The sequence below is a fragment of the Lolium perenne genome, chromosome 6 (genome assembly GCF_019359855.2).
Source record: "Lolium perenne isolate Kyuss_39 chromosome 6, Kyuss_2.0, whole genome shotgun sequence".
Lineage (NCBI taxonomy): Eukaryota > Viridiplantae > Streptophyta > Magnoliopsida > Poales > Poaceae > Lolium > Lolium perenne.
In genome coordinates, this window is record NC_067249.2 from 219,430,285 (window position 1) to 219,502,373 (window position 72,089).

A 72,089-nucleotide genomic window follows, 5' to 3' on the forward strand; every position below is an offset into this window, starting at 1 on the left:
CCCCCTGGAGATCCCCCGTCTTGTTTGTGGACAAGAAGGATGGTGCAAATCGTTTATGTACGGACTATCGTAAGCTTAACGATGTCACCATCAAAAACAAATACCCCCTACCCAAGATAGAAGACTTGTTTGATCAACTCACCGGAGCCAAAGTTTTCTCCAAGATCGACCTTAGAACTGGATACCATCAACTGAAGATCCGAGCCACCGACATTCCGAAAACTGCCTTTACCACCAGATATGGGTTGTATGAGTACAACGTCATGTCGTTTGGACTGACCAATGCCCCAGCTTATTTCATGAATCTCATGAATAAGATCTTCATGAACTTTTTGGACAAGTTTGTCGTTGTCTTCATCGACGACATACTCGTCTACTCCAAGTCCGAAGAGGAACATGAACAGCATTTGGAGTCTGTCCTAGAAACCCTTAGACAGCACAAGTTGTATGCCAAGTTCAGCAAGTGTGAGTTTTGGTTGGAAGAAGTTGGATTCCTGGGACACATCTTGTCTGCAGGAGGAATTGCCGTAGATCCCGCCAAAATCAAAACTGTTATGGAATGGAAAGCCCCAACCACACAAACCGAGGTCCGCGCTTTTCTTGGATTAGCCGGATATTACCGCAGATTTGTAGAAGGTTTTTCGAGCATCGCTCGACCAATGACCCAACTACTGAAGAAGGACAGAAAGTTTAAGTGGACCGACAAATGTGAAGAGAGCTTTCAACAGCTCAAGAGTAGACTGACAACTGCCCCAATCCTGATCATGCCCGATATCGCAAAGCCCTTTGACGTATATTGCGACGCCTCCAAGACTGGTCTTGGATGTGTACTTATGCAAGAAGGCAAGGTTGTATCCTACCTTTCAAGACAGCTGAAGCAGCATGAACAGAACTACCCAACCCATGACCTCGAGCTTGCAGCCGTGGTCTTAGCCTTGAAAGTTTGGCGTCATTACCTCATGGGTAATCGATGCGAGATCTACTCCGACCACAAGAGCCTCAAATACATATTCACCCAGAAGGAGCTGAACATGAGACAACGCCGATGGATCGAATTGATCAAGGATTACAACATGGAGATTCACTACCACCCCGGCAAGGCCAATGTGGTAGCGGATGCTTTGAGTCGACTGCCGTGCCAGTTGAACTCCATGCTCGCAACCGAACAGCCCAGCTTACATCAAGAGTTTGAACAGTTCAGACTTGAACTTGTTAGTGAAGGATTCCTAGCCAGCATAGAACTACAACCCACCTTGGTTAGTCAGATCAAGGAAGCCCAGAAGGACAACGCTAGCATTGACGGAATCAAGAAACAGATAGCCGCAGGAAAAGCCCCCGGATTCACCGTAGACGAAGCCGGAGTTCTTTGGTACAAAGAACGTCTCTGCGTACCATCGGACTCAGACTTAAAACAAGTCATCCTGCAAGAAGCCCACGACACTCTTTATTCAATCCACCCCGGAGGTACCAAGATGTACCAAGACCTGAAGGAGCAATTCTGGTGGCACGGAATGAAGAGAGAAATCGGCAGCTACATCGCCAAGTGTGACATCTGTCAGAGAGTCAAGGCAGAACATCAACGACCCGCCGGACTGTTGCAGCCACTACAGATTCCAGAATGGAAATGGGACTCCGTAGGAATGGACTTTATCACCGGACTGCCCAAATCCAGCAAAGGCAATGATTCCATATGGGTAGTTGTCGATAGATTGACCAAAGTCGCCCATTTCATCGCCGTCAAAACCACTTACCAAGGCCCAAAGTTAGCTGAACTCTACATCTCCAGAATAGTCGCCCTACACGGAACCCCGAAATCGATAGTGTCAGATAGAGGATCACAGTTCACCTCAAGATTCTGGCAGAAAGTGCATGAAGGACTAGGAACCCGTCTGAATTTCAGCACCGCCTATCACCCTCAGACCGACGGACAGACTGAGAGAGTCAGCCAGATATTGGAAGACATGCTGAGAGCATGTGTACTGGAATACGGATCCAAGTGGGAAGACTGCTTACCTTACGCAGAATTCTCTTACAACAACAGCTACCAAGCCAGCCTACAGATGGCCCCCTTTGAAGCCTTGTACGGAAGGAAATGCCGTACCCCCCTAAACTGGTCGGAAGTCGGAGAAAGCCAAGTTTTTGGTCCAGATGTTCTTCGTGAAGCCGAAGAGAAAGTACACAAGATTCGCGAGTACCTCAAGACTGCGCAATCAAGACAGAAGAGCTACGCCGACAAGAGACGTCGGGAGTTGACCTTCGAGATCGGAGACTTCGTCTATCTCAAGGTATCCCCCTTGAAAGGAATGCAAAGGTTTCAACTGAAAGGAAAGCTCGCACCCCGATATGTCGGACCTTTCCAAGTCCTCAGCCGCCGAGGTGAAGTATCTTATCAACTGGAGTTGCCTGAAGAAATGTCGGCTGTGCACGACGTGTTTCATATCTCACTCCTCCGGAAATGCCTTGAAGTCCCCGAGAAGACCGAAGTGTTCAAGAACATCGATCACCGATCGGTGGATATCAACCAGGACTTGACATACCACGAAGTGCCGATTTTCATCCTGGAGGAAGCTTACCGAACCACCCGCACCCGAAGCATCAAGTTTCTGAAGATACAGTGGAGCAATCATACCGAGGATGAAGCCACATGGGAACGCGAAGACTTCATGAAGAAGGAGTACCCAGATCTCTTTAGTACCTAACTTTATTTTCGATCTCGGGACGAGATCTTTTGTAAGGGGGAAGGGTTTGTAACATCCCAAATTTCAATAAAAAGAAAGTTAGAGAATTCCAGAGAGCAAATTTTCAAACCAACAAAAACTTTTAAAATTGCATGTAGTGCCATGCATAGGACTTGTGCATTTGAGTGATATGCCATGATGATTGTTATTATGTGTATATGATAAACCCTAAAACCCTAATGTGATCATGAGAAGATCACAAACCAAATAAATCAAAAAGAGAAAGAAATCAAATAAATGAAAAACCCTAAAAACCCTCACATATGCTCTATGGCATTTTTATAAATTTTGACCCTAGACCAATTTGGTCTTCACCATTAGTTGAATAATGTTACTAAACACTTATTACAACTTTTGGAATCAAAGAATCACAATTCAAATAAATTTCAAATGCAAATCTTGCTCACATATGATAATGGTCAAAACTGCAAATTATAGTCTGATCACTACTTTGAGCCTTTGCAATTCAATTTTCTCAAACCAAACCTTGCTAACTCTTGGCACCACATCCAAGTCAACATCAAGGTGAACACTTTTTTGTAAAGATCACCATGCCAAAATCTTTCTTGATCAAGAGCTATGCTCAACCAAAGTTGCAACATTTTAACATATTCAGCAATCTCCCACTTATCATTTTTTGCAAAACTTTGAATTCAACAATTCCACCACCACCTCTCATCATCTCTGGTCATTTCTAACTCAACTAAACACACACAATTCAAATTGGTCAACCATCTGAATTAAATCAAAATTGGACAAATTTCACAAATTGCAACTATGGCACTATTTGCCACTATTGCAAATAGTGATCTACCTCATCAACTCTACCTAAACCCTAGCCCAATTGGTCCCCTGGTTCCCTCTAACTAATAAATGATCAATAGAACCCTAGGGAGAGGGAGAGCAAGGCTAGGACATGGCCATGCCGGCCATGTCGCCACCTTGCCGCACCACCTCCTCTCCCCTTGCTTCTCTGCCCTGGCCACCGTGCCAAAGCTCGCCACCGCACACTCCTACACCTCCCTAGCCACGCCACTGTCAAGCTCGACGACGACCAACGCCGGAGGACGCGCGCCCAGAATGCGCCCGGATGTCGCTCGTGTCGCGCGAGTGCACGCCGTGGACGTGCACTGGCCACGCGCCGCGTCACCACCTCGAGCCCTCCCTGGACCCCCTGTGAACGAGTTGAGTGCCTGCTTGCCACCGCGACGCCGCCAGACACGCGCTCGGCCACGACCCGTGCCCGCCGCCGCCGGAGACGACGACCACACCCCGTGAACGCCGCGGCAGTCGTGGAAGCAATGCGACCAATCCAGACGCCGCCCGACCAAGCTGTCGCCACCGTTCGCTTCGCCAGGAACCGTAGAACACTGCCGCACCCTCGCCTAGCTCGCTAGCTCGCCGGAGACGCCGCGAGCATGTCGACCACCACCCTGCCCCACAACCCTCACTCGCCTCTATAAATACTGAGCTCCCCTGAGCAATCCAGGCACACCATCGCACTCGCCACCTCTCACTGCTACTCAACCACCTCACCACTCACTCGATTCTCGCCGGAGCAAGCTCAATCGGGAGATCACCACCGCGGAAGCCCTGCAGCAATCGCCGGCGATCCCGACCACCTCAGGCGACGCCACCTGTACCAGGAGAACCGCCGTCGTCCACAACTTCGTCAAGCATATTGCCAACCCTAGCTGGAGCCGCTGTAAGCTCTCCGACCCCCTACCCTTGCCGCCAGACCCTCTGCTTCTCGTCGGAGAAGATGACGACTGTGCGCCGTTGGATCGCCTTCTAATCCAACGCGCCACGTCGCTCGTACCGCTTCGGCGTTTAAAAGCCGCTGACATGCAGGACCCCCTCGTCAGGCCGCCCACGCGGGCACAGACGCGTGGTGGGCTGGCCTTGGGCCGTTCTAAATCTTTAGGCCCAGTTAGTTTTCCCGCCGGCCTGTTTAATTCAAATTCGATTTAAACAATTCCAAACAATTTCAATACTGCCCAAACTTTGAAATTCAATAGATTCAAATTGGCTCAACCAAATTTAATGAACTTTATATTGTTAGAAAGCTAGGGAAAATGTCTACACAATGCCACTGGTCCCATGCCAAGTTTTGTTGTAGAATTAATTTGATAAAAAGAAGAAGGCAGGGACTTTTTCATATTCAAATAATTATTAAAAATCAACCAAAATAGATATTAAGTTGATTACAACTCTAATAGCTCACATTTGACTTGCACTAATTGATTATGCAATAAAATGGTGTGGTCACTTTGTATGATCATGCCCTAGTTCAATTAAATGACAATATGGCTAGTTTGTGTAGTTGATATTGTCCAAAACTATTAAGTAAATGATATGAAGTCTTATACTTCATTTAAATCTTGTCTCACATGAATTCATGGGATGTTTGGACCCCTGGCCCAAACTCTCTTATATGAATTACTTAGAGATTTAAATCCTATGTAGTGTTATTACATGATATGAAGTGATCCACTTCATTTAAATCATTTTCTCAAATGATGATGATGAACATTTGACTTAGGTCAATATAAGTTCTTATATGATTGTTTGAGAAATTAAATCTTAAGAAGATTTCAATGAGAGGAAATTATTTCTCAAGAACCCTATGGAAACTATCATTTACATATTAAATGAAAAAGAGTAAATTCTCCTCAAGCAACACAATCCATGCACCCTAATTAGATTATTTGTGTGCATAGAATAGTTTGTGTGTTTATATGTGCTACATGGAATAGCCATTGAATTAGTGAGTAATTATACTCGTATTCAAATTTAGACGCTAGCACCGGAGAATACACCGAAGAAGAAGGTTGCTACCAAGAGGAGGAGGAGGAGAATTTTGAGAACTACCAAGGGAAGCTAATATTCTTGCAAAGTGCAAAGCCCCTTGGGGCAAGGAACCATGAATCTTACCTTTTCTTACATAAGCCTAGCCCAAGTTTAGACATTACAAGTTTTTACTTGTTTTCTCAAGAAGTTACTTTTATAGTTAACTTTGGTCAAAGTAAGGAAGTTTACTAGAGTAGTAAAGTTAGCCTCCATCAAGCAAAGCAAGATAGTACCCCTCATGATTTAGAGCTAGTGCTAATGAATAAAACTTGACTACTCTAGATGGGAACAATGTGACTTGAAACGAATTTGAAACCTTGGAATGATGATGCATTCCATTGAATGATTTTTTGAAGGTGAATATGACAAAGAGAAGATGGTGATTTTTGATAAACATGATGTTGGTTTGAATGCAATACCTTTCCAATTAGTAAGTACCCCCACAATACCTGATTATGGGTAGGGCTTAACTGGAAGTTTATGCATCTTAGTATGGGTTCCCTCTGAACACACGTCATAGGGGTTACGCTTGAGGCTGCCTCCGTTGTTGAGAAATGATGTGAAATTGAGGTGAATTGTACGGCCAAGCCCTGTGCAGTTCCCAGGTTGACAGTTGGTCTTCACTGGGAGGCCAAGCTCATGGGGAGAGGTGCTCATACTAGGATTCGTAAGTAAAAGGTTATGGTTGATGATCCGCGTACTGTGTTACGATGGTTCGGGGTAATCCTGACGGATGAAATCAAATGTTGTGGCACAAGTGTGCAACCTCTGCAGAGTGTAAATCTATTCGAATAGCCGCGTCCACGGTTACGGACAGTTGGAAAGGCCATACAGTTTCCGATGTCATATCTTTGATAATGATGTTGAATTGAGATGGTCAAATGACTTGTGGTGAATTGAATTGAAATCACCACTTGAATGGTGGGAATGACACTAATGTTCCCACTTGAGTTAGTTAGCACTTGAATAAGCTTTTCTCAAATACCTGTGAACTAAAATTGGCTTTATGCAAATAAACTAGAGCTTAGCAAACCATACTAGAAATGTCTAGCACTTACATTAGTATTAGTTTGCGAGTACTTGAAGTACTCACGGCTTTGTCCCTGGCTATTCAAATGGCCAGAGTATGAAGATGAACAAGGAGATGACCAGCAGGACGCCTATGACAACTAGGAGTCTTCCGACGTCAAGCGTTGGCCTGTGGACTAGAGAGTCCTTGTATCTTACGCTTCCGCTATGAACTATGAACTTGTGTTTGTTCGTTGATCAATAGATCAACTATTCGTGTAATATGGATCATGTGATTCCAATTTGTAAGACTTATGGTTTGTAATGAATGATGACTGCGATACTTAACTATTATGCCTCGCAACAACAATATTCCTGGGATTGCGATGTATGACATAATAGGCATCCGGACTTAAAAATCCGGGTGTTGACACATAAATAGTAAATAGACTAAGGGATTCAAACAAAAAGAATTACAAAATGAAAAATGCGTGTTTTGTACAATATAATTCATATTGGGCTACATCAAATTATTTGCAATTCAAATATACATGAGTGTGACAATTATGGCATCATTTAGACAAATTATGTTTTTGGGGAAGATGTTTTGCAAAGGGGTTTGAGTGGAAAACCATGCATCTTCATAGCTACACTAGTGATTCTGAGAAGTGGCAATTTGTGGTAAAACTTGATTTATATATGTTTGTTAAGGTTTTCTTGGTGGCAGGTTGCGTAGGAAGACTCCATGAGTAGGTGCCACTATGTTTTTATTTTTTTGAATTTTTTGCGCATGAAATGCCTCAATTAGATATGTTAATCTCATTTGTTGACTCTCTGTTGACTAGCTACTTGAGGGTAAAACTGAGTATATTGCACTTGCAGTCTAAGTACTCGAGGGGAAAACTGAGTACAGATAAAATTTCTGTATAAGGCCCGAGGTTATAACTGAGTACACCAAACGTCCCAGGGTTAGACTCGTGTCGCGGTGCACGCTGCAGCCGTGCATAGCGGACGCGTGTTGCGGTACACGCCACCTTCGTCTTTATAGAGCCCTTTTCCTCTCCCTCGATGCACGTTCTCACTGCAACCGCCTCTCCTGTCCCATCATCTTCTCCACAACCGAAGAAAAAACCCCGAAGAAAACCGCCGGCGATGGAGAAGAATGAGATGCCCATTGTCAGCGCATCAGCCGCCGGCGCATCGGCCGCTGCCCCCGTCCAGGCCCCTGTTGCTGCTTCCAACGTAGCAGTCGGCGCATCAGCCGCCGGCGCATCGGCCGCCGCCACCGTCCAAGCCCCCGTCCAGGCCCCCGTCACTTGGGACCCGTACGAACCAGTGCCGTACGTCGCGCCGGAGAACCCCTACGACACCAGCATCGTCGATGACGAGCCGGAGGTAACCCTTTGCTCCCTTGTTCTTATCCCATTTCAATCCTTTTGTGTTAGATCTAGCATTATTAGGGTTCGTCTGTTCCTAGTTCAATCCATTTGTGTTAGATCTAGCGTTATTAGGGTGCGTCTGTTCCTAGTTCAATCCTTTTGTGTTAGATCTTGCGTTATTAGTGCTTGTGATTTGCTTTTGTTTAAGATTTGTGCCGATGATGATGAATATTTGGGCACAAATTGATTCAGGGTTTGGTCAGTAAACAATTGGTGTGTTCAAATTTGTTGTGCATGATCTTTGGTTTACTGACTCAAATCCTGGATATAAGTGTGTCCAATGTAACTGAGGCTACCTCTTTTTTTCGAGCCCATATTATCATGCATGATCTTTGTTCACTCTCTGTTCCATCATCGTTGCAACTGACTCCATGTTTTTTGCACGATCTTTGGTGCTACGTGACAGGTGCAGAGCAGCGACGTCGACAGCGACGACGAGTCCTTCCACACCAAGACTCGTCACGTCCTCACGAGGCTGCAGTCCGGCCATTACGATGGCCCCTTTGCTCGAGGCATTTACAAGTGCCCCTTCTGCAACAGGAAGCTCCGCGCCACCGACTTCAACTGCCTGGTGAACCATGCTGAATCCATTGGCAGATGCGGCGCTAGAGTTGGAACGACGGTGAACGTGCATGCGTTCATGGCCAAACACAAAGCACTTGGGATTCACCTGCGCAACCTCCAGGCGAGTCACAGGCGCAACCTGGAGGCGTTGAACATGCCTACTGCACTCTCTGTATGTGACTGCTCTATCTGTAGAGCAACTTAAATTCATGTAAAATGTAGCTTATGTTGTAGGGTTCTATCGGTACTACTGTTGGATCTGTCGTGAATATATCTATGCTATGTTGGCTGCTCTATGCAAGCTTATCCTATATTTTCTCTGGATTTGTGCCCTAGATTTCCTACCTGATTGGGTAAAAACGAAGGCATAAAGAAATGAATGGCGTTAAAAAACAGAAGGAGAAGCTGCTTTAGATTTGCTACCAATTTGGACTATCAAATATGAATGAGATCGAGCGAGAGAGAGGAAAAAGGTACATTGAAAACTGTTAATCTGGGCGAAAGAGACAAAGTTTATTACATTTCCTGGTCTGCCGAGGACATCACTAGATTGATTGCTTACCGACTTTCAGAAACCACTCGTGCCCACGTCCCGGACCCACATGGCTCCACACGCTACGGCCCCACACGCTACGGCCACACAAACATGGTCTCGTCCTGTCCCACGCGGTTCCTTCCTACTAGCCCCACAGGACGCGACCGCACAAACAACACGATCCCACTCGTCAGCACGGACCGGTCAACTTAACGGATTCCTGCCGTCGGAGCTGCTTCTGCGGGTTTCAAACAAGGACTTGGGGAAAACTGAGGAAAAACTAAGGAGCTGGGGAAAACTGAGCACAACTAAGGAAGCGAGGGCACGAAAATAGAAATCCCTTATACACAATACATATGCTTTATTACTACCGTTGACAAAATTGTTTCTTGTTTTCAAAATGAAAGCTCTAGCACAAATATAGCAATCCATGCTTCCCTCTTTGAAGGGCCATTCTTCTACTTTTATGTTGAGTCAGTTTACCTACTTCCTTCCACCTTGAGAAGCAAACACTTGTGTTAACTGTGCACTGATTCTTACATACTTGCCTATTGCACTTATTATATTACTTTATGTTGACAATATCCATGAGATATACATGTTACAAGTTGAAAGCAACCGCTGAAACTTAATCTTCCTTTGTGTTGCTTCAATGCCTTTACTATGAATTTATTGCTTTATGAGTTAACTCTTATGCAAGACTTATTGATGCTTGTCTTGAAAGTACTATTCATGAAAAGTCTTTGCTATATGATTTAGTTGTTTAACCATTGTCTTTACCATTTCTTCGAATCGCTGCATTCATTGCATGTGCTTACAATAGTATTGATCAAGATTATGATAGCATGTCACTTCAGAAATTATCTTTGTTATTGTTTACCTACTCGAGGACGAGTAGGAACTAAGCTTGGGGATGCTGATACGTCTCCAACGTATCGATAATTTCTTATGTTCCATGCTTGTTTTATGATGATACACACATGTTTTATACATACTTTATGTCATATTTATGCATTTTCCGGCACTAACCTATTAACAAGATGCCGAAGAGCCAGTTGCTGTTTTCTACTGTTTTTGGTTTCAGAAATCCTAGTAAGGAAATATTCTCGGAATTGGACGAAATCAACGCCCAGGGGCTTATTTTTCCACGAAGCCTCCAGAAGACCGAAAGGGAAACGAAGTGGGGCGACGAGGCGCCGCCACACTAGGGCGGCGTGGCCCAAGGGGGGCCCGCGCGGCCCTAGCGTGTGGCCCCCTCGTCAGCCCTCCGACTCCGCCCTTCCGCCTACTTAAAGTCTTCGTCGTGAATACCCCAGTACCAATGTTGAGAAAATCTCTTATCGGGTTCAACTCGGTCGGCTGACGATTAGCGATTAATAGGCAAATCAGACGATTAATCGGGCGATAAATGAGTTAATCGGACGATAAATGAATTTATCAGCTAATCGATGACCACTGAATAGGGATTTATCGGGCGATTAATCGTTGAATCGGACGATTTTTTGAACAGTGCCCAGTACCGAGAGCCACGATACGGAAAACCTTCCAGAGACGCCGCCGCCGCCAATCCCATCTCGGGGGATTCAGGAGATCGCCTCCGGCACCCTGCCGGAGAGGGGAATCATCTCCCGGAGGACTCTTCACCGCCATGGTCGCCTCCGGAGTGATGTGTGAGTAGTTCACCCCTGGACTATGGGTCCATAGCAGTAGCTAGATGGTTGTCTTCTCCTCATTGAGCTATCATTGTTAGCTCTTGTGAGCTGCCTAACATGATCAAGATCATCTATTTGTAATGCTACATGTTGCGTTTGTTGGGATCCGATGAATATAGAATGCTATGTTATGTTGATTATCAATCTATCATCTATGTGTTGTTTATGATCTTGCATGCTCTCCGTTATTAGTAGAGGCTCTGGCCAAGTCATTACTTGTAACTCCAAGAGGGAGTATTTATGCTCGATAGTGGGTTCATGCCTCCATTAAATGCAGGACGATGTGAGAAAGTTCTAAGGTTGTGGATGTGCTGTTGCCACTAGGGATAAAACATCAATGCTTTGTCTAAGGATATTTGTGTTGATTACATTATGCACCATACTTAATTGCAATTGTCTGTTGTTTGCAACTTAATACTGGAAGGGGTTCGGATGATAACCTGAAGGTGGACTTTTTAGGCATAGATGCATGCTGGATAGCGGTCTATGTACTTTGTCGTAATGCCCAATTGAATTTCACACTACTCATCATAACATGTATGTGCATTGTCATGCTATCTTTATTTGTCAATTGCCCAACTATAATTTGTTCACCCAACATGCTATTTCTTATGGGAGAGACACCACTAGTGAACTGTGGACCCCGATCCATTCTTTACATCGAATACAATCTACTGCAATACTTGTTCTACTGTTTTATGCAAACATCATCATCCACACTATACATCTAATCCTTTGTTACAGCAAGCCGGTGAGATTGACAACCTCACTGTCACGTTGGGGAAAGTAATTTGGTTGTGTTGTGCAGGTTCCACGTTGTCACCGGAATCCCTGGTGTTGCGCCGCACTACACTCCGCCGCCATCAACCTTCAACGTGCTTCTTGGCTCCTACTGGTTCGATAAACCTTGGTTTCTTACTGAGTGAAACTTACTGTTGTACGCATCACACCTTCCACTTGGGGTTCCCAACGGTCGCGTGCTGTACGCGTGTCAGTGGCCATGGCAAGTTTGCCCGAATATATCAACTGGTCAGAACAAAGCATCATGTTCAGCAGAGCAGATCATCCGACAGTTGTAACAAGGCATGGTCACACTACCCTAGTACTTGAAGTGCAGATCGGAGGATACAACATGAGCAAGGTGTTCATGGATGGAGGAAGTGGTCTAAACCTCCTGTTTGCAAGCACAATGAAGGCGATGGGCATAACGGTTGATATGTTAAAGGAATCCGACACTGGTTTCCACGGCATCATCCCGACCCGACCCGCATATCCTCTTCGCAAGATTTTGCTGGACGTCGTATTTGGTACACCCGAATATTTCAGGAAGGAAACAACTCGAGTTCGAAGTAGTAGATTGGGAATCACAGTACCACGCCATCCTCGGTCAACCAGCATTTGCCAAATTCATGGCAGTTCCTCATTATGCGTACTTAAAACTCAAGGTGTCAGGCAATAACGGGACTACAATAACAGTTCATGGAAGTTTTCTCGTTTCGATAATTGTGATAAGGATTTACAGAAGATCGCCTCCAAATTCAGAGTCAGGGAAGAGGCTCAATGCACTAGACGTACTCACCGACCATACGCAGTGACCTGCCGATAATCGGAATACAAAGTCCGACGAGTTTGACGCCGCCAAAGAAGCAAAGAAGCATCAAGTGCATCCCTCTGATTCGAAGAAAACAATCAATGCATCAGCCGATCTTATTGTCGCATAGGAAGGCGCACTCATAGAGTTCCTTTGTGAGCGCTGGGAAATATTTGCATGGGATCCATCCGACATGCCAGGTATTCCCAAGAAACCCGCTGAGCACACCCTCAATTGTGACCCCAAAGCGAAGCCTGTACAGCAGACGCTACATTGTTTTTGGGAACCAAAAATAAAAGCCATTGGAGACTAAGTTAATCTGCTCCTCAAAGCTGAGTTTATTCGAGATCTCAAAGAAGCCAAGTGGATAGCTAACCCAGTCATGGTGCCAAAGAAAGATATAACAGCTCTTCAAATGTGCATCGACTTCACGAGCCTCAACAAGCATTGCCCGAAGGATCATTTCCCATTGCCTCGTATCGATCAAATAGTCGGTTCCACGGCAGGTTGCGTTCGTCTCTCCTTTCTAGACGCTTACTCTGGATATAATCAAATCAAGATCAAAGAAGAAGACCAGGAGTTAACAGCGATTATTACACTGCACGGTGTTTACTGCTACAACGTCATGAGTTTCGGGTTAAAGAACGCATGCGCAACTTACCAACAGTGTATTCAAGCGTGCCTTGGGGAGCAAATTGGCTGAAACATCGAGGTTTATATCGATGACATCATCGTCAAAACCCGAGATGCTGCTCCTTAATTGACGACCTGGGAGAAACCTTCGATAATCTCAAATGTTACAAAATCAAGTTGAACCCGAAGAAATGCTTTTTTAGGGTACCGGGAGGCCAAGTACTCGGGTACTTTATTTCAGCTAGAGGAATAAAAGCTAATCCTTTGAAGATCAAGGCTGTCCTCGTCGTGGAGCCACCAAGGAATTTGCAACATGTGCAACAACTAGCAGGACGAGTAACAGCTCTTAGCAGATTCATCGCAAAGTTAGGAGAAAAGGTGTTGCCCTTTCTATCAATTAATGGAAAAATCAGAGAAGTTCGAGTGGACAGCAGAAGCACAAGACGATTTCAACAATCTAAAGAAAGTACTTTCGACTTCCCCGGTCCTTGTTACTCCCCAATATAGGGAGCCAATGCTACTCTATATCGCCGCAACCAGTCGAGGTTTTAGCATCGTGCTCATAGTCGAGCGCGAGGAAGCAGGTAAAGTTCACGACGTACATCGCCCCATCTATTACCTCAGTGAAGTACTTACACCAGCAAAGCATCATTACCCGCACTACCAGAAGACGGTGTATGCCGTATGGATGACAACACGAAAATTACGGCATTATTTCGTCGAGCATACGATAATCGTTGTCACTGAAGCTCCAATGAAGAATATACTCACCAATCTAGATGCCACATGCCGAGTATCTCAATAGGCCATCGAGTTAGCGCCACATGATATTTCCTATGTAAATCGAACAACCATCAAGTCTCAGATCTTCCCTGACTTCTTTGTCGATTGGATTCAGTCACAAATTTTGGTCGCACCCGATATGTCGGGTTCATGGACTATTTATTTCGATGGCTCAAATCGAAATACGGGCGCAGGTGCAGGAGTAGTGCTAATTTCTCCACAAGGCAACAAGATGAAGTACGTGTTAAGGATAAACTTCGCGCTATCAGCAAACAATGAAGCAGAATACGAGGCATTATTGCATGGAATGCGTATGGCCAAAGCATGTGGCGCTACCCATTTGGATATTTATGGAGATTCAAACCTCGTGGTCTAGCAGTCGATGGATTTGTGTGATGTCATCAGCGATAACATGATTTCTTATCTCCAAATGTATCAGTCTATGTAGGCCAAGTTTTAACGTTGCGAGTTAAAACATATCGGTAGAGCCTGCAACGAAGAATTAGATGTCTTACCAAATATTGGTTCCACATGCTTCGCAATTCCAGATGGAGTTTTTTATGAAGTAATTAATCAACGGTCTATCAAAGTCAAGACTTCGGCACCTCCGGAAAAGTCGATTACTGACTCGGGGGCTGCGCCCCAAGACGTTGCCGAAGAGATTGTTATTGGACCTGAATAGCAAGTTCTACTCCTCGAGCCCATGTGGACTAAGCATTTCCTAGCATATTTACTTCAATAGGAACTACCAGATGATCCAACGGAAGCTAGGATCTTCACGCGTCGCACATTAGTGGCTGGTGAACTTTACAAACGAAGTATCTCTGGTACATTCCAACTGTGCATCGCCACCGACGATGGAAAGGCCCCGGTATGGGAGATACACGAAGGGACGTGTTGTCACCATGCAAGCAGTCGAGCACTCATGGCCGAAGCTTCCAGAGTTGGGTTTTATTGGCCAATAGCAACAACCGATGCAAGAGATTGGGTCAGGAGTGCGACCCTTGTCAGCGTGTCGCACCAAAGCAACATGCCCCTGCTACGGACCTCATGACAATACCCCTGGCATGGCCTTTCACGTAGTGGAGACTCGACTAGGTCGGACCTATGCCAAAGTCATCACCAGGTGGCCATACCTATTTATTGGTAGCAGACGATAAATTCACCAAGTGGATTGAGGCCATACCAGTAACCAATCAAACAGCTACTACGGCTGTCAAATTCTTCAAAGGAATCACCTGCCGCTTCGGTGTACCTCACAACATCATCACATACAATGGAACCAACTTTGCGTCAAAGGAATTTCACGAATTCTATGAAGATCTCGGCATTAGACTCAATTCTGCTTCGGTTTCACACCCCCAAACAAATGGGCAAGTAGAAAGGATCAATGGTCTAATCTATGACAACATTAAAAAGCATCTCACAAAAGCAATCGGAGCATGGGTTGAAGAGTTACCATCAGTACTTTGGAGCTTGTGGACTACACCAAATAGATCAACTCAATATACTCCCTTCTTCCTTGTGCACGGAGCTAAAGCTGTTCTGCCTTCCGACGTTCGCTTCGAAGCACCGCGTGTTGTCGTGTATAATGAAAAAGCCTATGTTCAAGCATTGCATGATGTTGTGGACCTTTTTGGCGAAGCTCGAGATATTTCTTTGGCTAGAACAACAGTGTATCAGCAGGCGATACGAAATTATCACAATCGAAGGGTACATACTCGAAGTTTTGATGTAGGCGACCTAGTACTACGCTTAAAATAGAAGAGACATTTGAAGCTCGAATCTCGATGGGAAGGACCTTACATCGTTACTGAAGTCATCCCAGGAGGAGCCTACCGCATCAAAAATAATACAACAATATTGGTGGAAGTCAACCCATGGAACGTTGCACAATTGTGATGATTTTATGCTTAGATCTCATCTTTCGGCCCTTTTTATTTTTGCAATAAAGCTTTTTAGCCAATATCTGAATAATATATACCCAGTTGCATATGATGATAAAACTTCCGGTTCAGTCTATATAATAGTTATTTCACCCGAACAAACATTCGTGAGCCCTTCAAAGTTATCGGCTACTATTACTCCCATCGGGAGCTCTGGTTTATCGATGCATCACAACTTACCCGGCAATACTCGGAGGATGTAAGGTCTTTTGTGGTTTTCGTTAAAAAGCCTGAGGGAACATGCGAGTGCTATAATTGACAAAAATCTTTGTACAGAAATAAAAATTAGTATACTTCCACCAAGCCTCAGGGAACATGCGAGTGCTGCAATCAGTGGAAATTGCATAAATAAAGAAAGGCTCACGCCAGTGCACCACGTTACGAAGCTGAATAGGTGCATGGTTCCCTCGTGAGCTCCATATAGGGCCTCCCTTATCTCCACATGAGGTCCAAGTGCTTCATCCCTTATTCTTCCATGAAAACTTGCGTGGAAAAATCCTAGGTCAATTTGAGTTCACGCGGGTCTTTGAAAATTAAAATAGGCAAAATAGGGTTTTCTAATATGCAGAGTTATAATACAAGTAAAAGGGATGTTCTAGGAAAATCTCCAAAATCATTCTGAAACATGATTACAACCACTTATATGAATCTATTAACGAAATATGACACAATAAACTAAAAAGATCATAGATGCATTTACATGCATCAACAGTACAAAGATGGTCAGGGTTTCTCCTTTCTTCCAACAAGACAATGGGTACGGAGGGAAGGGACTGCACATATTCAAATGGTTGCCCCTACCATATACATGGGCTCATGGACACAATTACTCACTTGATTAGCCCATTATTGAGTAACATGATTAATTACTCCATTTCCCACTGAAAACCCAAATACCCCATCAGCCCATGTACATGTGCATGTTTACACCATTCTCGACAGTCCTCATCGTGCATGCTCATGATACGTCGCAAACGTATCTATAATTTCTGATGCTCCATGCTTGTTTTACACCAATTCTTCTATGTTTTACTTGCACTTCGTTACACTTTTATACATTTTCTGGCACTAACCTATTGACAAGATGCCACAGTGTCAATTCCTTGTTTTCTGCTGTTTTGGGTCTCAGAAAGGTTGTACATAATATATTCTCGGAATTGGACGAAACAAAAGTCAAAGTGCCTATTTTACCGTAACAGAGACGAAGTCCGAAGGAGAGACGAAGGGGGGCACCAGGGTGTCAGACCACCCCTAGGAGTGGCCCAGGGCCTGGCCGCACGTAGGCATGGTGTGAGGCCCTCGGGCACCCCACCGACCTATCTCCTCCGCCTATATAAAGCCTTCGACGCAAAAACCCTAAGAAAGAAGCCTTTGTTCCAGAAAAGTTCCATAGCTCCGCCGCCATCGCAGACAAGATCCGGGGGACAGAAAGTCTCTGTTCCGGCACCCTACCAGGACGGGGGATTGCACCCGGAGCCATCTCTATCGACTCCACCTCCATCTTCATCGCCATTTCTAACTCCTATGATGAGGAGTGAGTAGTTATCCCCCGAGGTTGCGGGTCCATTGGTAGCTATGTGGTTTATCTCTCTCTCCCATGGTGTGATCTTTATGTGATCATGAGCTTTGTAAACTAGATGTCGTTATGCTATTTAAGTGGATTTTACTTATGTGATCTTCGGAGACTCCTTGTCCCACGTGTGTAAAGGTGACAGTGTGTGCACCGTGTGGGTCTCTTAGGCTATATTTCACAGAATACTTGTTCACTGGATTATGATTTGAGTTGGATGTCTCTATGAAATTGTAGTGTATTAGTACCTCCTATGAATGCTCAAAGTGACAACGTGAGGTGTTCATTAGTACTTGGGAATACATCTTTAAGGTTTGCTTTTGCAGCCCTACACAATGAATTAGTGTTTGTTATCCAACCAGAGAGTAGTTTAGAGTAGCATAGTGAAGTGTTTATATTTATATTTATTTATGATATCATTGTTGAGAGTGACCACTAGTGAAAGTATGATCCCTAGGACTTGTTTCCAAACATCGAATCACCATTTATTTACTGTTTTACTACATGTTTACCTGCTGCCATATTTATTTTAGATTGTTATTACCACTCATATTCATCCATATCACTTGCATTTTACTATCTTTTCGCCGAACTAGTGCACCTGTACATCTGACAAGTGTATTGGGTGTGTTGGGGACACAAGAGACTTCTTGTATCGTAATTGCAGGGTTGCTTGAGAGGGATATCTTTGATCTCTACCTGCATGAGTTCGATAAACATTGGGTGATACACTTAAGGGAAACTTGTTGTTGTTCTACAAACTTCTGCACTTGGAGGTCCAACATTGTCTACAAGAACATAAGCGTGAGTAGACATCAAGCTCTTTTCTGGCGCCGTTGCCGGGGAGGTAAGGTAAAAGGTACTCACACCCTCTGGCTACTAAGTTTTCTAGTTGCTGGTGAGTGCTCGAAGTTATTTCCTTTAGATTCTGCAATTACATCTTTTTATTTCTTATTTTTATTTTCACTAGTTAGGCTTAATGGAAAACAAAAACAAAAATAGAGAGTTTTATAGTATTTATCTTAAGTTAGGACATGAGGTGCTTGAAGAGAAAATTAAAAAAACCTATGGAACTTTAATTGCATGATAGTAGCAATGTTATTAGTATGAATTCTTTGAACACCATTATTGCTAATTCTATGGAAAATTCTAAGCTTGGGGTAGCTGGTTTTGATGAGCATGATATTTTTAGTCCCCTAAGCACAGAGGAGAAAATTTACTTTGATGATACTATGCCTCCAATATATAATGATTACAATGATGAATATGATATTTTCAGTCCACCTACTATTGAGGAGAAAAGTAATTATGATTACAATATACCTCCTATATTTGATGGTTTGGTGATGAGAATAATAATGATAGCTATTTTGTTGAATTTTCTCCCACTTCAATTAATAAGAATGACTATGCTTATGTGTGGAGTAATAACTATTTTATGCATGTGGCTCATGATAAGAATGTTTTATGTGATAATTATATTGTTGAGTTTATTCATGGTGCTACTGAAAGTTATTATGAGAGAGGAAAATATGGTTGTAGAAGTTTTCATGTTACTAAAATACCTCTCTATATGCTGAAAATTTTGAAGTTGCACTTGTTTTGCTTCCCTATGCTTGTTACTATGTGCCTCTTTGATTTATTTTCTTACAAGATTCCTATGATATGAAGTGGGTTAGACTTAAATGTGTTTCATATTTGCTCCTTGAATGCTCTCTTTTAATTCAATTCATATTTCTTATGTGCGCATCTTCTGAAATTACCGAGCCTAGCTAAAAGGCGTAAAAGAAAAGCGCTTATTGGAGAAAACCCATGTTTATTTTCTGTAATTTTTATTTTGTTGAGTCTTGGAAGTTGTTGCCTCTGTAACAATCTCTACGTATCATTTTTATTTTTATTTTGTGCCAAGAGTAATAGGAAAAAACTAAGATTTGGGGAAGTTGTTGTCCAAAAACAAATTCTATGATGTTACCGTAAAAATTGGTACTCCCAGCCAATACATAATTTTGAGCTGCCAAATTTTGCGCATATGCCCCAGGTTTATATCTAACTTTCAGCAGTTTTGCACTTTTCGATCTGAGTAACAGAGGATTTTCGAAAAAATCAATATTTACCTTCTATTCTGTTTTGACATATTTCTGTCACTATTTGCATTTGCCTCTTAATATCTTTCTTTTTGAGTTCTTTTTGAGAGAAAGAGCTTTTTAAAGAAGTTGCTACAGTACCTAATGTTTTAATAGATGTTTGATATATGTTAGAACTGAACCCAACTGGATTTGTTATTTTGATTGCACTAATGCTGCTAATGAGAATTGTGTGAAGTTTTGTATGAAGGAAGTTTTCAAGTGTAGGGAGAGAAGAATGATGTAATAAGATGAAGAGTGGACAAAAGCTCAATCTTAGGGATTCCCCTTCCACCCGAATAAATATCCAAGAGGTACAAGCGTCAAAGCTTGGGGATGCCCAAGGCAACCCCTTCTTCATCAACAAAGTATCAGGTCATCTTTCTGTGTGCTATATTTTTATTGCTTCATATGCCATGTGTTATTCTTGTAGCGTCTTTATTTTTGTTTTTAGTTTAGTTTTTTTTGGTGCATCATATGGTTGGAGAGATGTAACAGAACCACTTTGTTAATCAAGTTATGTTGCTGGTTTGTTCATAAGCATGCATTGCATTGAATTTGAGAAAATTTGCACTAAAAATGTGTTCAAACAATGTTGCCAAAAGTTGTAGTTTTGCTCTAATAAAATTTGTGCAAAACTTTCCTTAAACATTCGGGTCAAAATACCCCAAATATCCTAAATCTTGCCCTGTTTTAAAATTCCTAGGAAACCCCAGAAGTACAGGGGGGTTTTCACAAAACCGCCCCTCGTCTTCTTCTCCACGCACGCAGCCAGGCAGCTGCCTGTCACTGCCGTGGCCAACGATGGCACCGGCGGCCTGGATCCTCCCCGCCGCCCTCGAGCGCCTACAAAGCTCCGCGCCGCAGTCGTGGACAACCCTAGCACGCCCCATTTCTTCCCCCTCCCCTTCTCTGTGCCACGCGGCCAAACCCTAGCCCGGCCAGAGCTCGCCGTGGCCGCCGTTCTGCGCCGCCCCTCGCCCAGCCGACACCGCCATCCGCTCCGCCTGGTCGCCCGCAGCCCCCACGCCAAAGGAATCGACGCCGGGAGCCCTGCAGCGCCCGGAATTGGCCGTCCCCGACCTTCCCCGAGCCGCCGGCCACCGCTTATCGCCGCCGATTCTGGCCATCTCCGGCGACGCCGCCAAACCCCGCGTGCTCGGGGTGAGCTCATGGTCCCCGTGGTGCACTGCCGTTCGCCTGCCTCGCCGCGTAGCGCGCCCGCCACGCGCGCCTGTCCGCCCCGCCGCTCGGGCTCGCCGGAGGGAGCCCTCCGGTGACCAATAGCGGGCGGCGCCGCCCTCGTTGGGTTCATCCCGAGCTGGCGCGTCGAACGCGCCTCACCTCGCTGCCCCGAGCGCGTGGAATCGCCCAGGCCGTGCCCGTCCTGGCCGGCCATGGCCAGTGTGACGTCGTGCTGACGTCATCATGACGTCAGCCGACCCTTTTATTATTTTTTGTTTTATTTATAATTCAGAAAATGATGTATTTTATATCATTTTGTTCAGAATTTGAAACCCTACAGGTTTATGAGCATCTCATACATCATTACAACCTTTAAACTTGCAAATTTAGCGAAACCCTAATTGAACCCTCTCATATGGCGGTGTCCGATGCCGGAACCCCTTTAATTTGACGATGCACCTAGGGTTACTCGATTCCTTTAATCTGACATGTCATTCATATTGTATGCGCATTGCATTATGCCATGTCGTGATTGTTTGTTTCCCTTTCTGGTATTTGGTTCTTCGCGATGATCTGAGCCGGAGTCCGACGTCAACGCCACCGAAGAACAGTACTCATCCGCTGAGGGACAAGCCAAGCCCTAACCTGGTTCATCTATGTTTTTGAAATGTTTTATCTGTGATTCCTACATATCACATACGATTCAACTGTCTTTTATCGATAGATAGAGTTACCCTATCTGTTGCATGTCCGACCTTTGTAGCCTCGATACCCTGATCCACTGCTCCTAGCATAACTAGGTTTGGCATGTGTGCGTCGCGAGAGTCTTTACCTCTTTATGCTTAGCCATGCTTAGTTTGTTACGCTACTACTCCGGTCTTCGGACTGGAGCCTTACAATGATTTGAATCTAGCATGACATGTTGACGTGGTAAGTGTAGAGATGTTGATAAACATGATTAAAGGCTCAGACGAGAGGCCACATTGGGATGTGGTGGGTTGTTTCGTTTCTGCCGACCCTTGGAACCGAGTTCTCGCCTCTTGAACCAAGACCGAGCGTACAACCACACGAGGCCCTATTATGATACCCTCTCGACTCACTAACTTGCCTAGTAGATTCCATGAGTCACATAGTTTGCGCGTTATCTGGACATATGCATTGAAAATGTTTGTGAAAAGGTGCATAGCATACAGGTAGGTAAGCGTGGCCGAGGTGGCTTGGGTTAGAGTCCCTGGTGAAACCCACCTCGCCTCACATCGTTAAGGACCGACTTCGGGACTTGACCCGTTACGGCGGAACAATCCTTAGCGCATGACTCATGGTCTCGGCGACAACAAGGTAAAGGTCGTGGTCGACCACCCTCTGCCGGCTTTCCATGGAAGAGAGCTAATATATTGGCATTAAGAGTCGGTTGGCACGTGTGGGTAAAGTTGTGCACCCCTGCAGGGTTAAATCTTTTCGAAAAGCCGTGTCCACGGTTACAGACGACTTGGGAATGGATTCTGTGATCATAGACAACTTTAACCTGATCGTAAAACTTGGCAAACAATGTGTGTTTACGGATACCTTCTTCGGGTGTTGAGGGGGTAGTCCGAGGATAGTGGTTCGAGATGATGAAGATTGATGGATATAATATGATGATCAATAGAGCTAGAGATGTCGCTCTCTTATCCCCTTTCAAAGGTTGTGAGTAGTCGAGCTTCTCTTCTCTCTTATCTTACAAAGGAAAACTGGCTTTACGCAAAAGAAGATCTACCAGAAAGCCCGCATACCCGCTTTGCTAAAAGGTTGTACTAAGTCTTGCTGAGTCCCTGTACTCAGCTTTGCATGCTTTTGTTTCAGATGAAGTCTCTGCAGCCGAAGGTGGTTTCTACGTTAATATCGATGGTTAGTTTGGAGTTCCCAGGAAGCAGCCTGCGACTTATGGGCTGGGACGTCGCTTTATGTTATGGCTTCTTAAGCCCTTTGCTATCTTGTTATGTAGATAACATAATTTGCTTCCGTTGCTTGTTGAATGTTGGGTCAGTGACCTCTGCGTGTAATAATTTGGATCTTACTCTGCTAAGAGTTGTAATATATTCTTTTGAGTCGTAGAGTCACTGTTGTGTTACCGATTCCCTCACTGTAGTCTCTCGAGCTCGAGGTTAGGCTTATGTCAGACGAAGATCTGGTATTTGTCTAACCCTGATCCCGGGGGTGCCACAGGTTTTGGTATCAGAGCAGGACTGCCTGTAGGAAACCCTTGTTAACTGGTCGATGTTGAGTCTAGTGGTTGCGAAAACTATTTGAAAGCTAGAGATTATTTGCAAAATTCTGAATAGGATTCTTTTTACTCCTTACCTGGTGTCACTCTAATGCTGAGTCATCTTACCTAGTTTTGATTGGAAAAAGGTTTCACTTCTTTCCTATCAATTCAAATCTCTAGGATACACGGGTTTGGGTTATTTTTCTCCAGTACTCCGTATATGGTTGCTTGTCTCAGAGTTTCCGGAATGCCTCAGTTCTTCTGAAGCATTGTCCCTTTATTCTTGCTTCGGGTGCTTAGCATCCAATTGTTTGACTTTATTCGACATGGTGGTGGTATGTCATCTTTGCATTCCATCTTCATGGTTTGTGAGTCGGTTAGTAGTGTGTACATTTTGTATGCTTGTTTAACTACTATGATCGATACGATGATATATCTTCATATCACATGTCTTGTCTTCTCAGCATGCTCATTGCATTTGGTATATGCTATCCTTCTGTTGAATCCTTCCGGTGAATCCGTGTCTCATGGTTTTTGTCTTCTCCTCAGGATGTCAGGCGGTACTAGAAGTGGTGCTGGCCGTGGTCGTGGTCATGGCCGTGGCAATGGCCGTGGAGATGGCCACGAGGAGAATGCTGACCTTCCTCTTCCTCCTTCTATGGTCCAACTTATGGCCATGTATGAAGCTAATCGCGCAGACAACATTAGGCTCCTTGAAAGGATTGAGCGTAACACAGCTCAGCGTCATGAGGAACAAGTGGGGATCCGAAGCTTCATCCGCCTCACCCCACTAGTGTTCAGTTATTCAACCGAGCCACTTGATGCTGACTACTGGCTCCGCACCATCGAGCGCAAGCTTGAGGTTGCCCACGCTGCTCAAGCAGACTGGGTGAACTTTGCCACCTACCATCTTGAAGGAGCTGCTGGTTCATGGTGGGAAAACTTCCTGTTGATGCAGCCTGCCGGTCATGTCGTAACTTGGCCAGAGTTCAAAGCTGCTTTCCGTGCATATCATATCCCAGAGGGTCTGATGGACGAGAAAAGAGAAGAGTTTCTGAAGCTGACGCAGGGCAGTGGTTCTATCTGTGATTACCAAGGTAATTTCTATCGTCTTGCCTGCTATGCTCCTGAAGAAACTTCCACTGATGCCAAGAAGCAAGCCTTGTTCCGCAAGGGACTGGATCCTGAACTTCGTCGAGATCTTCATCTCCTGGACTTCCCAACCTGCCAAAATCTTGTCAACAAGGCTATGAAGGCAGAAAGAGGAAAGGTGGATTATGAGGAAAGTCGCAAGCGTACTCGAGATACTTCTCAGTCTTCTGGATCAGGCAATCAGCGCCGCCGTGTTTTCATTCCATACAGTGCTGTGCCTCGTGCTCCTTATGCACAAAAGTCTTCTGGTTATGCTCCTCGTCCACAAACTCCAAGTGCTCCTGCAAGCAATGCTGGTGGAACAAACTATCGTTCTGCCATGGTTACTCCAGGTTCTGGTGCGTGCTTCACTTGTGGTCAACCTGGCCACTTCAAGAGAGAGTGCCCTCACAGTGTTCATGGAGTTCCACAGTCAACTAAGTCTACCAAGCCTCCAGTTGCTGGTCGTGGTCGTCTGACCCATGTCACAGCTGAGGAAGCTGAAGCAGATCCAAGCGTCATAATGGGTACGCTTCGAATCAACTCCATTATAGCTACAGTTATGTTTGATTCTGGAGCATTGCATTCATTCATATCCCAAGAGTTTGCTCAGTTGCATGGGATAACCTCTGTGAAGTTGCCTACTACTCTAATGGTTCAGTCTCCGGGTTCCACTTGGCGAACCAATATGGTTAGTCATGGGAATAAAATCGAGATTGGATATCTTCTTTTTCCGATTCCCCTCATTGCCCTCAAGTCAACCGACATTGATATCATTTTGGGCATGGATTGGCTAACTAAATATCAGGCTGTCATTGATTGTGCAGCCAGGTCTCTTACCCTAACCGATCTTTCCGGAAGCTCCATTCTGTATTGGTCTCCGTCAGCAACACCTCCATCAGCAGTACATATTCCTGATGCTGAGTTGTATGCCCTTGATGTCTTACCTCCGATTGAAATTTCTGATGTTCCGGTGGTTTGTGACTTCCCTGATGTTTTCCCGGAAGAATTGCCTGGCATGCCACCTGATAGAAGTGTGGAGTTTGTCATCGAGCTGGTTCCTGGAACTGCTCCTGTTTCACGACGTCCTTATCGTATGCCTCGAGAAGAGTTGGTTGAGCTGAAGAAGCAGTTGGAAGAGTTAGAAGGGAAAAGATACATCCAACCTAGTACTTCTTCTTGGGGATGTCCCGCACTCTTTGTTAAGAAGAGGGATACCAATGTTCCGCGTCTGGTTGTTGACTACCGGCCGCTCAACGCAGTAACCATCAAGAACAAGTATCCTCTACCCCGAATCAATGATCTTTTCGATCAATTGAGTGGTGCCACAGTCTTTTCCAAGATGGATTTGAGATCAGGCTACCATCAAATCAAAATCCGAACAGAGGACATTCCAAAAACGGCGTTCATGACTCGTTATGGTCTTTACGAGTACACCGTCATGTCCTTTGGCCTCACAAATGCTCCAGCCACTTTTATGCGGCTCATGGACTCAGTGTTTATGGAGTATCTGGACAAATTCGTCATTATCTACATTGATGATATTCTGGTCTACTCCAAAACCGAAGAAGAACACACTGAACACCTACGTTTGGTGCTGACCAAGCTTCGTGAACATCGTCTCTATGCCAAGTTTTCTAAATGTGAGTTCTGGTTACAAGAGCTCATCTTTCTTGGCCATGTCGTCTCTGCAAAAGGTGTTGCAGTTATTCCAGATAAAGTTCAATCCGTTCTTGACTGGAAGACTCCTAAGTCAGCCAAAGAAATTCGGAGTTTTCTTGGATTGGCGGGTTATTACCGTCGATACATCGAGAATTTCTCCAAGATCGCCAAACCAATGACTGATCTTCTGAAGAAAGATAAGAAGTTTGAGTGGTCAGAAAAGGCTGAAGAAAGTTTTCAGACACTGAAAATAAAGCTGACTACCGCTCCTGTACTTGTCCTTCCAGACACAAGCAAAGACTTTGTCATCTTCTGTGATGCCTCTCTTCAAGGGCTCGGATGTGTGTTGATGCAAGATGGCCATGTAGTGGCTTATGCCTCTCGACAGTTGAAACCACATGAGCTCAATTATCCAACTCATGATCTAGAGCTTGCAGCTGTGGTCCATGCTCTTAAGCAATGGCGACCTTACCTTTACGGTAACCGTTGCGAGTTGTACTCAGATCATCAAAGCATGAAGTATCTCTTTACCCAACCAGATCTGAATCTCAGGCAGACAAGATGGTTGGAACTCATTAAAGACTATGATTTGGGTCTTAACTATCAGCCCGACATGGCTAACGTCGTTGCTGACGCCCTAAGTCGGAAGTCATATTGCAACAATCTGATGCTCAAGCAATGTCAACCTGCCCTCCATGAGGAATTTGCACGACTCAATCTTGAAGTTGTTCCTCAGGGATTCCTTTCCAACTTAGAGGTGAAACCCTCTCTTGAAGACCAGATCAAAGACGCTCAGAAGCGTGATTTGGGTATCACTAAGATCAAAGAGAACATTGCTAGCGGAGATGCTAAATGTTTCTCCGTCAACGATCAAGGTGTTGTTTACTTTGGTAACCGCTTGGTGGTGCCGAAGAAAAAGAGCATAAGAGAGCTTATCCTCCGAGAAGCTCATGAGTCTCCTCTATCTATTCATCCTGGAAGTACAAAGATGTATCAGGATCTTCGCCAAAGGTTCTGGTGGACCCGGATGAAAAGAGAAATTGCTCGCTTCGTAGCTGAATGCGACATTTGCCGTCGTGTAAAAGCTGAGCATCAAAGACCAGCTGGTACTCTTCAACCTCTATCTACTCTTGAATGGAAATGGGATGAAATTGGTATGGATTTCATTACCGGACTTCCCAAAACTCAGAAAGGAAGCAATGCTATATGGGTAATTGTTGATCGCCTATCCAAGGTTGCTCACTTCCTTCCTATCCGAGAAGACATTACTGCTAGCAAGTTGGCAGATCTGTATGTTTCTCGAATAGTCTCTCTTCATGGTGTTCCGAAGAAGATTATCTCTAACCGAGGAAGCTTGTTTACTTCCAAGTTCTGGGCCAGTTTCCAAGAAGCTATGGGAACTCGTCTTTCCTTCAGCACGGCCTATCATCCTCAAACCGGTGGTCAAACCGAGAGGGTGAATCAAATCCTTGAAGACATGCTCAGGGCCTGTGTTATATCCTTCGGCAAGAATTGGGAAAAGTGCCTTCCATTTGCTGAATTCTCCTATAACAACAGTTTCCAATCTAGCCTGGGCATGGCGCCTTTTGAAGCTCTTTATGGACGGAAATGTCGAACCCCTCTGAATTGGTCAGAAACCGGTGAAAGACAGTTCTTTGGATCGGACATGATCAAGGAAGCAGAAGATCAAGTTGGCATTATCCGAGAGCGTTTGAAAGCTGCTCAGTCTCGTCAAAAGAGCAATTATGATCGTCATCATCAAGAAGTTCGCTATGAGGTTGGCGAGCAAGCTTATCTTCGAGTCACTCCTTTAAGAGGTGTCCATCGTTTCGGTATAAAAGGCAAACTAGCTCCTCGCTATGTTGGTCCTTTCCACATCCTTGCAAAACGAGGTACACTTGCCTACAAGTTGGAACTCCCTCCAACTTTTCCTGAAGTTCATGACGTCTTCCATGTCTCCCAACTCAAACGTTGCTTCAAAGATCCCATCCGTGGTGTTGATCACGAGACACTTGACCTCCAAGAGGATCTAACCTATCGAGAGTATCCTATCCGTATCCTTGATGAAGCTGAGCGTAAAACTCGGCGTCAAACCATCAAATTCCTGAAAGTTCAATGGTCTCATCACTCTGAACGAGAAGCAACTTGGGAACGAGAAGATCGTTTACGATCTGAGTACCCTTCCTTTTTCTCTAGCGTCTAGAAATCTCGAGGACGAGATTCTTGTAAGGGGGTAGAGTTGTAACAGAACCACTTTGTTAATCAAGTTATGTTGCTGGTTTGTTCATAAGCATGCATGCATTGCATTGAATTTGAGAAAATTTGCACTAAAAATGTGTTCAAACAATGTTGCCAAAAGTTGTAGTTTTGCTCTAATAAAATTTGTGCAAAACTTTCCTTAAACATTCGGGTCAAAATACCCCAAATATCCTAAATCTTGCTCTGTTTTAAAATTCCTAGGAAACCCCAGAAGTACAGGGGGGTTTTCACAAAACCGCCCCTTGTCTTCTTCCCCACGCACGCAGCCAGGCAGCTGCCTGTCGCTGCCGTGGCCGACGATGGCACCGGCGGCCTGGATCCTCCCCGCCGCCCCCGAGCACCTACAAAGCTCCGCGCCGCAGCCGTGGACAACCCTAGCACGCCCCATTTCTTCCCCCTCCCCTTCTCTGTGCCGCGCGGCCAAACCCTAGCCCGGCCAGAGCTCGCCGTGGCCGCCGTTCTGCGCCGCCCATCGCCTAGCCGACGCCGCCATCCGCTCCGCCTGGTCGCCCGCAGCCCCCACGCCAAAGGAATCGACGCCGGGAGCCCTGCAGCGCCCGGAATCGGCCGTCCCCGACCTTCCCCGAGTCGCCGGCCACCGCTTATCGCCGCCGATTCCGGCCATCTCCGGCGACGCCGCCAAGCCCCGCGTGCTCAGGGTGAGCTCATGGTCCCCGTGGTGCCCGCCGTTCGCCCTGCCTCGCCGCGTAGCGCGCCCGCCACGCGTGCCTGTCCGCCCCGCCGCTCGGGCTCGCCGGAGGGAGCCCTCCGGTGACCAATAGCGGGCGGCGCCGCCCTCGTTGGGTTCACCCCGAGCCGGCGCGTCGAACGCGCCTCGCCTCGCTGCCCCGAGCGCGTGGAATCGCCCAGGTCGTGCCCGTCCTGGCCGGCCATGGCCAGTGTGACGTCGTGCTGACGTCATGATGACGTCAGCCGACCCTTTTATTATTTTCTGTTTTATTTATAATTCAGAAAATGATGTATTTTATATCATTTTGTTCAGAATTTGAAACCCTACAGGTTTATGAGCATCTCATACATCATTACAACCTTTAAACTTGCAAATTTAGCGAAACCCTAATTGAACCCTCTCATATGGTGGTGTCCGATGCCGGAACCCCTTTAATTTGACGATGCACCTAGGGTTACTCGATTCCTTTAATCTGACATGTCATTCATATTGTATGCGCATTGCATTATGCCATGTCGTGATTGTTTGTTTCCCTTTCCGGTATTTGGTTCTTCGCGATAGGATCTGAGCCGGAGTCCGACGTCAACGCCACCGAAGAACAGTACTCATCCGCTGAGGGACAAGGCAAGCCCTAACCTGGTTCATCTATGTTTTCGAAATGTTTTATCTGTGGTTCCTACATATCACATACGATTCAACTGTCTTTTATCGATAGATAGAGTTACCCTATCTGTTGCATGTCCGACCTTTGTAGCCTCGATACCCTGATCCACTGCTCCTAGCATAACTAGGTTTGGCATGTGTGCGTCGCGAGAGCCTTTATCTCTTTATGCTTAGCCATGCTTAGTTTGTTACGCTACTACTCCGGTCTTCGGACTGGAGCCTTACAATGATTTGAATCTAGCATGACAGGTTGATGTGGTAAGTGTAGAGATGTTGATAAACATGATTAAAGGCTCAGACGAGAGGCCACATTGGGATGTGGTGGGTTGTTTCGTTTCTGCCGACCCTAGGAACCGAGTTCTCGCCTCTTGAACCAAGACCGAGCGTACAACCACACGAGGCCCTATTATGGTACCCTCTCGACTCACTAACTTGCCTAGTAGATTCCATGAGTCACATAGTTTGCGCGTTATCTGGACATATGCATTGAAAATGTTTGTGAAAAGGTGCATAGCATATAGGTAGGTAAGCGTGGCCGAGGTGGCTTGGGTTAGAGTCCCTGGTGAAACCCACCTCGCCTCACATCGTTAAGGACCGACTTCGGGACTTGACCCGTTACGGCGGAACAATCCTTAGCGCGTGACTCATGGTCTCGGCGACAGCAAGGTAAAGGTCGTGGTCGACCACCCTCTGCCGGCTTTCCACGGAAGAGAGCTAATATATTGGCATTAAGAGTCGGTTGGCACGTGTGGGTAAAGTTGTGCACCCCTGCAGGGTTAAATATTTTCGAAAAGCCGTGTCCACGGTTACGGACGACTTGGGAATGGATTCTGTGATCATAGACAACTTTAACCTGATCGTAAAACTTGGCAAACAATGTGTGTTTACGGATACCTTCTTCGGGTGTTGAGGGGGTAGTCCGAGGATAGTGGTTCGAGATGATGAAGATTGATGGATATAACATGATGATCAATAGAGCTAGAGATGTCGCTCTCTTATCCCCTTTCAAAGGTTCTGAGTAGTCGAGCTTCTCTTCTCTCTTATTTTACAAAGGAAAACTGGCTTTACGCAAAAGAAGATCTACCAGAAAGCCCGCATACCCGTGATACGTCTCCGACGTATCGATAATTTCTTGTGTTCCATGCCACATTATTGATGATATCTACATGTTTTATGCACAATTTATGTCATATTCGTGCATTTTCTGGAACTAACCTATTAACAAGATGCCGAAGTGGCAGTTGCTGTTTTCTGCTGTTTTTGGTTTCAGAAATCCTAGTAAGGAAATATTCTCGGAATTGGACGAAATCAACGCCCAGGGTCCTATTTTGCCACGAAGCTTCCAGAAGACCGAAGAGGAGACGAAGTGGGGCCACGAGGTGGCCAGACTATAGGGCGGCGCGGCCCAAGCCCTGGCCACGCCAACCTATAGTGTGGGCCCCTCGTGTGGCCCCCTGACCTGCCCTTCCGCCTACTTAAAGCCTCCGTCGCGAAACCCCCAGTACCGAGAGCCACGATACGGAAAACCTTCCAGAGACGCCGCCGCCGCCAATCCCATCTCGGGGGATTTAGGAGATCGCCTCCGGCACCCTGCCGGAGAGGGGAATCATCTCCCGGAGGACTCTACGCCGCCATGGTCGCCTCCGGAGTGATGTGTGAGTAGTCTACCCCTGGACTATGGGTCCATAGCAGTAGCTAGATGGTTGTCTTCTCCCCATTGTGCTTAATTGTCGGGTCTTGTGAGCTGCCGAACATGATCAAGATCATCTATCTGTAATTCTATATGTTGCGTTTGTTGGGATCCGATGAATAGAGAATACTTGTTATGTTGATTATCAATTTATATCTATGTGTTGTTTATGATCTTGCATGCTCTCCATTACTAGTAGATGCTCTGGCCAAGTAGATGCTTGTAACTCCAAGAGGGAGTATTTATGCTCGATAGTGGGTTCATGTCTCCGTGAATCTGGGGAAGTGACACAAATCTCTAAGATTATGGATGTGCTGTTGCCACTAGGGATAAAACATTGGTGCTATGTTCAAGGATGTAGTTACTGATTACATTACGCGCAATACTTAATGCAATTGTCTGTTGTTAGCAACTTAATACTGGAGGGGGTTCGGATGATAACCTGAAGGTGGACTTTTTAGGCATAGATGCATGCTGGATAGCGGTCTATGTACTTTGTCGTAATGCCCAATTAAATCTCACTATACTCATCATAATATGTATGTGCATGGTCATGCCCTCTTTATTTGTCAATTGCCCAACTGTAATTTGTTTACCCAACATGCTGCTTATCTTATGGGAGAGACACCTCTAGTGAACTGTGGACCTCGGTCCAATTCCCTTTACTGAAATACAATCTACTGCAATACTGTTCTACTGTTTTCTGCAAACAATCATCTTCCACACAATACGGTTAATCCTTTGTTACAGCAAGGCGGTGAGATTGACAACCTCACTGTTTCGTTGGGGCAAAGTACTTTGGTTGTGTTGTGCAGGTTCCACGTTGGCGCCGGAATCTCTGGTGTTGCGCCGCACTACATCCCGCCGCCATCAACCTTCAACGTGCTTCTTGACTCCTACTGGTTCGATTAAACCTTGGTTTCTTACTGAGGGAAACTTGCCGCTGTGCGCATCACACCTTCCTCTTGGGGTTCCCAACGGACGTGTCAACTACACGCATCAAGCAAATTTCTGGCGCCGTTGCCGGGGAAATCAAGACACGCTGCAAGGGGAGTCTCCACATCCCAATCTCTTTACCTTGTTTTTGTCTTGCTTAGTTTTATTTACTACTTTGTTTGCTGCACTAAATCAAAACACAAAAAAATTAGTTGCTAGCTTTACTTTATTTACTGTCTTGCACTCTATATCAAAAACACAAAAAATTAGTTACTTGCATTTACTTTATCTAGTTTGCTTTATTTACTACTGCTAAAATGGCAACCCCTGAAAATACTAAGTTGTGTGATTTCACAACCACAAATAATAATGATTTCTTATGCACACCTATTGCTCCACCTGCTACTACAGCAGAATTTTTTGAAATTAAACCTGCTTTACTGAATCTTGTTATGCGAGAGCAATTTTCTGGTGTTAGTTCTGATGATGCTGCTGCCCATCTTAATAATTTTGTTGAACTATGTGAAATGCAAAAATATAAAGATGTAGATGGTGACATTATAAAATTAAAATTGTTCCCTTTCTCATTAAGAGGAAGAGCTAAAGATTGGTTGCTATCTCTGCCTAAGAATAGTATTGATTCCTGGACTAAATGCAAGGATGCTTTTATTGGCAGATATTATCCCCCTGCTAAAATTATATCTTTGAGAAGTAGCATAATGAATTTTAAACAATTAGATACTGAGCATGTTGCACAAGCATGGGAAAGAATGAAATCTTTGGTTAAAAATTGCCCAACCCATGGACTGACTACTTGGATGATCATCCAAACCTTCTATGCAGGACTAAATTTTTCTTCGCGGAATTTATTGGATTCAGCTGCTGGAGGTACCTTTATGTCCATCACTTTGGGGGCGGCTACAAAGCTTCTTGATGATATGATGATTAATTACTCTGAATGGCACACGGAAAGAGCTCCACAAGGTAAGAAGGTAAATTCTGTCGAAGAAACCTCTTCCTTGAGTGATAAGATTGATGCTATTATGTCTATGCTTGTGAATGATAGGACTAATGTTGATCCTAATAATGTTCCGTTAGCTTCATTGGTTGCACAAGAAGAACAGGTTGATGTAAACTTCATTAAAAATAATAATTTCAACAACAATGCTTATCGGAACAATTCTAGTAATAACTATAGGCCATATCCTTATAATAATGGTAACGGTTATGCTAATTCTTATGGGAATTCTTACAATAATAATAGGAACACACCCCCTGGACTTGAAGCTATGCTTAAAGAATTTATTAGTACACAAACTGCCTTTAACAAATCTGTTGAGGAAAAACTCAATAAAATTGATATTCTCGCTTCTAAGGTTGATAGTCTTGCCTCTGATGTTGATCTTTTGAAATCGAAAGTTATGCCTAATAGGGATATTGAAAATAAAATTTTTACTACAGCAAATGCCATCCAAGTTAGAACTAATGAGAATATAAGATTGATGGCCGAATTGCGTGCTAGGTGGGATAGAGAAGAAAATGAAAAACTAGCTAAAGAAGATAATATAGCTAAAGTTTGGACTATTACCACGACTAGTAATGCTAATGCTACACATGTTGCTGCACCTCCTACTATTAATAATAAAAGGATTGGTGTTAGCAATGATTCCACTTCTAATGCAAAGCGCGAGAAACTGCCCGAAACTGCTAAAACTGCTGAAACTGCCTGTGATAAAACTGCTGAAATCTTTTCCAACATTGGGGATGATGATCCCATTGCTTTAGATTATAATGGTTTGAATTTTGATGATTGCCACATCTCTGAAGTTATAAAGTTCTTGCAAAAACTTGCTAAAAGTCCTAATGCTAGTGCTATAAATTTGGCTTTCACGCAATATATTACAAATGCTCTCATAAAAGCTAGAGAAGAGAAACTAGAACGCGAAGCTTCTATTCCTAGAAAGCTAGAGGATGGTTGGGAGCCCATCATTAAGATGAAGGTTAAAGATTTTGATTGTAATGCTTTATGTGATCTTGGTGCAAGTATTTCTGTTATGCCTAAGAAAATCTATAATATGCTTGACTTGCCACCACTGAAAAATTGTTATTTGGATGTTAATCTTGCTAATCATTGTACAAAGAAACCTTTGGGGAAAGTTGATAATGTTCGCATTACCGTTAACAATAACCTTGTCCCCGTTGATTTTGTTGTCTTGGATATTGAATGCAATGCATCTTGTCCCATTATATTGGGAAGACCTTTTCTTCGAACCGTTGGTGCTATCATTGATATGAAGGAAGGTAATATTAAATATCAATTTCCTCTCAAGAAAGGTATGGAACACTTCCCTAGAAAGAGAATGAAGTTACCTTTTGATTCTATTATTAGAACAAATTATGATGTTGACACTTCGTCTCTCGATAATACTTGATACACACTTTCTGCGCCTAGCTGAAAGGCGTTAAAGAAAAGCGCTTATGGGAGACAACCCATGGTTTTTACTACAATACTTTGTTTTTATTTTGTGTCTTGGAAGTTGTTTACTACTGTAGCAACCTCTCCTTATCTTAGTTTAGTGTTTTGTTGTGCCAAGTAAAGTCGTTGATAGTAAAGTTCATACTAGATTTGGATTACTGCGCAGAAACAGATTTCTTTGCTGTCACGAATCTGGGGCTGTTTTCTCTGTAGGTAACTCAGAAAATTATGCCAATTTACGTGAGTGATCCTCAGATATGTACGCAACTTTCATTCAATTTGAGCATTTTCATTTGAGCAAGTCTGGTGCCTCGATAAAATTCGTCAATACGAACTGTTCTGTTTTGACAGATTCTGCCTTTTATTTCGCATTGCCTCTTTTGCTATGTTGGATGAATTTCTTTGATCCATTAATGTACAGTAGATTTATGCAATGTCCAGAAGTGTTAAGAATGATTGTGTCACCTCTGAACATGTTAATTTTTATTGTCCACTAACCCTCTAATGAGTTGTTCTAAGTTTGGTGTGGAGGAAGTTTTCAAGGATCAAGAGAGGAGTATGATGCAATATGATCAAGGAGAGTGAAAGCTCTAAGCTTGGGGATGCCCCGGTGGTTCACCCCTGCATATTCTAATAAGACTCAAGCGTCTAAGCTTGGGGATGCCCAAGGCATCCCCTTCTTCATCGACAACATTATCAGGTTCCTCCCCTGAAACTATATTTTTATTCCGTCACATCTTATGTGCTTTTCTTGGAGCGTCGGTTTGTTTTTGTTTTTGTTTTGTTTGAATAAAATGGATCCTAGCATTCACTGTATGGGAGAGAGACACGCTCCGCTGTAGCATATGGACAAGTATGTCCTTAGGCTCTACTCATAATATTCATGGCGAAGTTTCTTCTTCGTTAAATTGTTATATGGTTGGAATTGGAAAATGATACATGTAGTAATTTGCTAAAATGTCTTGGATAATGTGATACTTGGCAATTGTTGTGCTCATGTTTAAGCTCTTGCATCATATGCTTTGCACCCATTAATGAAGAAACACCTAGAGCATGCTAAAATTTGGTTTGCATAATTGGTCTCTCTAAAGTCTAGATAATTTCTAGTATTGAGTTTTGAACAACAAGGAAGACGGTGTAGATTCTTATAATGTTTTCAATATGTCTTTTATGTGAGTTTTGCTGCACCGCTTCATCCTTGTGTTTGTTTCAAATAGCCTTGCTAGCCTAAACCTTGTATCGAGAGGGAATACTTCTCATGCATCCAAAATCCTTGAGCCAACCACTATGCCATTTGTGTCCACCATACCTACCTACTACATGGTATTTCTCCGCCATTCCAAAGTAAATTGCTTGAGTGCTACCTTTAAATTTCCACTCTTCACCTTTACAATATATAGCTCATGGGACAAATAGCTTAAAAACTATTGTGGTATTGAATATGTACTTATGCACTTTATCTCTTATTAAGTTGCTTGTTGTGCGATAACCATGTTTCTGGGGACGCCATCAACTATTCTTTGTTGAATATCATGTGAGTTGCTATGCATGTCCGTCTTGTCTGAAGTAAGAGAGATCTACCACCTTATGGTTAAGCATGCATATTGTTAGAGAAGAACATTGGGCCGCTAACTAAAGCCATGATTCATGGTGGAAGTTTCAGTTATGGACAATATCCTCAATCTCATATGAGAATAATAATTGTTGCCACATGCTTATGCATTAAAGAGGAGTCCATTATCTGTTGTCCATGTTGTCCCGGTATGGATGTCTAAGTTGAGAATAATCAAAAGCGAGAAATCCAATGCGAGCTTTCTCCTTAGACCTTTGTACAGGCGGCATAGAGGTACCCCTTTGTGACACTTGGTTAAAACATGTGCATTGCGATGATCCGGTAGTCCAAGCTAATTAGGACAAGGTGCGGGCACTATTAGTATACTATGCATGAGGCTTGCAACTTATAAGATATAATTTACATGATACATATGCTTTATTACTACCGTTGACAAAATTGTTTCTTGTTTTCAAAATCAAAGCTCTAGCACAAATATAGCAATCGATGCTTTTCCTCTATGGAGGACCATTCTTTTACTTTCATTGTTGAGTCAGTTCACCTATTTCTCTCCACCTCAAGAAGCAAACACTTGTGTGAACTGTGCATTGATTCCTACATACTTGCATATTGCACTTATTATATTACTCTATGTTGACAATATCCATGAGATATACATGTTACAAGTTGAAAGCAACCGCTGAAACTTAATCTTCCTTTGTGTTGTTTCAATGCTTTTACTTTGAATTCTTGCTTTATGAGTTAACTCTTATGCAAGACTTATTGATGCTTGTCTTGAAGTACTATTCATGAAAAGTCTTTGCTTTATGATTCACTTGTTTACTCATGTCATATACATTGTTTTGATCGCTGCATTCACTACATATGCTTTACAAATAGTATGATCAAGGTTATGATGGCATGTCACTCCAGAAATTATCTTTGTTATCGTTTTACCTGCTCGGGACGAGCAGAACTAAGCTTGGGGATGCTGATACGTCTCCAACGTATCGATAATTTCTTGTGTTCCATGCCACATTATTGATGATATCTACATGTTTTATGCACACTTTGTGTCATATTCGTGCATTTTCTGGAACTAATCTATTAACAAGATGCGGAAGTGCCAGTTGTTGTTTTCTGCTGTTTTTGGTTTCAGAAATCCTAGTAAGGAAATATTCTCGGAATTGGACGAAATCAACGCCCAGGGTCCTATTTTGCCACGAAGCTTCCAGAAGACCGAAGAGGAGACGAAGTGGGGCCACGAGGTGGCCAGACTATAGGGCGGCGCGGCCTATAGGGCGGCGCGGCCCAAGCCCTGGCCGCGCCGACCTATAGTGTGGGCCCCTCGTGTGGCCCCCTGACCTGCCCTTCCGCCTACTTAAAGCCTCCGTCGCGAAACCCCCAGTACCGAGAGCCACGATACGGAAAACCTTCCAGAGACGCCGCCGCCGCCAATCCCATCTCGGGGATTCAGGAGATCGCCTCCGGCACCCTGCCGGAGAGGGGAATCATCTCCCGGAGGACTCTACGCCGCCATGGTCGCCTCCGGAGTGATGTGTGAGTAGTCTACCCCTGGACTATGGGTCCATAGCAGTAGCTAGATGGTTGTCTTCTCCCCATTGTGCTTAATTGTTGGGTCTTGTGAGATGCCGAACATGATCAAGATCATCTATCTGTAATTCTATATGTTGCGTTTGTTGGGATCCGATGAATAGAGAATACTTGTTATGTTGATTATCAATTTATATCTATGTGTTGTTTATGATCTTGCATGCTCTCCGTTACTAGTAGATGCTCTGGCCAAGTAGATGCTTGTAACTCCAAGAGGGAGTATTTATGCTCGATAGTGGGTTCATGTCTCCGTGAATCTGGGGAAGTGACAGAAATCTCTAAGATTATGGATGTGCTGTTGCCACTAGGGATAAAACATTGGTGCTATGTTCAAGGATGTAGTTACTGATTACATTACGCGCAATACTTAATGCAATTGTCTGTTGTTAGCAACTTAATACTGGAGGGGGTTCGGATGATAACCTGAAGGTGGACTTCTTAGGCATAGATGCATGCTGGATAGCGGTCTATGTACTTTGTCGTAATGCCCAATTAAATCTCACTATACTCATCATAATATGTATGTGCATGGTCATGCCCTCTTTATTTGTCAATTGCCCAACTGTAATTTGTTCACCCAACATGCTGTTTATCTTATGGGAGAGACACCTCTAGTGAACTGTGGACCCCGGTCCAATTCTCTTTACTGAAATACAATCTACTGCAATACTGTTCTACTGTTTTCTGCAAACAATCATCTTCCACACAATACGGTTAATCCTTTGTTACAGCAAGGCGGTGAGATTGACAACCTCACTGTTTCGTTGGGGCAAAGTACTTTGGTTGTGTTGTGCAGGTTCCACGTTGGCGCCGGAATCTCTGGTGTTGCGCCGCACTACATCCCGCCGCCATCAACCTTCAACGTGCTTCTTGACTCCTACTGGTTCGATTAAACCTTGGTTTCTTACTGAGGGAAACTTGCCGCTGTGCGCATCACACCTTCCTCTTGGGGTTCCCAACGGACGTGTCAACTACACGCATCAACCCGCTTTGCTAAAAGGTTGTACTAAGTCTTGCTGAGTCTCTGTACTCAGCTTTGCATGCTTTTGTTTCAGATGAAGTCTCTGCAGCCGAAGGTGGTTTCTACGTTAATATCGACGGTTAGTTTGGAGTTCCCAGGCAGCAGCCTGCGACTTATGGGCTGGGACGTCGCTTTATGTTATGGCTTCTTAAGCCCTTTGCTATCTTGTTATTTAGAATAACATAATTTGCTTCCGTTGCTTGTTGAATGTTGGGTCGGTGACCTCTGCGTGTAATAATTTGGATCTTACTCTGCTAAGAGTTGTAATATATTCTTTTGAGTCGTAGAGTCACTGTTGTTTTACCGATTCCCTCACTGTAGTCTCTCGAGCTCGAGGTTAGGCTTATGTCAGACGAAGATCTGGTATTTGTCTAACCCTGATCCCGGGGGTGCCACAAGAGAGACACGCTCTATTTTAATTGCATAGAACGCTCTAGTTTTCGCTCTTATTGTTCTGCGAGTGTTCTAGTTTTCTAGTACTTTGTTTAGCTTTGGTTTTCTACTTTTATTTTTTGTTCAGAGCTTGTTAGTTTTCTTTATTTATGTATGATTATATCTCTGGTGCATATTGATTATTAGCTATGAGAGTTGTTTCAAATAAATTGATTGGTGTTGGAGACGAGTAAAAGGTCACATGCTTATAGTGATGCAAAAGGAAGCTTGTCTAGATTGTGGTATAGACTTTTGCATGTCATGTTGGATATTATTCTTATTATATGCTTAGTAGTTATTTTTGTATCATGACTTGTCTCAAATATCTGAGAGTGATTAATGTGCCATTGAAAGAATCATGTGTTATTTCTATCATAAAAAACATAATATTGTGGTATTCTCCTTTGATGCTTTATTGGGTTTCAAACAATGTTATGACTACTAACCAGTCAAACCTTCATGATCATTTAGCTTTTGACTTGTAATATCACTCTATGCTTTGATTAATATTGTTTTGTCGCTATGCATGATTATGGCCATTATTGTTCTCTTAGTTGGTCGCTCCCAGTCTTTTGCTAGCCTTCGCTTGTACTGAGTATGAAGCTCTACTCGTGCATCCAACCACTATTAACCAAAGTTTGCCAATTGTGTCCACCATATCTACCTATTAGCATTATTGCTATTCCAAGTATATTCATCATGCTTTTATTTATCTTCCAAATTATATTTTGGCATGAGAAAATTAGTTAGAAAAGTTCTCACGAACTTGATGGCACATTTACTTTCTTGTAATTAATAAACTTTATCATTATGACTATATTATGAAGTTTATATGTTTGAAAATTGCAAGTTGGGAGTTAGCATAACCATGCTTTCATGGGGAACTCTTTCAACATTGCACTTATTATTTAGTTCGTATTATGATCTTTTGCTTATGGATGCCTATCGATGTGAAATAGAATGGAAACTTGTAAGTCCATGGAGTTTGTATATGTGTTAGAGAAACGTTGGGCCGCTAACTTAAGCCATGCATCATTCATGGTGGAATTTTACAACATTCCATAGTGAGCATTCCGTGAAGCATCTTCAATAAAAAGCTATACCCATAGTAATAAAAGGATTGATGAGATGTTCACTGTCTGTTTGTCTTGTCATTTTGGTGTGGGATTGCACTTATTTGAAAGAGTACTTCCATATCATGGGGCAAGAGGTACCCCTGCTTCGTTCTTTATGATACATGCTGAATGATCATTGGCATGACTAGAGGGGGGGTGAATAGGTGATACACAATTTTTATATTTTTTTCAGTTTTATGGGCGGTGCGAAAGTAAAGGTGAAAGCTTTGTTAACTACGGTGAGCCTAGGATGATGCTATGAAATGCAACATGTAAAGGAACCACAAGTAAGGATGAGTGAGGAGCGGGACAACCGGGGGGGGGGGGGGCGAAGCGGAGACGCGATATGTTTCCCACAGTTCCTCCCACAAAAGGGAGTATGTATGCGTTGAGGAAGTGTGGACCACGAAGGTCCAACGGCCACACATGCCTCACCTTATACCTCGAGAAAACCCCACGAAGGAGTTCCCTCTTCTCTACTATGTAGTCGGTCAAGGCGACGGTTCCTTCACAAGGTTGGGGCGAGCTCCACAACGACGGAGGCTCCCAACACCCTATAGGGCTAGCACAAGTCCAAGCTAGCCTCCATAGGAGCACATCACAAGGAGTCCCACAATAAGAACCCTAATATCAAGATCCACTAAGGACTAGGTGGTATTGGTGAAATCTCTCTTGGTAGAACTATAGATCGGGTCTCCTCCACCAACCCTCAAAGTTTGAGCATGATTGACTGGATGGGGAGGGAGATCCTCAAGAAATTGAGCTCAGCAACAATGGAGGAGAGAGAGAGAGAAGACTTGGAGCGAGCTGGGGAAGAAGGGCCCCTTTTATAGGAGCCTTCAAATCCAACCATTATGTGTAGTTCACGCACAAGCACTACTACCACTCCATGGAGAGGTACCACTGCCCTGGACTTAGAATCTACCCGCAGAAGTGCCACGTGGGGCACAAGCGGAAATACCGCTTCTGATACAGCTTAGGTACCGTAAGGGTCCCCCGGGCTTACTGGACACCTCGTGGTACCAGGGCGGTAGCGTTGTATCTATAGATACGGTACCTAGGCGGTACCAGGGCGGTGGCCCTGCTTGGGAGCGGTAGTACCGCACAAGGTACCGTAAGACCTTCCGCAAGCTTTTCATCGTGATAAAGTCCAGAGCGGTACCAGCCACCGGTACCAGTAGGGATAGCGGTACTACCACTACTGGTACCGGTACTACCGGTCATGCTGGAACTGCCTTCTCCTCTTTTCATCTCCAACCACGTCGCCTCGCGACACACACACACACACACAAAACCGAAAAACCTATCAACTAGTCTTGAGTCTTCCAGTCCTGGAATGATCAGCGAGGCCACCGTGTACCTGCAAATCTTATCAAAGCAAACTATGCACACAGTGAAAAACATTTCAGTGTTGCCAACAAACACACAAAACACTTGGGAATAGAATATGCTCTTTCAATCACCCCCTTTTTGGTGTTTGATGACAACACAAGAATTTTCGATAAAAACACAAGATATTATGCTAAGATCCTAGACTTGCAAAATATAGACGGAACTCCCCCTAGACGTGTGCATAGTTAAGTATGCATTTGAATGAAAATGCACAACATCCTAGGTATAGCTCCCCCTAGATTTTACAAACCAAGCACATATGCAACAAGAGAATGATACCGAACAAGGCATATGTAACACGAGTCAACACAATATGATATAGGGAGTTTGAGTGCTTGAGTCATGCCTTTGTCTTGAGAAAGCCCAAACTCCAACAAATATGCCTCCAACTAGATGGTGTAGCCATAAAAGATGAATATCGGAGATCACATAGGCTACCAATAGGATTTCTTATTACAAACCGGGGTGTTGTGTGTATACTTCATGGGTGTAACATCGACAGTGCCTAGATCCGGCAAACCCGGGTGGCCTATAGACGGTGATGGTTGATACGTCTCCAACGTATCGATAATTTCTTATGTTCCATGCTACTTTATTGATGATACCTACATGTTTTATGCACACTTTATGTCATATTTATGCATTTTCCGGCACTAACCTATTAACAAGATGCCGAAGAGCCAGTTGCTGTTTTCTGCTATTTTTGGTTTCAGAAATCCTAGTAAGGAAATATTTGGCCTATAGACGGTGATGGTTGATACGTCTCCAACGTATCGATAATTTCTTATGTTCCATGCTACTTTATTGATGATACCTACATGTTTTATGCACACTTTATGTCATATTTATGCATTTTCCGGCACTAACCTATTAACGAGATGCCGAAGAGCCAGTTGTTGTTTTCTGCTGTTTTCGGTTTCAGAAATCCTAGTAAGGAAATATTCTCGGAATTGGACGAAATCAACGCCCAGGATCTTATTTTTCCACGAAGCTTCCAGAAGTCCGGAGAGGAAACGAAGTGGGGTGACGAGGCAGCCACACACCAGGGCGGCGCGGCCCAGGCCCTGGCCGCGCCGGCCTGTGGTGTGGGCCCCTCGTGGCGCCCCCTGACCTACCCTTCCGCCTACATAAGCCTTCGTCGAGAATAACTCCAGTACCGAGAGCCACGATACGGAAAACCTTCCAGAGCCGCCGCCGCCGCCAATCCCATCTCTGGGGATTCAGGAGATCGCCTCCGGCACCCTGCCGGAGAGGGGAATCATCTCCCGGAGGACTCTTCACCGCCATGGTCGCCTCCGGAGTGATGAGTGAGTAGTTCACCCCTGGACTATGGGTCCATAGCAGTAGCTAGATGGTCGTCTGCTCCTAATTGTGCTATCATTGTTGGATCTTGTGAGCTGCCTAACATGATCAAGATCATCTATCTGTAATGCTACACGTTGCGTTTGTTGGGATTTGATGAATATGGAATACTATGCTATGTTGATTATCAATCTATTATCTATGTGTTGTTTATGATCTTGCATGCCCTCCGTTATTAGTAGAGGCTCTGGCCAAGTCGTTACTTGTAACTCCAAGAGGGAGTATTTATGCTCGATAGTGGGTTCATGTCTCCATTAAATCTGGGGGAGTGACAGAAACCTCTAAGGTTGTGGATGTGCTGTTGCCACTAGGGATAAAACATCAATGCTATGTCTAAGGATATATTTGTTGATTACATTACGCACCATACTTAATGCAATTGTCTGTTGTTTGCAACTTAATACTGGAGGGGGTTCGTATGATAACCTGAAGGTGGACTTTTTAGGCATAGATGCATGCTGAATAACGGTCTATGTACTTTGTCGTAATGCCCAATTAAATCTCACAATACTCATCATAACATGTATGTGCATGGTCATGCCCTCTTTATTTGTCAATTGCCCAACTGTAATTTGTTCGCCCAACATGCTTATTCTGATGGGAGAGACACCTCTAGTGAACTGTGGACCCCGGTCCATTCTTTTACATCGAATACAATCTACTGCAATACTCGTTCTACTGTTCTCTGCAAACATCATCATCCACACTATACATCTAATCCTTTGTTACAGCAAGCCGGTGAGATTGACAACCTCACTGTCACGTTGGGGCAAAGTAATTTGGTTGTGTTGTGCAGGTTCCACGTTGGCGCCGGAATCCCTGGTGTTGCGCCGCACTACACTCCGCCGCCATCAACCTTCAACGTGCTTCTTGGCTCCTACTGGTTCGATAAACCTTGGTTTCTTACTGAGGGAAAACTTGCCGTTGTACGCATGATGACCCACAAGTATAGGGGGTGTATCGTAGTATTTTCGAAAAGTAAGAATGTCGATCCCAACAAGGAGCAGAAGGTGTTGACAAGCAGTTTCGATGAAGGATTCACTGTAAATGCTCACAGACAAGTATTCAGGGGGTTTTGATGTAGCAGATGAATAAAGTACGAGTGAGTAAAGTGCGAGAATAACAATTGCAGTGAGTGGCCCAATCCTTTTTAGCACAAAGGACAAGCCGGTTTGTTTACTTATAATGACCAAACGTTCTTGAGGACACACGGGATTTTAGTCTAGTGCTTTCGCTACATATGGCTAATTAATCTTCATTGTTTTGATAAGTGTTGTGTGGGTGAACCTATGCTAATGCACCGCCCTTCCTAGGACTAATACATACTTGTGATTATACCCCTTGCAAGCATCCGCAACTACAAGAAAGTAATTAAGATAAATCTAACCACAGCCTTAAACTCTGAGATCCTGCTATCCCTCCTGCATCGATGTACCAACGGGGGTTCAGGTTTTTGTCACTCCGGCAACCCCGCAATTGGAAAACGAATACAAGATGCATTCCCCTAGGCCCATAAAGGTGAAGTATCATGTAGTCGACGTTCACATGACACCACTAGAAGAATAACACCACAACTTAAATATCATTACATTGAATATTACTCAACCATACTTCACTACTAACATTTAGACTTCACCCATGTCCTCAAGAACTAAACGAACTACTCATGAGACATCATATGGAACATGATCAGAAGTGATATGATGATGAATAACAATCTGAACATAAACCTTGGTTCAATGGTTTCACTCAATAGCATCAATAACAAGTAGAAATCAACACCGGGAGAGTTTCCCCTATCAAACAATCAAGATCCAACCCGAATTGTTACGGCGGTGACGATGTGCAGCGGTGGAGACGGCGGTGATGATGATGTAGATGATGACGATGGTGATGGAGATGATGTCCATCTCGATGACGGTGACGATGGCGTCGATTTCCCCCTCCGGGAGGGAATTTCCCCGGCGGATCTCAGCCTGCCGGAGAGCTCTTTTCTCTCTGGTGTTCTCCGCCTCGCAGAGGCGGCTGTGTCTCTTCGCGACTATCCCCCTGGAGCTTAGGTTTTCGGGACGAAGAAATACGCGAAGGAGAGGAGGCCAGAGGGGGCTGTGGGCCCCCTCCCCACAAGGCGGCGCGGCCAGGCCCTGGCCCGCGCCGGCCTGTGAGGTGGGCCCATGGCGGCCCTCCTCGGCTCCCCCTTCTGGCTCCCTTCGTCTTCTGGAAAAATAGGAATTTTCATATAATTTCTGTCAATTGTTGATCTTCCGAAATATTGCATTCTGACGGCGCTTTTTCCAGCAGAATCCTGACTCCGGTGCGCGATCCTCCAATAATCATGAAACATGCAAAATGGATGAAATAACATAAGTATCATCTCCAAATATGAAATATATCAATGAATAACAGCAAATTATGATATAAAATAGTGATGCAAAATGGACGTATCGACTCCCCCCAAGCTTAGACTTTGCTTGTCCCCAAGCGAAACTGAACTCGGTAAACAGGACCACATGTTTATGGAGTGAAGAGTCGATAAATAAAATACGGACAAGAAGCATCATATTCATTCACACAAAACATTCTAGTAAACAACTTCCTCATATAATTCAACTTGAAACAAGTAGAAGGTAATCACAAATAAAGGTGCATAAGAAATCATAATTGGTGATGGCAAACTTCGTTCTTGGTCAGAGAACAATTAACAGGTTATACTTATCTATCGAGCAGCGCTCTCATGTTAAGGTTTATATGGCACAACTTGCATACTCAATCATAATAATCTTCTCATAATCATTGATAACTTTCAAAGCTATATTCATTCGGATAAAACTTGTACTAAACAAGGAAGAGTAAAAGACATAATGAAATAAATCACAATATAGATGGTTTGATCACAACAACTCAAATGCTTGCTTAAGATGGAGGGAAATAGGTTTACTGACTCAACATAAAGTAAAATACAGGCCCTTCTTGCAGAGGGAAGCAGGGATTAAATCATGTGCTAGAGCTTTTTCAGTTTTGAAATCATATAAAGAGAATAAATGTAACATTTTGAGAGGTGTTTGTTGTTGTCAACGACTGGTAGCGGGTACTCTAACCCCCTTGCCAGACAAACTCTTGAAGAGCGGCTCCCATAAAGTTTTATTTTAGGTTGGCACTCCTCCCAACCTTTGCTTTCACAAACCACGGCTAACCGAATCCTCGGGTGCCTGCCAACAATCTCATATCATGAAGGAGTGCCTTTTTATTTTAGTTTTATTTAGGTGACACTCCTCCCCTCCTTTTCTTTCTCAAGCCATGGCTAACCGAATCCTCGGGTGCCTTCCAACAATCACATACCATGGAGGAGTGTCTATGTATAAAGTTATGAAGGTTAATTAGTCGGGGCTGGGAACCCCATTGCCAGCTCTTTTTGCAAAGTTATTGGATAAGCGGATGAAGCCACTAGTCCATTGGTGAAAGTTGCCCAACAAGATTGAAAGATAAACACCACATACTTCCTCATGAGCTATGAAACATTGACACAAATAAGAGATAGTAAATTTTGAATTGTTTAAAGGTAGCACACGAAGTATTTACTTGGAATGGCAGGAAATACCATGTAGTAGGTAGTTATGGTGGACACAAATGGCATAGATTTGGGTTAAGGTTTGGATGCACGAGAAGCATTCCCTCTCAGTACAGGTTTTTGGCTAGCAAGTTTAATTAGCAAGCACAAGAGTTGAGGGAAACAAACAAATATACATGCGATAGAAACAATCATGCATCTTCATTATAAGCACAAACAATTTTAACTTCAGAATAATAAGCTAAGGAGCTAACAAGAAAAGAAGACAATGAAACAACTACATGTATTTCTCTTTTCTACTTAAACCTCAAAGTGTTATTGCTATTGACCAATGCTAAGTTTGCCAAAACCAAATAGATTAATTCAATGCTCCCAAAGTGATACCAATACTAATAACAAGATCAATCATATAATAGAGATTGCAAACTAAAATAAGATGTGCAATATGTAAATGATAAGACTTCTCATTAATATTCCATAACGATAACTCACACCAAGGGATACATAGACAACCAACTAAAGGAGAGATACTTCCACACTGCAACCCATCTTATTTGATAACTTCCCTACTCATGATATGACACTACTTGATAGTAAAAAGTAAAAGATAGTGATGATGTGATACCGAGGCACTCCCCCAAGCTTGGAACAAACCAAGGGGATGCCAATACCGATGATGAATTACTCCTTCGGCGATGGTGGTGATGAATTCTTCCCGCGATTCTTACAGATCTCCTTCAGCTTCAGCTTCTCAGTTTGGCAGTTCTGCACTAAGATTCGAAGAGATTCATTGTTATCTGAAGTTGGCGGTGGCGGACTTGTGATGGGAATCGAGTAATATTCCAGCATTCTACGGAGTCGGTAATTCTCCTCCTGAAGTATCCCCACTTCTCTTCTTAGAGCACGGTATTGATCACAAAACTCGTCGGTAGCCCGCAGAGCTTCTTCCAACACAGGGAAAGAGTCGAGGCTAAGAGGAGGTGGTAAGGGTCCCTGCAAGTTATGAGAGAAAGAACGTCGAGTGTCAACAGATCCCACCAAGATTTGCTTACTCCCAACGGCTTGTTGCTCTTGTCTTGATGACACCCTCTTCACTTCTTCCTCCGAAAGCCCCTTGCCCTTGTTGTTGGAGGCCATGGTGCTCCTAGATTGAAAATAGATCCTGGCAGAAACAGCTCAAAACAAAACACGTCGAGAAAGCGATATACGGACCTCCAGGGGTCCGGGGGATTATATAGCAGGAATTTTTACGACAAAAGGAAAATACCAGGTCGAACCAGAGTCGGAGAGAGGCGACGAGGCGGCCACCTCATAGGGCGGCGCGACTAGGCTGGGGCCCGCGCCGACCTATGGGGGCACGCCCTCGTGCGTCTCCTCCACTCCGTTTCGATCTCGTAATTTTTCATATTTTCCAAAAACAGCAAAAACATTGTTCGGAAAGTAAATCACGAACCTTTTATTACCGGTACTGTTACCTATACAAAGTCGAACTCTGGCGGACTGTCAATTTGACCTTTGATGAAAGCCTCCGGTGTTTCTACTCGAATAACGCCAACATCTTCATTATAAGAATCACCTGAGATATAATGCTTGAGTCTTTGTCCATTCACCACTTGTGTGGCATCGCCTTGGAGAGAACTAATTTTAATTGCTCCTAAACGATACACCTCCTCAATGACATATGGTCCTTCCCATTTCGAGAGTAATTTCCCTGCAAAGAATCTGAGACGAGACCGATACAATAGGACTTTATCCCAATATTGAATTCTCTTTTGATAATTCTTCTATCATGCCATTTCTTAACTTTCTCTTTAAAGAGTTTAGCATTTTCATAAGCTTCACTTCTCCATTCATCTTGAGAACTTAATTGTAGCAACCTCTTCTTACCGGCTAGCTTAGGATCTTTATTTAATTCTCTTACAGCCCAATAAGCTTTGTGCTCTAGTTCTAAAGGTAAATGACAAGCTTTTCCATAGACCATTTTATAAGGTGACATACCCATGGGATTTTTATAAGCAGTTCTATAAGCCCACAATGCTTCCTTCAATTTACTAGCCCAATTCTTTCTAGTTTTATTAACAGTCTTTTCCAAGATAGATTTAATCTCTCTATTTGATAATTCTACTTGCCCACTAGTTTGAGGATGATAAGCGGAAGCAATTCTATGATTAATACCATATTTAGCAAGAGTTTTCCTAAAACCACCATGACTAAAATGAGAACCTCCATCAGTCATAATATATCTAGGAACTCCAAATCGAGGAAAAATAATATCTTAAAGCATTCTTAAAGAGGTCTCACCATCATCACTTTTTGTAGGTATGGCTTCCACCCATTTAGTAACATAATCAACAGCAACAAGTATATGAGTGTTACCTTCTGAAGAGGGAAAAGGTCCCATGAAGTCAAATCCCCAACAATCAAATGGTTCAATAACAAGAGTATAATTCATAGGCATTTCATTGCGTCTGGAGATATTACCAACCCTTTGACATTCATCGCAAGATAAAATAAACTTCCTTGCATCTTTGAAGAGAGTTGGCCAATAAAAACCTGATTGTAGAACCTTTTGCGCGGTTCTATCTCCGGCGTGATGTCCTCCATAAGCACTACCATGACATTTACTTAATATCTCTTGCTGTTCATATTCGGGAACACATCTTCGCAGAATACCATCCACTCCTTCTTTATATAAGTGTGGGTCATCCCGGAAATAATCCCTCAAGTCATAAAAGAATTTCCTCCTTTGCTGGGCTGAAAAGGTTGGAGGCAAGTACTTGGAAACAATAAAGTTAGCATAATCAGCATACCAAGGACTTTCTCGCGAGCTCACCTTTATTACAGCCAATTGTTCATTTGGAAAACTATCATTAACAGGAACAGGATCATAAGAAATATTTTCCAATCTAGACAAATTATCAGCAACGGGATTATCAGCACCTTTCCTATCTACAATATGCAAATCAAATTCTTGCAACAGAAGCACCCATCTAATAAGCCTTGGCTTAGCATCTTTCTTTTGCATAAGGTATCTAATTGCAGCATGATCAATATGAATTGTAACTTTTGAATCAACAATATAAGATCTAAACTTATCACAAGCAAAGACTACAGCTAACAATTCTTTTTCAGTAGTAGCATAATTTCTTTGAGCAGCATCAAGAGTTTTACTAGCATAATGAATAACATTCAATTTTTTATCTACTCGCTGTCCAAGAACAGCGCCTACAGCAAAATCACTAGCATCACACATAATTTCAAATGGTAAGTTCCAATCAGGAGGTTCAACTATAGGAGCAGTTGTTAAGGCTTTCTTTAGAGTTTCAAAAGCTTCCTTACAATCATCATCAAAAACAAAAGGTACATCTTTTTGAAGAAGATTAGTAAGAGGCTTTGAAATCTTGGAGAAGTCTTTAATAAACCTCCTATAAAACCCAGTGTGACCAAGAACACTACGAATACCTTTAACATCCCTAGGATAGGGCATCTTCTCAATTGCTTCAACTTTAGCTCTATCAACTTCAATACCCCTCTCGGAAATTTTATGTCCCAATACAATTCCTTCATTAACCATAAAGTGGCATTTCTCCCAATTAAGAACAAGGTTAGTTTCTTCACATCTCTGCAAAACTTTATCAAGGTTCCGCAAGCAATTATCAAAAGAATTCCGATAGACGGAAAAATCATCCATGAATACCTCCACAATATTTTCACAAAAGCCATGAAAAATAGCAGACATGCATCTTTGAAAAGTAGCAGGGGAATTACATAAACCAAAAGGCATACATCTATAAGCATAAGTTCCATAGGGACAAGTGAAAGTGGTTTTCTCTTGATCCTTAGTTTTAACAGCAATTTGTGAAAACCCAGAATAACCTTCAAGAAAGCAAAAATGAGTATTTTTGGATAACCTTTCTAACATTTGATCAATAAAAGGCAAAGGGTAATGATCTTTCTTAGTAACCTTATTAACTTTTCGATAATCAATGCACATTCTATACCCTACAACTACTCTTTGAGGTATGAGCTCATCATTATCATTAGGCACAACAGTCATTCCTCCTTTCTTAGGAACACAATGCACAGGACTAACCCATCTACTATCAGCAATAGGATATATAATACCAGCTTCAAGAAGTCTTAATACCTCATTTCTTACCACATCCTTCATCTTAGGAATTAAATGACGCTGATGTTCAACAACAGGCTTTGCATCATCTTCCATATTAATGGCATGTTGGCAAATAGAGGGAGAAATCCCCTTCAAGTCATCAAGAGTGTAGCCAATAGCTCCTCGGTGTTTCTTCAGTATTTCCAATAACCTTTCTTCTTCAAACTCTGAAAGCTTAGAACTAATAATAACATGATATATTTTCTTATCATCAATATGAGCATATTTAAGATTATCAGGCAATGGTTTTAAATCAAAGACAGGATCTTCCTTTGGTGGTGGTGTTGTACCCAGATCTTCTACCGGTAAATCATGCTTAAGAATAGGTTGACGAAGGAAAATTTCGTCAAGCTCATTTCTTTCTTCCCTAAAAACTTCACTCTCACTATTCTCCAAATGTTGCTGCAAAGGATTATTAGGAGCAAGAGCAATAGATGCACACTGTTCAACTCTAAAATCATTATTAGGCGAATCAGCTTTATAAATTGTTTTGGCAAATTTAGAGAAGTTAAACTCATAAGATTCACCAACAAATTTAGTCAAAATTTTCTCTTTCTTGCAATCTATAACAGCTCCACAAGTATTTAGAAAAGTTTTACCAAAAATGATAGGACAATATTTACTAGCAGCAGAACCAAGTACCAAAAAGTCAGCAGGATATTTAATCTTACCGCATAGAACTTCCACATCTCGAACAATACCAATTGGAGAGATAGTTTCTCTATTAGCCAGCCGAATAACCACATCAATATCTTCAAGTTCACAAGAACCAATTTCGTGCATAATCTCCGTGTAAAGCTCATAAGGAATAGCACTAATACTTGCACCAATATCACATAAACCATAATAACAATGATCACCAATTCTAACAGATAGCATAGGAACACTTGTTTTCTTGGACTTATTAGGATGTGAAACAATATTAGAAGCATCTTCATACAAAATAATATGACCATCCTCCACATTTCCAGTCACAAGATCTTTAACTATTGCAACAGCAGGTTCAACCTTTATTTGTTCTTCAGGTTCTATAGGTTTCTTTTCACTTTTACTAACCGCGCTATTTATAACAAAGTACTCCTTCATTTTAGCAGGGAAAAGAGTTTTTTCAATATAAGCTTCAGGAATAACATGATCAACAGTTTCAACTACAACACATTTATTTATAGATGAATCAATTTTATCTTTATACGGTTCATGATACTTATCAAAATTCTTCTTAGGCAATTCATAATGAGAGGCAAAAGCTTTATAAAGATTTGCAGCAACTTGAGAATCAAGACCATAAGTAGCACTCATATTACGAAATTTATTAGTATCCATAAAAGCTTCGATGCATTTATAATCATAATTTATACCTGATTCTCTATCCTTGTCGTTCTCCCATCCTTCAGTATTCTCCTGGATCCGATTAAGAAGGTCCCTTTTAAACTCTTCTTTGTTGCGTGTGAATGATCTAGAACAAGAAGTATCTAGAAAGGTCTTGTTTTGAAAAAAAAGTCTTGCATAGAAATTATCAATAATAACATTACCAGGAAGCTCATGAATGGGGCATTTGAGCATTAAAGACTTCAATCTACCCCACGCTTGGGCAATACTCTCTCCATCATGAGGCCAAAAATTATATATGCGGTTCCGATCCTTGTGAATTTCACTTGGAGGATAGAACTTAGAATAAAATCGGGGCACAATATCATTCTATTCAAGAGAATCCCCATTATCCAGTAATTTATACCAATGCGCCGCTTTACCAGACAGGGATATAGAGAATAGTTTCTTCCTCACTTCATCCATAGCAATACCTGCACACTTGAATAAACCGCATAATTCATGTAAGAACAGTAAATGATCTCCAGGGTGGACAGTTCCATCCCCTGTATAACGGTTATCCACAACACGTTCAATAATTTTCATAGGTATTTTGTATGGTATTTCTTCCTCACCTGACGCCTCATCCACTACCTTTGCAGTAGTAGTAGATTTTCCAAATAAAAATTCAAGAGAAGATCTCTCCATAATGAATTATGGCAGCAGGCAGAAATAAAATCAGCACAAACATTAAAAGTTTCCCTTACCAATTCCACTTACCAATAGCGCTTCACTCCCCGGCAACGGCGCCAGAAAATAGTCTTGATGACCCACAAGTATAGGGGGTGTATCGTAGTATTTTCGATAAGTAAGAATGTCGATCCCAACGAGGAGCAGAAGGTGTTGACAAGCAGTTTCGATGAAGGATTCACTGTAAATGCTCACAGACAAGTATTCAGGGGGTTTTGATGTAGCAGATGAATAAAGTACGAGTAAGTAAAGTGCGAGAATAACAATTGCAGCAAGTGGCCCAATCCTTTTTAGCACAAAGGACAAGCCGGTTTGTTTACTTATAATGACCAAACGTTCTTGAGGACACACGGGATTTTAGTCTAGTGCTTTCGCTACATATGGCTAATTAATCTTCATTGTTTTGATAAGTGTTGTGTGGGTGAACCTATGCTAATGCACCGCCCTTCCTAGGACTAATACATACTTGTGATTATACCCCTTGCAAGCATCCGCAACTACAAGAAAGTATTAAGATAAATCTAACCACAGCCTTAAACTCTGAGATCCTGCTATCCCTCCTGCATCGATATACCAACGGGGGTTCAGGTTTCTGTCACTCCGGCAACCCCGCAATTGGCAAACGAATACAAGATGCATTCCCCTAGGCCCATAAAGGTGAAGTATCATGTAGTCGACGTTCACATGACACCACTAGAAGAATAACACCACAACTTAAATATCATTACATTGAATATTACTCAACCATACTTCACTACTAACATTTAGACTTCACCCATGTCCTCAAGAACTAAACGAACTACTCACGAGACATCATATGGAACATGATCAGAAGTGATATGATGATGAATAACAATCTGAACATAAACCTTGGTTCAATGGTTTCACTCAATAGCATCAATAACAAGTAGAAATCAACACCGGGAGAGTTTCCCCTATCAAACAATCAAGATCCAACCCGAATTGTTACGGCTGTGACGATGTGCAGCGGTGGAACAGCGGTGATGATGATGTAGATGATGACGATGGTGATGGAGATGATGTCCAGCTCGATGACGGTGACGATGGCGTCGATTTCCCCCTCCGGGAGGGAATTTCCCCGGCGGATCTCGGCCTGCCGGAGAGCTCTTTTCTCTCTGGTGTTCTCCGCCTCGCAGAGGCGGCTGTGTCTCTTCGCGACTATCCCCCTGGAGCTTAGGTTTTTGGGACGAAGAAATACACGAAGGAGAGGAGGCCAGAGGGGGCTGTGGGCCCCCTCCCCACAAGGCGGCGCGGCCAGGCCCTGGCCCGCGCCGGCCTGTGAGGTGGGCCCATGGCGGCCCTCCTCGGCTCCCCCTTCTGGCTCCCTTCGTCTTCTGAAAAAATAGGAATTTTCATATAATTTCTGTCAATTGTTGATCTTCCGAAATATTGCATTCTGACGACGCTTTTTCCAGCAGAATCCTGACTCCGGTGCGCGATCCTCCAATAATCATGAAACAAGCAAAATAGATGAAATAACATAAGTATCATCTCCAAATATGAAGTATATCAATTGAAGGAGATATGCCCAAGAGGCAATAATAAAAGTGGTTATTATATATCTTTATGTTTATGATAAATGTTTATATGTCATGCTATAATTGTATTAACCGAAACATTAGTACATGTATGATTTGTAAACAACAAAGAGTCCCTAGTATGCCTCTTAACTAGCTTGTTGATTAATGGATGATTAGTTTCATAATCATGAACATTGGATGTTATTAATAACAAGGTTATATCATTGTATGAATGATCTAATGGACACACCCAATTAAGCGTAGCATAAGATCACGTCATTAAGTTATTTGCTATAAGCTTTCGATACATAGTTACCTAGTCCTTATGACCATGAGATCATGTAAATCACTTATACCAGAAAGGTACTTTGATTACACCAAACGCCACTGCGTAAATGGGTGGTTATAAAGGTGGGATTAAGTATCCAGAAAGTATGAGTTGAGGCATATGGATCAACAGTGGGATTTGTCCATCCCGATGACGGATAGATATACTCTGGGCCCTCTCGGTGGAATGTCGTCTAATGTCTTGCAAGCATATGAATAAGTTCATAAGAGACCACATACCACGGTACGAGTAAAGAGTACTTGTCAGGAGACGAGGTTGAACTAGGTATGAAGTGATACCGATGATCAAACCTCGGACAAGTAAAATATCGCGTGACAAAGGGAATTGGTATCGTATGTGAATGGTTCATTCGATCACTGAAGTCATCGTTGAATATGTGGGAGCCATTATGGATCTCCAGATCCCGCTATTGGTTATTGGTCGGAGTGAGTACTCAACCATGTCCGCATAGTTCGCGAACCGTAGGGTGACACACTTAAAGTTGGATGTTGAAATGGTAGAACTTGAATATGGAATGGAGTTCGAATATTTGTTCGGAGTCCCGGATGAGATCCCGGACATCACGAGGAGTTCCGGAATGGTCCGGAGAATAAGATTCATATATAGGAAGTCATTTTATAAGATTTAAAATGATCCGGAAGGTTCTATGGAAGGTTCTAGAAGGTTCTAGAAAAGTCCGGAAGAAACCACCAAGGAAGGCGGAGTCCCGGAGGGACTCCACCTCCATGGCCGGCCAACCCTAGATGTGGAGGAGTCACTAGTGGACTACCCCTATGGGGGACGGCCACCCCCCCACATGGAAGGGGGGAATCCCACCCCAAGTGGGATTCCCACCTTGGGTAGGTTTCCCTATCACATGGAAGGTTTTGGGTTCGGGTCTTATTCGGAGACTTGTAGTCCAACACTTGGGGCTTCCACCTATATAATGAGGGCCAAGGGGAGGGGGCCGGCCAACCCAACAACCACCAAGGTGGCCGCACCCCTAGTGGCCGGCGCCCCCCTCTCCCAAACCCTAGCGGCCCTCTCTCCTCCACCACATCCCGCACGCTTAGCGAAGCTCCGCCAGATTTCTCCACCACCACCGACACCACACCGTCGTGCTGTCGGATTCAAGAGGAGCTACTACTTCTGCTGCCCGCTGGAACGGGAGGTGGATGTCGTCTTCATCAACAACCGAACGTGTGACCGAGTACGGAGGTGCTGCCCGTTCGTGGCGCCGTGATCAAGATCTTCTACGCGCTTTTGCAAGCGGCAAGTGAACGTCTACCGCAGCAACAAGAGCCTCATCTTGTAGGCTTTGGAATCTCTTCAAGGGTGAGACTCGATAATCCCCTCGTTGCTACCGTCTTCTAGATTGCATCTTGGCTTGGATTGCGTGTTCGCGGTAGGAAATTTTTTGTTTTCTATGCAACGTTATCCTACAGTGGTATCAGAGCCGTGTCTATGCATAGATGGTTGCACGAGTAGAACACAATGGTTTTGTGGGCGTTTATGCTCTTGTTATATTTAGTTTGAGTACTTTGCATCTTTGTGGCATAGTGGGATGAAGCGGCTCGGACTAACTTTACATGACCGCGTTCATGAGACTTGTTCCTCGTTCGACATGCAACTTGTATTGCATAAGAGGCTTTGCGGGTGTCTGTCTCTCCTACTATAGTGAAGATTCAATTTACTCTTCTATTGAAAACACTAGTATCAACGTTGTGGTTCATGTTCGTAGGTAGATTAGATCTCTCTCGAAAACCCTAAACCACGTAAAATATGCAAACCAAATTAGAGACGTCTAACTTGTTTTTGCAGGGTTTGGTGATGTGATATGGCCATAATGTGATGATGAATATGTATGAGATGATCATTATTGTATTGTGGCAACCGGCAGGAGCCTTATGGTTGTCTTTAAATTTCATGTTGAGTAGTATTTCAAAGTAGTTGTAATAGTTGCTACATGGAGGACAATCATGAAGACGGCGCCATTGACCTTGACGCTACGCCGACGATGATGGAGATCATGCCCGAAGATGATGGAGATCATGTCCGTGCTTTGGAGATGAAGATCAAAGGCGCAAAGACAAAAGGGCCATATCATATCACATATGAACTGCATGTGATGTTAATACTTTTATGCATCTTATTTTGCTTAGATCGCGACGGTAGCATTATAAGATGATCCCTCACTAAAATCTCAAGATAATAAAGTGTTCATCCTTAGTAGCACCGTTGCCAAGACTTGTCGTTTCGAAGCATCTCGTGATGATCGGGTGTGATAGAATCAACAAGTGCATACAACAGGTGCAAGACAGTTTTGCACATGCGGATACTAAGGTGGCCTTGACGAGCCTAGCATGTACAGACATGGTCTCGGAACACGTGATACCGAAAGGTAGAGCATGAATCATATGGTTGATATGATGAACACTTTGAGTGTTCGCCATTGAAATCACACCTTGTCTCGTGATGATCGGACATAGGTGCGGTGGATTTGGTTCGTGTGATCACTAAGACAATGTGAGGGATATTGTTTTGAGTGGGAGTTCACCTAGATTTTTAATTATGTTGAATTAAAATTTGAACTCAATTTTTCATAAACTTAGTCTAAAATTTTGCAAATATATGTTGTAGATATGGCGTCCCCAATCAATTTTAACCAGTTCCTAGAGAAAGAAAAACTTAAGAGCAACGGTAGCAACTTCACCGACTGGTTCCGTCATGTGAGGATCTTCCTCTCTGGCGGAAATCTGCAATTTGTGCTTGATGCACCGCTAGGTGACCCTCCTATGAAACCGAAACCGATGAAGTAAAAGCTGTTTACGCGACTCGGAAAACTCGGTACTCTCAAGTTCGGTGTGCCATCCCTGTGCGATCTGAATCCGATCTTCAAAAACGTTTTGAGCACCACGATCCTCATGAGTTGATGAATGAGCTGAAAGTTATATTTGAGACTCATGCGGCCGTGGAATGCTATGAAGCATCGAAACATTTCTTCAGCTGTATGATGGAAGAAGGCAGCTCCGTTAGTGAGCACATGCTCGCCATGACCGGGCATGCGAAGAAACTCAGTGACTTGGGAATAGTGATTCCTAATAGACTGGGGATTAATCGTGTCCTTCAATCACTGCCACCAAGTTACAAGAACTTTGTGATGAACTACAATATGCAGAACATGAACAAGGAGTTACCTGAATTTTTTGGCATGCTAAAAGCTGCTGAGATTGAGATCAAGAAAGAGCACCAAGTGTTGATGGTCAACAAGACCACCAGTTTCAAGAAACAGGGCAAGTCTAAGGGAAAATTCAAGAAGGGTGGCAAAAAAGCTACCACGCCTCCTATGAAACCTAAGAACGGCCCTAAGCCTGATGCTGAGTGCTATTACTACAAGGAGAAGGGACACTGGAAGCGTAATTGCTCCAAGTATCTGGCTGATCTGAAGAGCGGCCTTGTCAAGAAGAAGAAAGAAGGTATATCTGATATACATGTTATAGATGTTTATCTCACTGGTTCTCGTTCTAGTACCTGGGTATTTGATACTGGTTCGGTTGCTCATATTTGTAACTCGAAACAGGAACTAAAGAATAAACGAAGACTACTGAAAGATGAAGTGACGATGCGCGTTGGAAACGGATCCAAAGTCGATGTGATCGCTGTCGGCACACTTCCTCTACATCTACCTTCGGGATTAGTTTTAAGCCTAAATAATTGTTATTTTGTACCCGCGTTGAGCATGAACATTATATCTGGATCTTGTTTAATGCAAGACGGTTATTCATTCAAGTATGAGAATAATGGTTGTTCTATTTTTATGAATAACTAGCAAAAGTGCCCGTGCGTTGCACCGGGTGAGTAAAGTGTGCATATATTCCGCCCAAACACGATTGTTCCACCGATGATCTTTACCAGCAGCGTGGCACTGAGAACTTGTGTGAGGTCCGCCACCATGACAGCGAGCTAGTACTCAGAGTAGCTACTCTTCGTTCCGCCATCAGCTGCCTCCCCGATGACCTTTGGATCGCCATGGTTACCCCCTCGTGATCACTTCGACGGCAACATAGAAGGTTGTGGCACTGCTAGAAAAATACGAATGAATTTACCCATTCTACAAGTAGAGTGAATTTGTTTCTATGTCTATAGACCCCCTAATAAAAAATAAAACCAGTTAAAAATTTCTTGTGGAAGAAGTATAAATAAATTCGAACATAAACAAATTGTTTGCATCAATTCCTGTAACTTTTCTATTTGGTTATAGAGTCTGAAAGATGTCGACCGAGATGATTGACTGAAGAAATCCTTGAAAAAACATGACCTCCTTGTATGCCAAAGTCAGCATATGTCGTTGCTCAACCAATCAAGCCAAGTATATGTAGGCGTTGGCCTTCTACAGGTCACGATCCAAGTATTTGCTGCTGATAAGATCGTCAATTCCCTTGATGATTGGAGAGACCCCTGCCAAAGTGCCAAGCCAAGCCAAGCCAGCCATGTGCCCCTGTGGCCGAGTCTTGACAGGTAGGGAGCTTGTTTTCCTTTCCCTACTTCCTCACTCCTCAGATTCACATACAGAAATCGTACTGCTCAGTTTGGCTTCCTTCTACAGCTGCGGCAAGAAGCTCTGCCGGCCGCATCGAGCACGATTCCATCTTCCACGTTTGATTTTATTTAATTTCTCTATACTATTGCCTCATGGAACTACTCTCGGTTTATTCCACCATCCAATTTGAGAGATAGGTGACCCCAGCAAGCCCACGATCCTGTCGCGCCTCCTGCGTGCCGCGCGCTTGCGCTCTGCCTTGTTGCCGCTCTCTCATCGAACGTCTCGCGAGCAATTCATCCACCTCCAAGCTAGCTCCCGATTTGATTAATTCAGCAGCCACGTGCCATGGACCTGTGTGTCGCTTCGCCGGCCTCCGCAGATGTCGAAACGGTGGCGAACGCAAGAACTCTGGATTGCTAGTGCGTCGAGGGCTCGGGCGCGGCCCTCCGGCGCAGCCCATTGCAGCTCTCAGGTTGCGTCCATCGGCTGTGCCCGCTGCGCCGCTACACGAAGCAATTCGTCGCAAATCACTCTAAAATCAGACCCCCACAACAAATCCAAGAACTTAAGACAGGAAACCGTCAATGCATCCAGAGGCAAAGACCAGGAATAATTAAGAGGATGGAAAAGCTTACAGGAAAGTGGAGACGGAGGGCTGGTGCTCCAACAAGTTCCTCCCTCACCTCCGTCTCTCCCGCCCCCTCACCTCAGAGCAGACTGTCGCGCCTAGCAAGTTCCTTATACCTCGGAGCAGCCTGCTGTGCCCAGGAATTTCCGCAAGTCGACCCGCGACCGGTCGCTTTCCCGCGAGCAAAAACTCCTCGGCGTCTTCCATGTCGCCGCCAAGGCTGGCGCACAGAGGGGAAAACAGAGCAACAACGACTAACTTGAAGAGAGAAAAACTAATCCCCTGTTTCCTCACGGATCGGGTCAACGCCGATGCATTCAACCGATCGTAGGAGGGTTTCGATGCTCGACTGGGAGGAGTTGGAGGGTCTGGCTCCCTCTGCTGACGACATCCATCACGGCTCAGCTTCGCCCCGCGCGCGCCTCCACCTCGCCAGGACCCCGCCGACAGGATCTCTCTGTGTGGCCATCCATGAGCCGCCGGCCCGCTACCCCGTTTCTTCTCGCGGAGGCTGGCGCCGTCCTGTGCCATCTCATCTCTAGATCGGCAGAACGCCGACGATCGGCCACGAAACCAGGCGTCCTGCCCTCTCTAGAACTTCCGAAGTGGATCGGCGGTGAAACCGTCATAGGTCTCGATCGGATCGCGTTTCGCCATCCAAATTTGATTGAAACCCTGACGATCGAGGGGTGTATCAACATAGCGTTTATATCGATTTTTCTTTGGGACTCTTTTTTGGAGGAGGGCCGGGAGACCAGACCTTATACGTTACGGTGAGCTACCACCACACGAAATTAACGAACGGCGGGCCAACGTAGGGGCGGACGAACGAACCAACGGACGACCGTACGAAACCATGGAAACATTAGCTCCTTTATTATTAGGTATATATATAGATAGCAAAAGTGCCTGTGCGTTGCACCGGAAAAATACCAAAAACTTGAACGTTCCGGTGAATCACCTATGATGACACCTGTGATGACACTTCCCCTATGTACCACCATTGACGAATGTGGTCGTATTTTTCTCTTAATAATGATGAACATGATTGATCCTTAGAAGATGAGCTTGCGAGGCTCTCACCGTAGCAAGGCAATTAATTCACAATACTGATAGATTTCGCCTCGTCAATCAACCAAGACGCCCCCATGTCAAATGGGAAGCTAAAAGAATATTCAATATGCAAAGTACATTAGAATAATGCAAACAATTGTAGAGTAGAAGTAGCAAAAGACAATAATGCAAAATATAAACCCTCTTCACTGATCGTCCAGTATTAGTAAACATGCTTTGATTTTCTCTTCACTGATTGACCAGTATTAGTAAACTTGCTCTGATTTTTTTTTGCGAATGAGTGGTGCTCTAATTTTAACTCTACAAGCAGTCAAAGTACAATTATAATTCCATTCAATATCACTGGCTCAGGTCTAAAGGTGTAGTTAAAAAAAAAAGACGTTAGGTCGAATTATCTTAGATTTCTCACTCAAATCTTTAATTTCAGAAGTTGACCCCAATAAGTCTTCAATTTCACTTGCCCTTCCATTGTAATTGTTGCATGGCCAACAAAAGTTTCAGAAAATACTCTCAATCAACAAGCTTAAACATGCAAATTCTACAGTAGTTGTAACAAGCAGCTAGGCTAACACCATTATTTTGACCGGAGGAGTGCTTCACCGAGTCGGTTCCTGCTGCAGCCTAAATTGCTTACTGATACAATATAAAACAGAAGCATGTATACATGTATGACTCCATGAGAAACCGAGAAGAAAGAAACTTATTTCGAATTGTTAACTTCTGTCAAGAATCAACGAAAGCTACCAATATACTGAGCAAGAGCAAAACATACCACAAACAATTTTCAGATTTCACACTTGATGATTTGTATAAAAAATCACGGTTGACATTACCTTTTACAGAGTGGAAACTGCAGAAATACTGCCCGACCAGCAGTACCAATACTACCAAATTTAGAAGAATCCCTCCAAGGAATAGAAAGATAAAACAATAGTGGGTGACCATTGCTCCAAGAACAGGTAAAATGTGAGGTGACGTGCGAAATCCATCAGGTTAGTTTAGATGACATGACTTTGGAGAGTTCAAAGCTGGATGCCCTGTCTGAGTTCGCCGGTGGTGTTCCGCTGCATGGGATGTCGGGACGTCGGCCGGAGATCGGGTGACTGAGGAGGCTCTCGTTTTTTTCGAGGTCGTTCCTGGCTGCTGCTATCTGTTGTGTTTGATGTAGTCATCATTGGTTGCAGCTCTTGATTCCCTGCTCGTCACCCCTTATGCTCGGCTGCCAATCGGACTCGTACATCAGATTTGACTGTGCTAGTTTGTGCTCGCTGCTCGCTACTGGCATGCTATCGCAAAAACTCCCACTTCCTCTCCCAAAGGTTTACGAACTGCAATCTTGCTTATCAGTTGGGAGATTTGGAAAGAGAGGAATGAGCGGGTCTTCAACAACGAATCTTCCTTGCCCTTGGTTGTCATGCAAAAGATCAAGGATGAAGGGAAGGACTGGGTCCTTGCCGGCGCTAAGAATCTGGCGGAGCTTATAGGCTGATCGTGCTTGTACCTTTAGGGGGAGGGTTCTTCTTTTCCCGCCTTCCCTCTTTTTCTTTTGGCTCTGCCACCCCCTGTTTGCTTCTCCTATATTAATATAAGGCAAAAGCTTTTTTTGCCGTTTCAAAAAAAAAAAAATTTGCGGTCGCCCGTCGCCGTCCACAAAATCGCCCTCCCGAGCAGATGTATCCAGCCGTCGAGTGTGCCCTACCCGGCCATAACCAACCTGAGTAGGCCACCTTCCCTTCCACGATAACCACCCGTCGACTTCTTCCGCCGCCGCCTGATGTGTGTCGCTGCAATAGCCTTTTCCATTCAGTTATCTCCTAGCCTGCGGTTGCGATGTGGCACGATTTCTCGCCGTGGTTAACCTCCGTATGCTCTGCGTTTCTCTGCTCGGCGCCGCCATGCTGCTCCAGAGTTGTATCAATCGGCGCCGCCATGCTAGGGTTGGGTGGTGCAGGGTGTTCTGGTGATGGCTCCCGATAGGGGAATCTCTTTTATGTACGCATCCAATCCAGCCTACGATGAAGGGGAGCTGGTCTCTGGCGGCCCGGTGGCAGTGGGCTTATGACTGGGCCGGGGCAACGTTACGTGAGGTATATGGTTGATCGGCGAACTGGCGAACCATTTACAACACGAACAGTTATCTAACATAGGCGGTGGCAGTGCCTGTAATTTCGTGGGAAAAATAAGGGTAAATCCAAAACGGACGAAATTTTGGGGAGAAACCTTATTGCCTTTATTAGTAGGTATAGATATCTTTTATGGTCGAGCACCTGAAAAGAATGACTTATTTCTGTTAGATCTCGATAGTAGTGATACGCATATACATAACATTGATGCTAAGCGAATTAAATTGAATGATAATTCTACTTATATGTGGCACTGTCGTCTTGGTCATATTGGAGTGAAACGCATGAAGAAACTCCATACTGATGGATTACTTGAATCACTTGACTTTGAGTCACTTGATAGATGCGAAGCATGTCTAATGGGAAAAATGACTAAGACTCCATTTTCTGGTATGATGGAGCGAGCTACTGACTTATTGGAAATCATACATACCGATGTGTGCGGACCAATGAGCGTAGCATCGTGCGGTGGTTATCGTTATGTTCTAACCTTCACAGATGATCTGAGTAGATATGGGTATATCTATTTCATGAAACATAAATCCGAAACTTTCGAGAAGTTTAAGGAATTCCAAAGTGAAGTAGAAAATCAACGTAACAAGAAGATTAAATTTCTACGATCTGATCGTGGAGGTGAATATCTGAGTCATGAGTTTGGCATGCATTTAAAGAAAATGCGGAATACTTTCACAATTGACACCGCCGGGAACACCACAACGAAACGGTGTGTCCGAACGTCGTAATCGAACTCTCTTAGATATGGTTCGTTCTATGATGTCTCTTACTGATTTGCCGTTATCATTTTGGAGTTATGCATTAGAGACAGCCGCATTCACTTTAAATAGAGCACCATCAAAATCCGTAGAAATGACACCGTATGAATTATGGTTTAATAAGAAACCTAAGTTGTCGTTCCTTAAAGTTTGGGGTTGCGAAGCCTATGTAAAGAAGTTACAACCGGACAAGCTAGAACCCAAAGCGGAGAAATGCGTCTTCATAGGATACCCTAAGGAAACTATAGGGTACACTTTCTATCACAAATCCGAAGGCAAAATCTTTGTTGCTAAGAACGGAACCTTTCTTGAGAAAGAATTTCTCACTAAAGAAGTGACTGGAAGAAAAGTAGAACTCGATTAGATTGATGAATCTATACTCGTTGATTAGAGTAGCGCAGTACCGGAAGTTGTACCTATACCGCCTACACCGGCAACAGAGGAAGCTAATGATAATGATCATGAAACTTCGAACGAGGAAACTACTGAACCTCGCAGATCGATAAGGGAACGTGCCACTCCTGATTGGTATGATCCTTGTCTAAATGTCATGATTGTGGATAACAATGATGAGGACCCTGCGACGTATGAAGAAGCGATGATGAGCCCAGATTCCAACAAATGGCAAGAAGCCATGAAATCCGAAATGGGATCCATGTATGATAACAAAGTATGGACTTTGGTAGACTTACGTGATAGCCGAAAGGCTGTCGAGAATAAATGGATCTTCAAAAGAAAAACAGATGTTGATGGTAATATTACTGTCTATAAAGCTCGACTTGTCGCAAAGGGTTTCCAAAAATTTAAGGAGTTGACTACGATGAGACTTTCTCACCTGTAGCGAAGCTAAAATCTGTGAGGATTTTGTTAGCAATAGTTGCATTTTTCGATTATGAGATTTGGCAGATGGATGTCAAAACGGCGTTCCTTAATGGAGACATTGAGGAAGAGTTGTATATGGTACAACCCAAAGGTTTTGTCGATCCTAAAAATGCTGACAAAGTATGCAAACTTCAGCGTTCAATCTATGGACTGAAGCAAGCATCAAGAAGTTGGAACCGACGCTTTGATAAGGTGATCAAAGACTTCGGGTTTATACAGTGTCATGGAGAGGCCTGTATTTACAAGAAAGTGAGTGGGAGCTCTGTAGCATTCCTGATATTATATGTAGATGACATATTATTGATTGGGAATGATATAGAACTATTAAGCAGTGTAAAAGGTTATTTGAATAATAGTTTTTCAATGAAAGACCTTGGTGAAGCATCATATATATTAGGCATCAAGATTTATAGAGATATATCAAGACGCCTAATAGGGCTATCATAGAGTACATATCTGGACAAGATTCTAAAGAAGTTTAGAATGGACGAAAGTAAGAAAGGGTTCTTACCTATGTTACCAGGCAAGGTCTTGAGTAAGACTCAAGGACCGGCTACGGCAGAAGAAAGAGAAAGGATGAGTAATATCCCCTATGCCTCGGCAGTAGGATCTATCATGTATGCCATGCTATGTACTAGACCGGATATAGCACATGCTGTTAGTTTGACTAGCAGATATCAAAGTGATCCAGGAATGGAACACTGGACAGCGGTTAAGAATATCCTGAAGTACTTGAAAAGAACTAAGGATATGTTTCTTTGTTATGGAGGTGACCAAGAGCTCGTTGTAAATGGTTACACCGATGCAAGTTGGAACACTGATCCTGATGACTCTAAGTCACAGTCTGGGTACGTGTTTATATTGAATGGTGCTGCAGTAAGCTGGGAAAGCTCGAAGCAGTGCATGGTGGCGAAGTCTTCAACAGAATCAGAGTACATAGCGGCTTCAGAGGCTTCATCAGAAGCGGTACGGATGAAGAGGTTCATTGTAGAGCTCGGTGTGGTTCCTAGTGCATTGGACCCATTAATCATTTACTGTGATAACATGGGTGCCATCGCCAATGCACAAGAACCAAGGTCACACAAGAGGCTAAAGCATATCAAGCTGCGTTACCACTCGATTCGCGAGTACATCGAAGATGGAGAAGTAAAGATTTGCAAAGTACACATTGATCTGAATGTAGCAGATCCGTTGACTAAAGCTCTCCCTAGGGCAAAGCATGACCAACACCAGAATGCCATGGGTGTTAGGTATATTACAATGTAGGGATTTCTATTTTCGTGCCCCTGCTTCGTTAGTTGTACTCAGTTTTCCCCAGCTCGTTAGTTTTTCCTCAGCTTTCCCCTCCCTCTAGTTTGAAACCCCTCGAAGACGCGGGTTGCCGTCAGGTCAGAGGCCTTACCGTTACCGTTAATCTGACGGGTGGGGCTGCACAGAGGTGGGGCTGCATAGAGGGCAGTTCCTCTCTGACCGTCTCGTGCTGACGGGTAGCCATCCATCTACCGTTGACGCGTGGATCGTTTTATTTCTTGATTGTATACACGGTGCTGCCAATGACAAATGGGGCCGCTCTATGGGGCTGCCGCAGCCAATGACCAGTGGGTCGTCTATTTATTTATAGAAAATTATATTGCCGCTCTGTGGGGCCTCCGCAGCCAATGACCGCTGTGGCAGGTGACTATTTTCGCAGCTTAATCAAAAGTGACTCTTATGCTAAACATTGTGCATCCCGACGTTGACCTAGCAGTGGCGGCGAGCATAGCCGTTCTGACCATGCCGATATCGGCATCGACATCGGCATCGTTTGGAGGATGTGGTGCTCGAATAATAGTGGATATGCGACATTATCTTTTACATGTGCATAATATATAGAAAATAGTTAGATCTCTAAATCGATGCATATGAAGCTACATATATATTCTTGGTCATAATCCCCTTATCTAAAGGGGATGGATGCATGGCTTCACATCGTCGTCGCTTTCATCGTCAGTATCTTCGTCGTCCGAGTAGTAGTACTTCCTGCACATTGTTCCGTTGAACACCTTCACTGTGAGCACATCATCGCCTTCATATTTGAAGTGTACGAAGCAGCCGAAATCCACACCGTGCGCGATGGCGAATTTCTCCCAGCCCTTGTCGAGGTACATCCGGCCTTGACCGTCAAATAGGACCTCCACGGTCCAGAGACGAGGACACAGTCAGCTGCTCTCAGATACACCTTAGCTGGCTCCTGGCCGTCAAGATAGTCCGCAAACTTTTTTGGGAGAGCCTGCAAAGAGATCGAGCGCCGATCATTTGAAATTAAAGGTTTTTTAGAACATGCCCATAATTAATCACATGCATCATATATGTGGGAACGCATACGTACCTTCTTGACCAAAGGGTCTTCATAGACGACGATGAAGAACTCCTCTATGATCAATGGCAGTGTTGACGGTGGTGGTGGCAATGATGATGATCCACTTCCCCTTCCCCTTCCCCTTCCCCTTCCCCTTCCGGTCCGCGTCCGAGACATGGAAGCCATGGCAATGGATCAAGTGTATGTGAACGAAGAAGAGAGAGGCAGAACCTATTGACACAAGGGATGGCCGTGTGGGTGTTTATAAGGGAGAGATGACCGTTGTAGGGGTTTACACAATAAAATAAGGAGGAGGTGAACGTTGGTGGGGGTTTACACAATAAATTAAGGAGAAGATGACCGTTGTGGGGGTTTACACAATAAATTAAGGAGGAGACGACCGTTGTGGGGGTATATATCTCAACAAAATTAAAAAGTAATGCGGACTATCTTGATGGAAATGGAACTTCGTGATATAGTTTATCATTTTACCGTGAAAAATAATGCCTAAAAGAAATGGTAATTTGTGATAGTTTATCATTTACCGTAATGGCTACAACAAATCGTTGATGGTTTATCATTTTTTGCGTGAAAAGTAATGGCTACAAGAAATGGGTGATGGTGTATCATTTTTTGCATGACAAGTAATGGCTACAACAAAATCGGTGATGGTTTATCGTTTTTTGCGTGAAAAGTAATGGCTACAAGAAATGTGTGATGGTGTATCATTTTTTGCGTGAAAAGTAATGTCTACAACAAAATCGGTGATAGTTTTTCGTTTTTTTGCGTGAAAAGTAATGGCTATTGGGTGATGGTGTATCATTTTGCGTGAAAAGTAATGGCTACAACAAAATCGGTGATGGTTTATCGTTTTTTGCGTGAAAAGTAATGGCTACAAGAAATGGGTGATGGTGTATCATTTTTTGCGTGAAAAGTATTGGCTACAACAAAATCGGTGATGATTTATCATTTTTTGCGTGAAAAGTAATGGCTACAACAAATCGGTGATGGTGTATCATTTTTTTGCGTGAAAAGTAATGGCTACAACAAATCGGTGATGGTTTATCATTTTTTGCGTGAAACGTAATGCCTAAAAAGAGTTTATAATTTAGCTCGTGAAAAATAATGCAGAAAACCAAACTTTGCGTGAAGCTAACCGACGACAGAGAGAGAGAGGGTGGTGGCCCCGACCAGAGAGAGAGATAGGGGTTATCCTGCCTGTTAGATCATACGATCAACGGTCGGCGGGCACGATCCGCGTGACATGGGCTAGACCAATCAGGGCAATGTTGGGCGTCTGTGAGAGTTTGTGAAGGGAGAGGGCAAAACTGAGTAGTATCAAGAAACCAAGGGCAAGTGAGTAGTAAACAGACTAAGGGATTCAAATATGAGATTTAAAAAATGGAAAATGCGTGTTTTGTACAATGAAACCCATCTTGGCCTACCTCAAACTATTTGCAATACAAATCTACATGAGTGTGAAAATTATGGCCTCATTCAGACAAAGTATGTTTTGGGGAAAGCTGTTTTGGGTAGGGCTTATTATGGAAAACCATGCACCTTCATAGCTACTAGGTGATTTGAGAAGTGGCAATTTGTGGTGAAACTTGATTTATCTATGATTTATCTATGATTTGAGAAGTGGCAATTTGTGGTAAAGACTCAATAAGTAAGTGCCACTCTTTTTCGGAATTTTTTGCACATTAAATAACTCATTTAACTAGTTAATCCCATTTGTTGACTCTCTGTTGACCAGCCACTTGAGGGTAAAACTGAGTATATTGCACTAGCCAGTATTAGCACTCAAGGGGAAAATTGAGCACACAAAAAATGCTAGTATATGACTCGAGGGTATACCTGAGTATATCTAAATTTCCAGGGTTAGACCCGAGGACGCGTGTTGCGATGCAGAAGTGGAAGACGTGCCATTGTTGACGCGTGTCGCGGTGCAGACGTGCAAATAGTGGACGCGTAGGACGCGGGTCGCATTTAGGACGCGTAAGCCCCTCCCTCCCTCCCTCTGCACACAGTCGTCTCATTCTCGCTCACGCACGAAACCACCCCTCTCACGTCCCATCAACTTCTCCAAATCGAAAAAACCCCAACCGCCGTACGCACGCTACCCTGCCGGCGATGGAGAAGAAGAATGCGCCGGCGGTCGTCGCCTCCGAGCCCGTCGCCTCCGCGCCCGTCGCCTCCGAGCCCGTCGCCTCCGCGCCCGTCGCCGCCAAGCCCGTCGCCGCCGAGCCCGTCGCCGCCGAGCCCGTCGTCGCCGAGTGCGTCGCCGCCGAGGGCGGCGCATCCAAGCGCGGTGCCTCCATGAACTGGGCCTCTCTCTCGGCTGATGGACCACTTCACAAGATCGGCGAATGCTTACTGGCGAACGAGGAGTACGCCGACACCTACTCTGCTATGAGGCAAGTGCAGCAGAAATTGGCGCTCAGGTTTGCCCGAGCCCGACGTGCACCTGGATGAATGGATCATGCTAGACCACGCCCTTCCACGCGTCGCTGAGTTCACCTTCCTCCAACTCGGCACATCACGCTACGTCACCATAGATCTATCGGAAGTTCATACAAGGTTCAAATTCCTCCATATCTACCTTTTTATTTTCAATCTTAAACATCTTAGTGCTGAATGTTATCTTCATCAATATATTTTAGATACTACTTCGTCGGCTTTTGCCGTGGCGTCATCGTGCTTGCCCAGAAGAACCCGCCGCACAAGATACGGCTGCTGAACCCACTCACAAAGAAATCGAACACTATGTTTGAGGCGCAGATGCCATCTGTTTTTCTGAAATCAGTCGCTGTTATCAAATCCCCGACTATGGTCTTCGTTGCCGCACATTACCCGCCGGAAATTGGTTGGGTCGATGAGAGCACTCCAACTAAGGATATAAATGAAGATTGGGGAGAAGGAAGATTTTCGATCAAGAACCATTGTTTGCGTTGCATTACCCCGTTCAATGGTGAACTGTATGCAGTAGCTGCGGACAATTTTGAGATTGGAAGAATAGTGTGCACCAATGTACAGTTGCAGCAGCGCGAGCAACCTTTGTCAAGATGGAGACACTAATTTCATTTCCGAACTTGGACGTCGAAGTTCTACCTTGTGAAGTCGGATGGTGATCTGCTGCTTGTGTTGTTGGTCAGCGAGGCTTTGGCGGGCAAACCATTGGTGTACCGTGTGGACACTCGTGAGCCGCTCTCTCCATCCGGTCAGTAACATTGGCGTAATGCCTTCTTCGTGAATTATATTCGGTGTATCTCCGTCGACACCGAGTGTACCCGACACTTCAACATGGCATCATCTACTACAATTATTTTGGTTATATCATAGAGTACTCTCATGATACAAATGCCTGGGATGAGTGGCCACTACGTGTGGATAGAATAGGACTCTACGGTTTGAGAAATGAACACAGGCCATACCGTTTGGAGGATGTATTGGCCTCACACTGCAGACGGAAGGAGTTCAATGCATATTTCCTTGTGGTAATGCATGAATGGAGGGAGGAAGAAATATATGGGGAGGAATGAAGAACAAATTCATTCATCCTGGGGTCCCTATCCTAATCTTCTTGTTGTCCATACATTGCGTGCGTCTTGTATATTTTTCAGTTTAGTTTGTCGTTAGCATTAACAACGTTATTGGCTGCTTTTGGCTGCTGTATGCAGTTTATGTATTATACTTAGTTTTCTGATTATGCTGTTGTGAATTTATCATATACTAGCTTCTAGATTTGCTGCCATATTGGGCAAAAAACGAGGGCCAAAAGGCATAAATAACCCCAGAGATTTGCAACTAGATTTGCTGCCATATTGAAGAAAGACAGAAATAGAAGCTTCTCTAGATGTGATACTAATTTAGTGAAAAATACAGAGAGAGAAAGAGGGGAAAAGGTGCTCTTAAAAATGCCAATTTGGGCCGAGAGAGACAAAACCCAGCTCCTGCTCACGTGCAACCAAACGCTTCTCGTCCTGTCCCACGCGGCCCCTTTCTACCAGCCTCACGCGACGCGGCCCCACAGACGACGTGGCGCAACACGTCAGCACAGAACGTCCAAATAGACGGATTCCTTCCGTCTGAGCTCCTTCTGCGGGTTTCAGACATAGGCTTGGGGAAAACTGAGGAAAAACTAAGGGGCTGGGGAAAACTGAGTACAACTAACGAAGCGGGGGCACGAAAATAGAAATCCCTACAATGTAATCTAGATTATTGACTCTAGTGCAAGTGGGAGACTGAAGGAGATATGCCCAAGAGGCAATAATAAACGTGGTTATTATATATCTTTATGTTTATGATAAATGTTTATATGTCATGCTATAATTGTATTAACCGAAACATTAGTACATGTGTGATATGTAAACAACAAAGAGTCCCTAGTATGCCTCTTAACTAGCTTGTTGATTAATGGATGATTAGTTTCATAATCATGAACATTGGATGTTATTAATAACAAGGTTATATCATTGTATGAATGATGTAATGGACACACCCAATTAAGCGTAGCATAAGATCACGTCATTAAGTTATTTGCTATAAGCTTTCGATACATAGTTACCTAGTCCTTATGACCATGAGATCATGTAAATCACTTATACCGGAAAAGTACTTTGATTACACCAAACGCCACTGCGTAAATGGGTGGTTATAAAGGTGGGATTAAGTATCCGGAAAGTATGATTTGAGGCATATGGATCAACAGTGGGATTTGTCCATCCCGATGACGGATAGATATACTCTGGGCCCTCTCGGTGGAATGTCGTCTAATGTCTTGCAAGCATATGAATAAGTTCATAAGAGACCACATACCACGGTATGAGTAAAGAGTACTTGTCAGGAGACGAGGTTGAACAAGGTATGAAGTGATACCGATGATCAAACCTCGGACAAGTAAAATATCGCGTGACAAAGGGAATTGGTATCGTATGTGAATGGTTCATTCGATCACTGAAGTCATCATTGAATATGTGGGAGCCATTATGGATCTCCAGATCCCGCTATTTGTTATTGGTCGGAGTGAGTACTTAACCATGTCCGCATAGTTCGCGAACCGTAGGGTGACACACTTAAAGTTGGATGTTGAAATGGTAGAACTTGAATATGGAATGGAGTTCGAATATTTGTTCGGAGTCCCG